The 69,641-nt window shown below is 39.1% G+C and overlaps 4 protein-coding genes across 5 annotated transcripts; 2 read left to right on the top strand and 2 right to left on the bottom strand.

Moving 5' to 3' along the window:
- Window positions 1-8,954: 8,954 nt before the first annotated feature.
- Window positions 8,955-16,165, top strand: LOC109243478 (translation initiation factor eIF-2B subunit delta-like). Of its 2 annotated transcripts, none has more exons than XM_019410422.1 (7): window positions 8,955-9,492; window positions 10,349-10,483; window positions 11,958-12,310; window positions 13,273-14,017; window positions 14,100-14,196; window positions 15,536-15,590; window positions 15,715-16,165. In XM_019410422.1, exons 1-7 carry the CDS (start codon window positions 9,093-9,095, stop codon window positions 15,775-15,777), a joined length of 1,848 nt encoding a protein of 615 aa, XP_019265967.1. In that variant the 5' UTR covers window positions 8,955-9,092; the 3' UTR covers window positions 15,778-16,165. The 2 variants fall into 2 exon arrangements, with proteins under 2 accessions (XP_019265967.1, XP_019265966.1); XM_019410421.1 differs by having other exon boundaries at window positions 8,955-9,507.
- Window positions 16,166-16,725: 560 nt separating this feature from the next.
- On the top strand, window positions 16,726-20,317 carry LOC109243479 (single-stranded DNA-binding protein, mitochondrial). The gene is made up of 4 exons (XM_019410423.1): window positions 16,726-17,141; window positions 18,346-18,572; window positions 19,165-19,265; window positions 20,044-20,317. The coding sequence occupies exons 1-4, from the start codon at window positions 16,869-16,871 to the stop codon at window positions 20,121-20,123; spliced, it is 681 nt and encodes a 226-aa protein (XP_019265968.1). The 5' UTR covers window positions 16,726-16,868; the 3' UTR covers window positions 20,124-20,317.
- Window positions 20,318-33,236: 12,919 nt separating this feature from the next.
- LOC109243477 (protein MIZU-KUSSEI 1-like) lies at window positions 33,237-34,813 on the bottom strand. Its single transcript, XM_019410419.1, has one exon. The coding sequence runs from the start codon at window positions 34,317-34,319 to the stop codon at window positions 33,453-33,455; it is 867 nt and encodes a 288-aa protein (XP_019265964.1). The 5' UTR covers window positions 34,320-34,813; the 3' UTR covers window positions 33,237-33,452.
- Window positions 34,814-36,098: 1,285 nt separating this feature from the next.
- On the bottom strand, window positions 36,099-40,277 carry LOC109243476 (protein Dr1 homolog). Its single transcript, XM_019410418.1, has 6 exons — window positions 39,840-40,277; window positions 39,663-39,724; window positions 38,204-38,293; window positions 37,512-37,606; window positions 36,874-36,942; window positions 36,099-36,543 (listed from the first exon to the last, which is right to left on the bottom strand). Exons 2-6 carry the CDS (start codon window positions 39,715-39,717, stop codon window positions 36,283-36,285), a joined length of 570 nt encoding a protein of 189 aa, XP_019265963.1. The 5' UTR covers window positions 39,718-39,724; window positions 39,840-40,277; the 3' UTR covers window positions 36,099-36,282.
- Window positions 40,278-69,641: the final 29,364 nt, after the last annotated feature.

Raw genomic sequence — 69,641 nt, 5'->3', positions numbered from 1 at the left:
TCGTCACGGGAGGGCGACCAGGCTTTACTCCCATCTACATTCAGCCCTCACCCGATCTAGGCAACCGGGAGTGATTAGACTGATATACTCCGATGCCGGATCGCCGCGGCCCGGGACCGATGATGGGTTTTCAACCTGGAAGTCGGCAGATACCGAGCAACCAGTCGGTGTGAAAGCTTTCAATGGGGGTTCTGGCGCAGGTTCATCAGATCTAGCGGGGCTCGCGGCCGAGCTTGGTCTAGAAGGAACACTTTGTGAAGTTTTCACCATTTCTTGAAGCTTTACGAAGAGATGAAAAGAAAATACAACCAACGCAAAATTTGAGAAAGATAAGAAATGTTGAACCTGGAAGGGTCGTTTATACTTTTCCCATGAGGCGGTGGCACGAATCGCGAAGTTACAGACACGAAGCGACAGATAATTAAGAGAAGCATTAAATGCCTGCAGCAGGCGTGGTCAGAGCACTCGATGGCTTTTTCACCTGGCGTATGGCCATACGTCACGGGCATCACGTCACCGATCATATCGTTTATTATCATTACTCTCTAATAAACGAGGGGACTATCTGTATTGGGTGATACCCTTTTTTGCTTGAGCCCGACCGGGTTGGGTCCGGTCCGGGGCAAGTCGGGGCCATCGAACCCGACCTGGATGCAAGGTAGAACGACGGCCACGTCTACAACCGAGATCGAGTCATTTCGAGACCGTTGCAGAGCTCGATATGAGTCACCACCGGATGGAGAAACACACAAGGTCGGAAGCCGGACTCGTAACGGATAACCAAGCGTCGCCGGATATCTCGCCCAAACGTGATTTTCTCAACCACTTCAGGCCATTAAGGCGTAATTACAGGGATCCACGATGTAATTAATTTACCTACCTTATTTTTTACCCTTAATCAGAATGTATAAAAGGGGAGAAGACCCCATAAAGAGGGAAGCGGAAACCATTACACTACAGTACCATCTCTCTAAATTCTTGTACGCTATCAAGCACAATTGTTCTAAGCAATATTATATTCTGCGATTATTTACTTTAACAGCAATTGTTGAGTCTTTATCTTTATTTTCCTCAACCTAAACCTTTTGTATCTTTTAGTTCACGGATCCTTAAAACCCCATATAAATTCAATTGTTATCCGGATTCTAGGGTAAACACAGATTTAAAACTTTGTACCCTTTAGTGTCGTGAGGATATCCCACAAAGACATGGGGAGTGGTCCTAGGTTCAAATCTGTCTCTATGGACTTTAGGTATAGTAGGAAAACACATGCATCCAAAGCTTCTCAAATGGGAATATGTTGGTACTTTATTATAGAGGATCTCAATTGGACATTTATTCTTTAGGTAAGTGGTGGGAAGTCTGTTTATAATGTGTGTTGCAGCCAATACACATTCACCCCAGTATTGTAAAGGCAGCTTGGACTGAAAAAGGAGTGCCCTGGCAGTTTCCAAGAGGTATTTATGTTTCCTCTCCACAACTCCATTTTGTTAAGGAGTATAGGGACATGTTTTTTGATGAACTATTCCCTTAGACTGAAAGAATGACAAGGCTTCCATGTTGACAAATTCTGAACCATTATCAGACCTAAGGTACTTGACAGTGGAATTGAAGTGGGTTTCAACTAAGGATATGAAATTTTTGATGACTTGCAAGACAGCTCTTGCTACTCAAGAGGTGAGTCCAAGTGGTCCTGCTATAATCATCCACTAAGGTGAGAAAATATTTATACTTATCATGAGTAGCAATGTGGTAGGGTCCCCAGAGGTCTGCATGAAGAAGTTCAAAAATGGAAGTAGTAGTGCTAGTCCTATGGGGAAAAGCAAGTCTTGGTTGTCTAGGCATAGGACAAATGGAGCAGAGGAAAGGTTGTTTAGTTGAGAACTGAACAGGGATAGAAGATATCCCCCTCATTTTGATAAAGGGCACATGGCTTAATCTGTAATGCCACAACAAATCATCTTGGCTCTTGTTAGACAAAAGAGAATTTGAAGAAATGCACTAAGTTTTATTACTGATGGAATTATTTACAAAAGACTGTGAATTGTAAATGGGAACATTTACAGATGATGTAGAATGCTGACAGTGCAAACTATTTACATCAGAAGAACTAGACAAAAGAGAACAGAAAACAGGTAAAGAGGCAGAACATGAATTCTTCAGACAGCTTGATCATAGAAGGTACAAGCCAACTTGGATCTTACCAATCTCCAGAGGCCTCTTCATTGAAGGGGCCTGCAGAAAACAAAGAAAATCAGAGAAGGCAATCAAACTTTTAAGTTGAGAAGCTAAAGAGTGAATTGAAATAAGATTGTACTTGAAGGATGGAACAAATAGGACTCGATGTAGAACAATGTTTGGTGCTAATGTGGTAGTTCCAATTTCTGTGACTTTAAATCTATAGCCGTTTGGCAGTGTGATTAACATAGGGTATACTAGGGTTTTAATATGAGTGAGAAAAGATTTATTGAAGGTCATATGATTAGAATCCCAAGAGTCTAGGATCCAAATGTCAGCCCTTGATTTAAAGCATTTACATGAAAGTAGGCCATAATCAACAGAAAGGACAGAAGCAGAGCAGGCAAAAGTACCTGCGAAGTTCACAGCTTCCACCAGTCACATTGTTGTCTGAACTATCTCCTCCACTGTTGGTCTGAAAGTGTTGAAGCAAAGTCACCAATTGCCCGTACTATTCCTTAGTGAGACTCACATTGGAATTGTTACCTAGAGTCTGTGTTTCTTCACCTTTCATAGAAAAAGAATCGAGTGGAGCACTGTGTACAGTAGCTGCAGTCCTTTTGCCCTTATTGTACTTGGGATTCTGATTGAAATCCTGCATATAGCCATGGAGTTTGAAGCACTTCTCTCTAGTATGGCCAGCACGTTTGCAGTAATCACAGAAGGGGCGAGGTCTAGTACTCGTGGAGGAATTGTTTGGAGAGTAGTTGGTTCTGAAATTGTTGTGTACAGGTGTTCTATTGTTGATGCTGTTGTGTGAAGTTACATTAGCATTTAAAGAAGCAGAGTCGAGCATGAGGTGATTATGTGGCTTCACTTCTCGCTATTTTTCTTCCGGAATTAACAAGGAGAAGGCCTGTGCCATGGAAGGCAGTGGATTCATCATGAGTATACTAACTCGCACTGTGGTATACACTTTGTTCAGACCCATGAGAAATTGAATGAGTCTTCTATCTTGTTCAGCCTTGTGCATATTCTCCTTAGCCCCACAAGTGCATTGACAACTATACTGTGACTTGGCATTTATCATGCTTAATTCTTCCCAAAGCTTCTTCATTTTTGTATAATATCCAGTAACATCAAGGGTTCCCTGAGCTAGATCATTGATTTCCTTTTGGATTTGATACAATTTGGTACCGTTAGTCTGTTCGTACCTATATTCCAACTCTCTCCAAAGTTCAAAAGCATTATTAGCATACTCAACACTGTACTATCAGCGATTTCCTTACACAGAGAAGTCAGGATCCGTGAGGTTATCATATCATCGCATCTTTCCCATTGACGAAATTGTGGAGAATCTAGGTCTGGTCGTTTGTACTCGCCAGTGATGAATCCTACTTTATTTTTGACTGAGAGGGCTCAAAGAATGCTTCTTCTCCAGGATCAGTATCCAATGCCATTGAACGGAGCCGTTACCAACATCGCACCAGGATTATCCGATGGATGCATGTAAAAAGGGCAGCTAGGGTTGACTCCGGGATCAGTACCGTCGACATGAGTTGAATTAGTCGATTCAGCTCCAGAATCATTGTTTGGATCAAGGATAGCCATGAGAAAACAGTATCAATTTGTCGAAAAGAAAAGGAACGAGAAGAAGAGAATGTCGGATCGAGAAAAAAATTAGGTCAAAAGATGGAGATTGTGACTGTGGTTCTAGAATCTAAGAAGAACTAAGAGAGATTGGAGAGAATGGCGAGTAGAATACCTCGCTCTGATACCATGTAAAGATGCAAAGCCATTAGAGAAGTAGAGCTCAAGCTTGAGCTACAATGGTGGAATCACAGAAGGTTCTCGAAGGAGAAATATATATATATATATATATATATATATATATATATATATATATATATATACACACACACACACACACACATCAATATATGGGGAGGAAGATGTCCCATGTTGACTGTCATCAACGTCTACCATTGTATCCTTATTACAAACGTTAATTTTTCTTTGAAAAACAGTTCCTGAGATGTCTGCCCACACTGCAACATTTGCAAACACTGGAGGAACTGCCAAAAGTTGGATCTTATCAAAAACTTCCTTCCTAGCTCATTCCTTTATGAGGAGGTCCGTCACTTGGTTCTGCTCCCTGTAGCTATGCCCTATGACTGGGTTCCTCAGTTGTTCCATTAGAAACCTGCATTTAGAAGTTATGGAATTGTGAGTTAAGTTACCATGCTTTAACATTTTCAGCACCACTTTAGAGTCGGTCTCAATCACAATGGGTGACAAGCCTTGATCTCTAGCTATTTTTAGCCTCGCCCATGGAGCTCTGTCGTAATACTATCAGTGATTGGGAGCCCCTTCATGAAGCCTAAAACCCAACCCCCTCGTTGTTTCCTGATTACTCCCCCCCCCCCCCAATACCCTATTTCCTTGTGGTAAGGCAAGACGCCCCATCGCGTTCAACTTATAGAAGCTTGTATCTGGTGGTTGCCACTTTAGGTATAAGGTTTCTATTGTTTTAACAGGCCTGGATGTGGTTGCTACATGGTTGTATTCCACAAACTTTGCAATTTTTTGATGCATATTAATGTGATTTCTTTTCTTATCAAAGATATTAGAGTTCCTAGTGAGCCAGATGGCCTAGAGACAAGAGGGTAGTAGTTGTTTCTATTTTATGCAAGCATTGTATTCCACATTTTAGAGTTTATTCCATGTGCCTTCCCAGTTTGGCATTGAAAAGGGATTGGCTCTAAGGTTAGGTTTAAGGTTGCGTTGGTTCAGCAATTGCTGTCAGAATCCTTTGACATTAGCACCAAAGGAAATGTGGTTTATGTCTTCTATGGTTGATCACAAAAGTAGCATTTAGGATTAATTCTCAGCCCAATGTGGTGTAAATAATTCTCTGTAGGCAGCCTGTTTTGTTGCATGAGCCATATGAAGAACTTAATCTTATTGGGGGTCTTTTGTTTCCAACTCTAGCTGAATTGGTCTTCATTAGAAGTGTCAGTGCATTAGTGCATCAAAGACGTAGTAGACTGATTTGGTGCTAAACATGCCATTGGGATTGAGGTTCCAGATTAGCTTATCCTCGGCCGAGGTGTAGTTGTGAATGAAAGTGTTTTGGATTATCATGTTGATGTCATAGAGAATCGGATAGGGAATGTTGTTGAAGTCCCAGACCCCATTCAGGGGCATATGCAGGAATTTTTGTGAGCGGTGTTGAAATTTATAGAAGAACTAGAATATAACTTTGATTATTATACTTTTAGGCAAGAAATAGCCTTAGTCTATTGGTTTTGTTGAGTCTTAAGTTAGAAAAGGTACTGAGTTCAATTCTACTTCATCATAATTTTTAACCACAAAGGCTCTCTCAAATATTTGCAAAAGAAAAATGTGCTAATTGAGGTTTGAACCTTAGATCTCTTAGAGCAAAATCAAGCACAAAACCAACACGGCCAAGACATAATTTATGTCAAGTAGTGTCATCTTTTCCTACTTATTCGTTACCGTATAGTATTAATAAATATATATTTAGTAAAATTTTCCGGTAAGGGTGCATCTGCCCCTGATCCCATTGGAGTACACTTCATTTATCCTTGTGGTCATCTCATTTTGGTACAATGGACCATTAAGGATTTTATCCATTGGCTGCATCTTTGGGAGACAAGTGTCAGTTAGAAATCTAACCCTATCCCCTTTGTGGATCACCCATCTAGTGCAATTGGTGCATATCTTTCATTCCTCCTGAACATTTTTTCAGGTCCTAGTCTTAGGATTAACCATGTTCACTCTTCCATTGCAGTGCTTTCCTATGATAACTCTAGCCCAGATGGATGAGGTATTATTGTAGAGTCTCCAACAAGACTGATGTGGCATGTTATGTTTTTTAGGTGGGCCTGCTAGAGGCCCAGTCCTCCCATGTTCTTAGGTTTGGTGACAGTGGCCCATTTAACTATGTGAAGCTTCCTTTTAGTCGGAGTTATACCTCAAATGAAATTCTTTTGAATTTTGTCAATTTGGTTGGTAATTTGGGAGGGTAATTGGATGTATTGCATTACATGGTTTGGAATGCTACTAAGGCAAGATTTTCTAGAGTTGTTCGACCAGCCATTTTGTTTTTCACCCTGCCATTCTACTGTTGAGGTTATCTATGATGAATTAGAAGTCACTATTTCTAGGCCTTCTATTGAAGATGGGGAAACCCAAGTATTTCCCCAAGTCTCTTGCAGTTTTGATGCCTAAATTGTCACTGCATGATGAGGCACACTTGTCTTGGCAGTTTGAAGAAACAATCACTTTAGATTTCTGGATGTATCGGACAATGCAATAAATTATTTTAATTTTTTCTTTTTGTTTGTCTTTTTCCCCGTTATAGACGTAGTATAGATAAAATTCTTAAATTTACATTAGACAGTATGGATGATAATTTTAATATTATTTAGAGAGAAAAAATTTCTCCTTTTGATTTTTTCCTTGTTGAAAAAGGAAATACCTTCGCAAGATATATCAAATTTTGTTAAGAATATTTTGCTTTGATAAACTTGATTGATTTTCTATTCTATGTTTCATTTTTATACACATGAAATTGTAGAGTTGAATTAGGATTTATATTGATTTGCTGCTTTGATTCATTACTAGAATATTAATAACTAACTGTTATAAATAATTATTTATTGGTGGATGTCCATAACTCATAAAAGAGTAATACCCACTACTCCTTTCCATTATCTTCATAACTCCCACTACTCCAATACTTATGGAGTTATGGTTGTAACTCCCATACCTCCATAACCTCCCCATGATCTTCCTCCATGATCTAAAATGTTTAATGTCATGTTTATGACATTCTTTTGCATACCTCTATGTAATACTATAAATAGAGGATGAAGTGATATTGTACACACTTGAAACATTTGAAAGAAATAGAATCTCTCCTCTCTTTCTCTCTATATCTCTTATCTATTTTCTTGTTTTATGTTATTACTTTGAGCTTAGTTTCTTAACACGTTATCAGTACGAATTGCTATATTCTTCTTATATTTTCTATAATAGATGAAAGCCTTCCATGGGAGCTACAACCTTGAATCAATTTGGTTGAGCCTGTGAAAATCTGGGCATTTCGTTGCCATATCAATGTTGNACCACATTGCACTTTCCGAAATACTATACACAAGATCAGAACCTCACATCTATACTCAGAATAAGCCCGAACCAGCTGTAATAACCCATAACTGCAACCTCAGGTGCAATCATATGATATACTACATAACCCAAACACTCGAAACGATAACTTCTATTCACAGCAGTTGCCCACAACACCCGAATACCGGTAGAAAGCCTCTTATCAACTAAGGTCTTATTCCAACACTTTCATATACTGCCAACGATAAATGAAACACGCAATAAACCGTAACCATTTCTCAGATCAACCATTCATGAAGCATAACGAAGCAGGAAATGGGGGAAACGGAGCGGTTCTCATGAGATGACGGGTCGGGTCGTCACAGCAGGCATTTTCTGAAGTTCGTTCTTCAAACAATCTATTTGTATCAACTAATAAAGCAAGTGACTCAACACACAACAGATGTGTGACTTTTTCTTGAAGAGAAGATTCCAATAATAGTGAAGGCGATGATATATGCTTATCTTAATTGAACGAAAGATAAATTGAAGGAGACAGAATAAATCCTATATTTCATCAAAGTTCTTTGCCAGACACAATCTTCAACAGAATGTGAAATAGATGTTCAAGAAATTCATTCAAGTGATAATTTGGCGGAATAATTCACCAAGGCACGGTCTCAAGATTAGAGAAGTTGTTATACAAGCTAGGAATTTTTCGTCTCCGAATAAAGTGATGTTTTCATCAGGGGGAGGAAAATACGCGTTGTACTCTTTTTCCCTTGGCTAAGGTTTTATCCCACTGGGTTTTCCTTGCAAGGTTTTTAATGAGGCAGCAAGTAATGCGTATTACAAGATATGTGTACTCTTTTTCCTTCACTAAGATTTTTTTTCCTACAAGGTTTTTTTCTTAGTAAGGTTTTAACGAGCCACATTATCCATGGACATCCGAGGGGAGTGTTATAAATAATTATTTATTGGTGGATGTCCATAACTCATAAAAGAGTAATACCGACTATTCTTCTCCATTATCTCCATATCCCACTACTCCAATACTTATGGAGTTATGGTTGTAACTCCCATACCTCCATAACCTCCCCATGATCTTCCTCCATGATCTAAAATGTTTAATGTCATGTTTATGACATTCTTTTGTATACCTCTATGTAATATTATAAATAGAGGATGAAGTGATATTGTACACACTTGAAACATTTGAAAGAAATAGAATCTCTCCTCTTTCTCTCTATATCTCTTATCTATTTTCTTGTTTTATGTTATTACTTTGACCTTAGTTTCTTAACACTAACAAGGTTTTTGGTTTCATATAGAGATTATTTGTTAGTTTCACTCAACACATATATTATTTTGATTAATCAACCAATTTTCTTTATTATAAAATTTCAAATACTTTTAAATATAAAAGGCATTTAAAACATTTCATGTACAAATGTACTATAGTAAAGTACATAATTTTTTTTTCCTCATTGATATAAATATATTCTCTTCCTTAATTCTCTCCTTTAACGAAGTAGTATTTCAAATATCATATTATCACATTGGAATATTATATTGGAACATTCTTTGACATGCCTTACAAACTTTATTTGAAGCCTTTCTTTTTTTTTTTTTTTAAAAAAAAGTCCAAACGCGAGAAACATATAAGTTTCTGGCAAGCGTTCCATTAGTAGTGTGGCAGTGATCAGTGTTTGAATTGCCTGCGAAAGAACATTTCAGAGGAAAAGTTCAGCTGCTCGTTCAAACCCTAACTCTTTGGTTCTATGGATCCTCGTCGTCCCTCTCGGGTTATAGATCCAAAAGTTCGTCGGGTGGGTTTTTTCGCACCTGACCCACACATTAACGACCCGGATAACCATCCCGGGCTTTCCTCATCTCCGTCCGGCAATTCAATGATCCCTCACGCCTTCGAGAGCGTCTCACAGGCTGTCCCTGTTCCTAATTCTACGTCTACGTCGCGGCCTCGGCGGTCTTCTTTTGACGAGAGTGAGCAATTGGTAGGAAGCTACAATCCTATGCAGTCGGTGCTTGGGACTTCGCCGGCGTCTAGTGGAATTGGCGTAGAGGGAGAGTTTTCCGAGGACTCAACGCATTGGATTCGTCAGACTGACGGCTTCGGTTTGACTTCAGCTGCCCGATTGACAGAGTCGAAAGACGATCAAGGTACCTCTAGCATTGGTAATTTAGCCCATTTAAACTGAGCATTATTGTTAATTTATGATTCCCTCAATTTTCGTATAGGTATTTGCAATGCTAGATAATGTGGAAAGTGTCTTTGTATTTGTGTAAAATGGCAGTACGAACCTTTGCTCTCTTTCTTTATTATTCACGACGGTGGCGTTCGAGCCAGCTTGCACACATTTTGATTATTCCACGAGGTACCTGCTATCTCCCCACAGCATACCTGCTACCTCCCACCAACGCGCTACCTCCCACCAGTACCGAGATACCTGCTACCTTCCACCAGCACAGGTACGTGCGACCTCCCACCAGCACAAGTAGCAGGTTACTCTGCCCACCAAGGCTGAGGCAGATGGAGACTTTTCCTCATTGCATTCTCTGCTCGATTTGGAGTACATGACAATTAGATTTAAACTTCTGAACCCAATCCTCAATATCAACTGAACACAAGATCCAGAGATTCTATGTAGTATACTCTTATGAGACCATATACTTTGCACATTCAGTATCATCTTGTAGCTTGTAATTCTAGCTTTATATATGAGGCCCTATATCGTAATGTTTGATGTTATAATTAGGACGACATGTGGAGCATTATTACTGATGTAGTTCAAAAGTTTTATCTGAGCTATCATTTCTGACTTTTCACATCTTAGGAGCATTAAGAATGCTGGTGATAAATAATGCTTTCCTGCTTGCATTATTTGCACTAAACCCCTTTATTCGTCAATTAACAACAATTAGGTGGGCTGAAAAGCGAGTTCTTCCTCCCAAGAACTTTGATCTTGCTAGAACCAGTGTTTCTCAGATGATGATAAAAAACATTTTTGTCTTGCAGAACGGATCAGTGCACAAGTTGCTGAAACTTCAAATGAGGTAGAAAGAAATGCAAAGCCACTGAAAGGGAAGACCACCAAAGCTGAAAGGCGTGCACTGCAGGAGGCTCAAAGAGCTGCAAAAGCTGCTGGAAAAGGTTTCAATCATCTTCCCTATTAAGTTAGGGAAGTAACTGCTATACGTTATCTTTGCATAGGGGAGTAGGGTGGAAACAAGGTTTTTAGAGTTTACTTTCTTTGTGATACAACTTCTGTTAACTAGTTTGTGTCTTTATTATTCAGACTTCATCTGGGGCTAACTTGTCTAGCGAAAGAATTTGTTATTATTCATTTTCTAGAATCATATGATTTGCTGCTTACATACTTGTACAACGTTGTGATTTCTATGAAACGCCTCTCTTCGTCAGCAATCCCCACCTTTTCCAGTTGCTTGTGCTTCTTTCTTGTTAATGGATGCCTCCGTTTATTGAATGTGCTGCTTTTGAAACATCAATCTTGTTGTTTGATTGTCATGTTTGATAGTAGAATTGATAGAAAAAAAGAAGAAGATAATGGAACTGATAGAGGATAGAGTATATACTTGTTTAGGTTCTTTTTTTCATTTGATAAGTTATACTTAGTAAGTTTTTATATGACTTGTGTTTGTGAGACTCCATATATCCTGATTTTCTTTCGGAGAAAAAGTTATGCCATCACCTGGCATCTATTTTTTTTTTGGATAGGTAGACCTGGCATCTCTTACAAGTGTTATTAGCTTTATTCTTAAAATAGCCATCTCTTTGTGATGTTGAGAATATCTAGTTGTGTGTCTCTGAGTAAAGATATGAAATGTACTAGCTGGCTAATACACTGCATATGTATTTGCATCCATAAAATTCTCAAGGACCTAGGTAGGTCAATGTCGAAGGCTTGCTTATTTTCATTTGTAACCACCAAATTGTGTCATAGAAAATTATTAGTCTTAATTGTTATCTTCACGTTCTCCTTCTTATTCATGTTTGTAGCATTTCTAGAACTTTTGCCCATTGGGAATTTGATAATTTCGGTGCTGTTCATTAGCCATCAGGAGTCCTTCAGCGTAATATTTTTTTACCCTTTTTGGCCATAAATACACTCTGTTGTGAGCTGTGAAGCTGCTTTAATTTTGCCAATATCAATCAGTTATGCATGAGCCTATAGTTTTTTTTTTCTTGAATAGCTTTGCAGTCGCTGCAACATCTACAGTTGTTGCCCCTAAAGATATGAATTGGTTCCTCCCATTTCACTTTTTATTTTTGCTTTCTTCTTGAAACATTGAGGATTGGAGTGAAACGGCATTAAATGGAGCAAAATGAATATTGAAGATTCATTAGTCGAACACTAGTCCATGACTAGCTCAGACTTGAAGGCATAGTAGTAATAGTTGTTCTTGCTTTCTTTTTTGAAACATGAAAGAAGGTTTATAGTTGTGACTTGTGACATTACTGTAAGAAGATTTCTGAATAGTGAGTACATGATGGTAATTGGAGCTACCAAAAGCTGTATGCTAATTAAAGTTAGGTCAGAAAATCTTTTTGCGGAGTCGTTAAATCATCTTTCTGTAAATTTATTTTATTTTTGGATCATATATAGGTGGAGAAACATCTGGGACAAAGTTACACGGACAGTCTGGTAAACCTTCTAAGAAGCCTTCACAAAAGAAAGATGGTGGCCCCGTGATATCATCTGTAGCTACTTCTGAGACAAAAGGAGGTGACCGACCACTAGAGAAAGATCGCAAGAAAGATGTACCTGCTCCAAGGATGCAATTTGATGATAAGAATCGTGTTGAAAAAGCTAAGAAACGTGCAGTAGTTAAAAAGACTGAAGCTAGAAATAGGGTAGAACTGTTTCGGCATTTACCTCAGTATGAACAAGGAACTCAGCTACCTGATCTTGAATCAAGGTTTTTCCACCTTGACACTATGCATCCTGCAGTTTACAAGGTAACTTCCCCATGCGTCATGTCCCATTTTTGTTTATTTCTGCTTTGAAATGGGAACATTTCACAGAAGTAGTTGTCTAAGATACTAAGCTTGTCATGGAGGACTTTATTCAGCAAGTAACAAGGAGAGATGCACATTATCATCTTGCTTCGTGATATTGCATCTGTTGTCAGATGCACTAAGACTGTATTATCACCGGACTGCTGAGATCCCTGCTGTTTTGACTTTCACTATGCCTCAGTCCCAACCTAATTTGAGTCAGTATATGAATCCTCTATATTTATTTCGCTTTGAACCAGTTTCATTCTGTTACTCAATAATTTAAGTTTCTCAAACTCTAGATATCCCCTACAGTTTCTATGGACATACATATCTCTAAACAAACTAAAAAGAACTTTAGCAAACATTGAATGATTGATTGAACCTAATGGAAGTGTACTAGTATGAGAAAACCTTAAATCTCATAAATTGGTATCACCTAGATGGAGTTTTTGCTTTCTTTCCTTTTGATCTTTTCACTAAGTTTGTGTGAATTTCGGGAAATTATAAGTCTTTTGAGATAACTTCATTCGGTTCGTCCCATTTTAAACCCTCCAATCACTGTTGTACCTCACCTGCCGACGGATACATTTGGAGATCTAAGTAGTACATGGCTAAACCATATCAGATGATCTTCTCTCATTTTATCTTCTATATTGTCTTACTTTAGGAAGCAGATGCTCTAACTACTCAGCTACAGGCTCTTCCCCTAATTTTATCCTCTATAATTTTCTTACTTTAGGTTAATTTTATTTGCTTTATGATATCATTATACCCAATTTTTTTTAGTTAAAAATTTGAATACAACTACCAGTTGTAGTTTGTGATTAAATGTGGACTTAAAGCATTGTTAATTCTAGTATGACACTAAATGGCTTAGAAATGTCACATGTCTTGATGATTGTTTGCGAATTTCTTACCAGGTAGGACTGCAGTATTTGGCTGGGGATGTTGTTGGGGGAAATGGTCGCTGTGTTGCAATGCTGCAAGCATTTCAACAAGCCATCAGAGATTACTCTACACCTTGTGAAAAAGCTCTAGGTAGAGATTTAACAGCAAGGATCAATGGCTATGTTTCATTTTTTAACGAGTGTAGACCCCTTTCTATTAGCATGGGAAATGCAATTCGCTTTCTAAAAGCTCGTATAGCCAAGTTATCTTTAACTCTTTCTGAGTCAGAAGCAAAGGCTGCTCTTTACTCAGATATTGAGCGGTTCATTAATGAGAAGATAGTACTAGCTGACAGAGTAATAACAAGACAGGCAGTTACGAAGGTCAGAGATGGTGACGTTCTTCTCACATTTGGTTCTTCCTCTGTTGTTGAAATGATTCTGCTACATGCTTACGAGCTTGGGAAGCGATTCCGTGTAATAGTGGTAGATTCTCGCCCTAGACTTGAAGGCAAGGCACTACTTCGGAGACTGGTGAAGAAGGGCTTGTGTTGTACATACACTCATATAAATGCTGTTTCTTACATTATGCATGAAGTCACTAGAGTGTTCATGGGTGCTGCATCTGTATTATCTAATGGGACTGTGTACTCTAGAATTGGGACTGCATGTGTTGCTATGGTTGCTCATGCATTCCGTGTTCCTCTACTGATTTGTTGTGAAGCATATAAGTTTCACGAGAGAGTGCAGCTTGATTCTGTTTGTTCCAATGAGCTAGGTATGTCCTATTCATAGATTATATTTCCTGCCATATATTGCAATATTATCTGTGTGGCTATAGTGTCTATTCTCAATTGCAGGTGAACCAGATGCTATTTCCAAAGTTCCTGGTAGACTGGATGTCAATTTTTCGGATAACTGGACAAGTAATGATAATATTCAGCTTCTGAATCTGATGTGAGTGGTTTTCTTCTTTTAATTTTCTCTCACAAATTAAGGATAAATTATAGTTTCCTTTGATTTTATAAAGCTCTATCTGTCCGTAATGTCCTAATTTTGTTAAATGGAGTCTTTAGCATTGGGATTTCTTCAAATTGACTTACATGATGTTTAGATTAAGTAAAACTACAATCTGAAAGGTGGAAAAATGTTTATGGCAAATCATAACCAGTTAAGGGCACACTTGAATCTCTTTCATGTGCTCAGCAGAAAATGTTTATGGAAAATGTTTTGGATAGGAAGGGGCGGAGGTCGAGCATTAGGGTTGTAGGTTAGGAGGGAGTCGATTTTTTTTTTTTTTTTTTTTTTTTTTTTTTTTTTTTTTTGTTGTTGTTGTTCCGGGAGCGGGGCTGGCCTGTTGATGTTTCGCTGTGGGTTGTTAGTGGGTTATGTAGTTTCCTCACTATTTCCTATGGTAGTATTGCTGTTTATTGTTATTGCTTTTACATCTATTTTTCTATTTCTTACGATGTTGTTAATATTTTTTTTATCTTCTATTGTTGTCACTGATCTATTGTCTATTGTTTATTTTTCTTCTTCTCGAGCCGAGGGTCTTTCGGAAACAGCCTCTCTACCCCTCCGGGGTAGGGTTAAGGTCTGCGTACACTCTACCCTCCCCAAACCCTACTTGTGGAATTTTACTGGGTTGTTGTTGTTGTTGTTGGAGTCTTTAGCATTGGGGAGTTTGTTATGGTTTATCTACTTTCTTCACCATGTCCATTAGATACATTACAAGGGCATTGGGGTAGGAACAAAAAACTTCACATATATCTAGGAAAAGAAAAGTTTCATGACATCAAGAAAAGGATGAACCTTAGTTTTATGATGAAATGTGGAGTAGAAGTGCATAAAAACTTAAAATCCTCCGAAGCTACCTATTATTTACAAGAACAAACTGAATTGCCCTTGAGCTCCCTAGGAAAAAGTCATTTTCCACTACGCTGCTCCTTTCAAAATCACTGCCTCAACTCCTTAATAAGCTGTGACTTGCTTAAAGTTTCCGGACTAAAATGGTTACTTGAGAAATCGAATGTTGTCAACTAGAAGTGAGTCAGAAAACAAAGATACGTTGTAGTGCAAAATTTTAGGCTAGAAATCATAAATGTGAGTCCTAAGACACTACTCAAAAAGAAAGTCCGACTCCTAAGATGCTCTTCTGGTAATAAGATGTTGAAAACGTATTGACAAGTATAGAAGAAGTAACTTTTTCTCAGAGAAGTTTTTAGTCAACCCTTAAAGGAAATTAGACAAATAAGATTTTCTCATTCATCTAATACCTAATCCATGATTTTAATAGGTATGATGTTACTCCTTCAGACTATGTCTCAATGATCATCACAGATTATGGCATGGTAAGTGGATTTCACAATTTTGCTTGCAACCTTAGTTCTTTACATTTCATTACTGCAGTTTGAAATCTTTAGGAGTTGTATCCTTTTAACCCTACTCATTTCATGGTCTTTTGGTGTTTTTCAGATACCAACTACAAGTGTGCCTGTGATTGTGCGAGAGTATGGGAGAGAACACCTCCTGATATGAATTTAGCAATTGGATGTGGCAACGGCTACCAACTTACTGACAAATTTTTGCTGTCATATAATACCTTATAGGAAATGAATGCATTCATTAAAATCATTAACCTTACAGAAAAATATGAATGCATGCATTAATTTTCTTTTTGTGTTGGAGTTTATAGAAATTTACACAGGTCTCAGTAAGATCTTTTATTTAAAATATTATTTCTCTGACAAAAATTACTAGGTCATAGGTGTCGGGTGGCCCTTTGTTGGACTGATGTTTGTATATTTTACAGTACAAAATTTCTCACGGAAGATTCCGCTAAGATTTTGAGATTCTTGTGCAACTGTTTGTGCAGTTAGCTTCACAAGCAGACTAATATGCATATGACTAATACTTTCTTAGCTTACTTAATCTCGAGACACTTGGTTATGAAAAAATATTTTTGTTATCGTTGGTAGATGGAAAAAGAAAAAAAGAAGAGCTGATAGCATCGATCCCTTGCGAGAAAATTTCAAAGGCTTGACTAAAATGTCACTATTTCTGTATTCTTTTTTAGTTTGTGTCACATAAATAATACTGTAATTTTTCTATTTTTCCATCTTTTATTTGAATGTAGAGGTAGAAGAAAATGAAAAGAAATGGTTAAAAATAGTTCATAAAGAAAACAACACATACAAATTTAAATTTAAATAAATTTTGATTGTAATTTTTTTATAAAATAATAGTAAGTATTAATGTGTGTATCAAAGAAAGATCTGTCTCAAATTAAAACGGAGTAAGTTATGTTAGACATATCATTACTTGAAAAGTAAACTTTTCTGGATCCTACTTGCTTTAAAAAAAAAAAAAAAAAAAAAACTGTAATAGTATAGTACTTGATATCAGTATTAGCTAATTAATACTATATCAAGTATAAAATAATACTTGAATTGAGATATTAGTTATACTAGTAGTGACCCTGAAAATAGAAAAAGCCAAATACCAAGTTATATACTGGAACTTATTTTTTCCTAAATAGTTTCCACCAAACGGCCCTCAAGGGTTTAAGCCAGCAGAACAAGGGTTTAACGACAGAGAAAATTCACATTTCTGCAGAAAAATTGATATCAATGGCGTCTTCACTGTCGAGAAAGCTTTTACGCACGATGCTGACGAACCCTAGATCCATTAAAGCTTCGCAACTATCTTCTTTTTGCACAAAAATCTCTTCAGCTACAGAGGATTTCTCCTCTCCGGATTCTGACCGCGTTGAGTTGGAGTCCGCATCGGACGCCGAACCCGAATCAACTGGATTTTCATCACCTTCAGCTTCTGATTTTAATCAAGAACGCAAATTCGTTGAACGTCCCCTAGAGAATGGTCTAGAAGTTGGCATTTACAAGGTGAATTTTGATAAATAGAATTGAAATTCATAGATTAAGGCATTGGTTTGCGCGTTATCAGTCATTTTGGACTCTTAACCTAACTGTTTATGTATATATTAATTTTCATGTCTTTGTATGATATAATGTGCAAATGTACCGGTAAGAAGGTTTGTGCATACACCTATTGGGGTTTATATGCACGTATATTGTTGAACATTCACTTTGTAGTTACACGGCAGATTGTGATAAATGGAGATAAATTTACACTCTTTATGCATCTGTTAGTTGCAATTAATTGATTAAGAGATTGCTTTGGATAGCATGTACCAAAACAGACAGGATCCTATCTGTACATGCATGAACTTGTGTGTCCCCATAGACAAGGAGGTATAGCTTAGTCAAAAGGACCCCCCCCCCCCCCCCAATCATGAGATTGTGGATTCGAGACACCAAGGGAAGTGGGAAAAGACTGTTGGACACTGGGGGAGGGGAGTTTGGGGGTGATATTTACCAATCTTTGTGGCTCTAAATGTCAATGTCGGTTAAGATGGATTGGTTATGTCCTGAGTGGACTTCCAGATGCATCGGTTTGTAGGTGCAAAACCATGGTGAGTGAATGTGTTAAAAGGGGACGATGCGGACGTAGAATCACATGGAAGGAAGTTGTCTTAGAAAACCTACAATCTCTTAGAAAATTTGGGATTGAGGCATATTTGTAGGCATTTAATAGATTAAAACATTATTTTGCATACTCTGCTTCATACAGACACGATCCTGACTGTTCAAATGTAGTTTATGTGTCTATGTATGTTATGATATGTAAATGCACCAATAGAGTTTATGCATACATATTATGGTGTTTATATGCTTGTAATATTTTGATGATTGAGTGGGGATTTGTCTGTTTGTTTTTTGCTTTGGGGTTATGATCGGAATTATTTAGTATTGGAATGAAACAGATCCGAGTAGAGCGAATGGATATAGATGATTCATCTAACTAACCCCTAACTGTAATTGGGATTAGGACATGGTTGATTGATTGAATTGTGTTTGAATTAGCCGTGTGAAGATTATGGTTCGCCAGTTTTGACAGAGAAATTGGTACAACTGCAGTACCTACTTCCTATCCCACCAAATGCAAAAAGATAAGAGGCAAAAATCATAGTCATATTAGCTTCCCGTGAATATAAGTCGGTTTATGTTTTTTGTTGAATCTGAACAGGCAATCTTGGTTGGTCAAGTTGGCCAGACACCAATACAAAAGAAGTTGAAGAGTGGGAGGACCGTTACTCTGCTATCCCTTGGAACAGGTGGGATTCGGAACAACAGGAGGCCATTTGATAATGAAGAGCCAAGAGAATATGCCAATAGGTGTGCAGTTCAGTGGCACAGGGTCTCAGTCTATCCTGAGAGGTTGGGGGAAATGGCCATGAAGAGTATTGTTCCAGGGTATGCTTCCATTTTTCTTTCATCTCCTTACTTTTAAAGTTAAATATGGATCATGCGATTGCATATATTCTTGTAATTTCCTGTGTTCTCTAAGGGTTTTCTGTTTTTTTTTTGGCTTAAAATTGAACCTGATAGGGGTTGTGTTAATCTAGAGCTCACTTCTAATTCCTTTTTGTTGTGAAGTCATTATAAGCGCCTGCTTCATGGTTAAGCCTTGAATGAGAGATCAACAGAAAAAACCAATTGACCTATTCACTGCTTTTCATTTTTTCCCTAAATCATAAGAGTCCCAAAAAAAATGTCATACGTGAAATTCTACATCCCTGACAACTGGGTCAGTGTCATAAAATTACACAATATTTAAAAAAAATATATATATAAAACAATTGCTAGATTTTCAGCTGATTTTGAGGACCAACTTCCTCCCAGGAAAAGAAATAGACTGAATTTTGCCATCTGGTGAAAGTTTGGTGTGCATCTTTGACTGAATGCTTACTTTCTGTTGAATCTGTAGTTTCATACTTCTGCTTCCAGCTCTTGTCAAATGATGTGCTAATCTTCTGATAGTAGTTTGATGCACTGCACATTGTAGTTCAATCTTGTATGTGGAGGGTAACCTTGAATCAAAAATCTTCACTGATCCTATCACTGGTCTTGTGCGGCGCATACGAGAGGTTGCTGTACGAAGAAATGGTAATTTCAGCCCTATGGATAGCTTTTATTTTGTTTTTTCAGTATGCAATCATTTTGCCATCAGAAATGAGTAAGATTTCTAATGGCTATATACATGTTTCACCTTGACTTGAAATTGTAGAATGTAGATTTTCTTTGGACATACTAGGTGGAATATACGTATATACTGGATTCTAGTGTTAGGTTACCGTGCTTGTGTGGCCCTCTCTGCAACTGCTTCTTTTGAAGGCTGGGTCAGTTGCTGCAGTAACATTTCAGAGTCTGTAAATTGCACTATTAGTTGATCCCTTTTCTCCATCATCTATCATAACCACCCTTTTAAGTTTGCATTTTGAAGATGTCCCATAGAACTCAAGTTTATGAGCTTCGGGTGAAAGTAACCTAGGGGCTACACTTGAATTACAAGCCAATTTCGAAGGGCTTTAAAGCAAACCATGGATGCATATTGTATCGGCTTCTGAAACAACCTAGAATTCATTAATATGTTAGTGAAAAGTAAGTTATGCCCCTTGACAAATAAGGATTTGTTTCTGAAATCTCATGGTACCGCTAATGGTGGCGCTATCTCTATTCCCAAAGCATGTTGTGCTATAATTTTTACTGGAGAAAAGGTTTTTTGTTCTAAAGCATGGGTGGTATGGTATTCTATCCTTGCCTATAGTGATCATGCGTAAAACCATATCAGCGAATAGGTCCAGGAAACATGCAAACTTCAATAGAACTTGTTTCATTTGCCACGAAGAACCTTTATGAACCCTAATTCCCTGGCTCTTTGCAGGTCGTCTGGTTTCCCTTGGGAATGGGAATGAAGCCCAGCAGCCATCACAAGCAGAAATCAAAGGGGTTGGTTATTACTGAGTGGGCTTGTAATGAAAGTAATTGAATCTTTATGTAGAAGAATTGTATTTGAGTTGTTTTTTGTTTCTTTTCTCCTCACATTAATCCTAAGAGAGGTTAATTTCAAACCAGCCATCTGATGCTCACTATGTAAACTGAATCAGTGATCTAATAGTTCTGCACCTATAAGTTGTGTTCTGATAATTTTTTTCATCTGTCTGCTGGCTAAGTTATTCATATTAGCTTTGGGCTATTACACAAGTAGACTATTTAGTAATTTTCTCCACAAGTAGGCCCTTACTACATTTCCCTTGTAGCTCATTGGTTTGGTGTAAACACCAGGTGTAGATATGTGTTTAACTTCTTAAATGTTCCAGAAAAATGGTCTTCATATAGACGTTTTCTCTTTATACCTATCTAATATTATATTTTAGAAGGCAGTAGGTGCAAGTATATCTATGTCTTCTACTGGAACTCAATATAATCGAAAAAAAGTAGCCCGGTGCACAGAGCATGCTACGTTCAAGTACGGTCTAGGGAAGAGCATCCTACATTTGTAGTATAATCATTATTACAAATGCACTGTCCTTTAACTACTAAATGAAGCGTCACTAGCAGACAGAAACAAATATAACAAATTTAAAATCTCTTTTGAGTCCCACTTAGTATAGGTGATGGTGGATTTGTTGCATTTTCTATATATACCTGCCAGCTGTTAGGACCTCCTCGGATTTTCTTTTGTATTTTCTTTGTCCTCTTTCTCTATGTTTTCAGTTTCGGCAGCCGCGGAATCAATGTATATAGGTGTAATCGGGGTGGGATCACAAACCTTTAATAAATTAATATACCAATTAGATATCAATATATTGCACATACTATCATCAACGAGCATGATAGAATAGTTGAAATCGCTCTATCTTTAATCAGATATCTCGAGATGCCATGAAAATAGAAAATCTATCGATAACGAGCGTTTTATCCCGCCTCACTTAATGGATCTACTTAAAGTGCATCTGAATTAGTCAAATCCGTGAATGTTAGATATCTAATGCCTGCAACAAGGAAGATGGCACACACTGCAAAAAAGGATTTTTCAGTAGTTTATGAAGTTATCCTTAATAAGCATTTATTAGTTAAGTACAGCAGCAACCAATGCCTGGTACAAAAAAAATAAAAAAAAATGAATATTTTAATAATGATAAGAACATGATCAAAGAAAGACTTTGATTATTGTGAATGTAATCTTAACCTGATCTCTTCATTTGAATGTTGTACTCGACATGTGCCCCTACCTTATCTTTTTGCACTTTATATAAAAAAAAAACAAAGAATAAAGAAATGAATAACAAAGCCAAGAAACTAGGGGACTAATGATGGCTAATAGTTAAAATACAAAAATAAAATTAAAAAAAACCCTCTAGACAGGAGGCGGAACTAGACTTCAACCTTATGGGTTCTGTAATAAAACTATAACTTTAACGGCTTAATGACTGGATTCTAAATTTAATATTTGTACATTTTTAATGAATTTTCTCTCACAAAATACATTACTAAGCAAAAGCTACTGGGTTCGATCAAACTCATAACTCCGCTTCTTCTTCTTCTTATTCTGTCTCCGCCCCTGTTCTGGATGATGGCCAAACTAGCCTATTTTTTCTCATAATTAAGTTGGAATTGTATCATGCATCACCAGCCCCTTTCTTATTTTTCCTTTTTGGCGTTTAACCTTCTCTAATAAGCTCTTTAACAAGCTCTTTAAAGCATTATCTTATTTCTCAAATTTTTTATTTATTTATTGTATTCTTTCAAGATCCTATTTCTGGAATTTAAATATTTACAATAATGAAAGAGTGAATATCTCGAAACCTTCTTAAACTATCATGTTCTTATCAATTATATACTTAAACTATCACGTGTTCCCAAAACCCTCCTTAACTATATACCCCTATATATTAAAAAACCCTCGTCGAATTTTTAGTGGTGCGAGTGGTACACCCTTCTATTTACTCAGCCAAATTTAAATACCAATTTAATTAAGAATTTTAACTAATAATAAAAATAATTAAATGGGTAAATGTTTGGGGGTTAAAATCAAAGAAAGAGAGTGGAGGGAAACACATGGTTATTTGTTTAAAAAAAAAAAAAAAAATCTTCCATCTCCTCCATAATGGCTACACCATGTCTCAATCATAAATTTCCCCATTAAACATTGGATTTTCCATTAACTTTCGTTTTCACTGGGAATTTTAGTTTAATACAAGGATTGGGATAATAAAAAATTAGGGTTTGGTAAAGATTATGGGCTTTTGGTGGACTAAATAGTGTTGAAAGAAGAAGACCTAAATGAAAAAAAAAAAATTTAGAAGAAATAAGAGAAAGATTTTTTTTCAAATGAAACCCATAAGAAGAAAGGAAGAAGAAAGATTTAAAAAAAAGGAGGAAGAAGGTAGAATAAAAAGAAAATAGAAAGAATAATTTTTTTTTAAAGAGGGTAATAGTAATTAACCATTAGATACAGTCAATTGGAGCCATTTTAGTATAATTTCATCTCACACGCGCCTTCTGGCGAGTTAACTTTACATATTTCATTAAAAAATTGACGAAGGATTTTTTAATATATAGGGAAAACAGTTAAAGGGGATTTTGGGATACCGGATAATTTAAATTTATAACTGACAAAAATATAATAGTTTAAGAGGGTTTTAGCGTATTCATTAATGAAAAGATAAAACTAAATTTTGCAGCACATCACCTGTGGCAAGAAAATTTGATTTTACTTTTGAGGATTTGTATGATTAAAAATAACGCAGTTCATTTTATTGGTATTCTCATGTTACTTCGATTTAATCCACACCAAAGATACGCACCATTATCAATGATTGAAACATTTATTCCCTTTGTATGAGATGCAGAAATTTCACATAATAGGAGTACTACATTAAGCAAGTTGCTAGGAAAAGAAACTAAAGCTTTAAACTTTGTTAAAAAGCAGTCAAGAAAAGAAGAAAAGCATCAAACATTAGCTGATTGGGAGTTTCAATGATGACCATGGTTCAATTTCCCACAAGAGGACAAACATAGGACCCCTATTACACATTTTCCACATAGACATAAAATCTAGAGTAAGATTTAGATGTTATTCTCACCTGTTCAGAAGCAACTGAAGTCATCAAATAATTTTTCTAACGACCATAGAAAGCAGACATGAGCAGTATGCTAAAGACTCCTTCCGTTTAAATTTACTTGTCCACTATATTAAAAATGAACCGAGAGTCTATCGGAAAAAATCACTCTACCTTGATAAGGTAGTGGTATGGTCTACGTACGCACTACCCTCCCCAGACCCCACTTATGAGATTACGTTGGGTTTTTTGTTGTTGTTGTTGTTGTTGTTGTTGTTGTTGTTGTTGTTATACTACACTAAAAATAGATGTCCACTTTTACTTATCAGTTTAAAAAAATCAATAGATAATTTATCATCTTATACTTATTTTACCCTTATCATTTTGGATTAATAATAGTTAAGTTAGTTTTCTAGTAATAATAATTATGGATGATATAGTAAAATTATTGTTTACTTCGAAAATATGAGTAACAATTAAATTTGATTTATGGTTTTAAAGATATGTAATTTAGTTCAATACTAATTAATAACCAAGAAAACTAGCGTGTAAATGAAAGAAACAAGTAGAATCAAACCAGCGTGCGAGACAGTCTCGACCTCGAGCTAAGGTGGCCTCGAGGTTGGTTAAGAACAATAAAGCAAGAACAATTAAGTAAAGAGATGATTCTGACGGAATATGAGCCAAAAAGTAAGAGAGTATATTCTTTGCCAAATGATTAATCATCATTTACAAATGATTGGGGTCCCCCTTTATGTAATAGGGGAACCCTAAATAAGGTACATTTCTATTTACAGTAAAGAATCTTACTAGGACAACCGTCTAATCGCCTAGTACGGATTCGTACAAATCTATTCCGGGATTTACGCCACGATCTTGGGGACGTGGCAGGAATCTTACTCATTCTGTTACAAATCCATAACGGCATTATCTCGAGGCTGGTCATGTTAGACTCAGATGTTCCTCGAACACTTAGTTCTTCGAGCCTCGTACTTCGTCCTCAGGCTCGAACTCGGTCCACAGTGAGTCTATTCCTCGACGCGAGCCTTCTGTTCCTCGATATGAACCTTCGAGCCCACAAAATCGGGGGCACCTGATTTCACCGTATACAGATAGTCCCCGCATTTCTTAGAGTAAAATGATAAGAAACGATTTGAACCTCGATTTTCCGGAGTCTCTGATGATGACGCCATTCCCGTGACGTAGGCGCTCGAAGTGACCGAAACGTCCCGTCGGTTCGCTTCCCCAAAACATTAAATGCTTGCCAGTAATGGTTGGCCACTAGTGCCACCGAACCGTCGCCGCTTATCTATAAATACGGGACTCCCTTTTTGAATTAAGAACTTTACTTCTTCATTGCATTCTCTCTGATCCCTTCTTCTCTTCATCTCTTTCTCTCACCACATGCTTCCGCCGCCCTTTAAGTGCCGGAAAACGCCAAGCTCCGCCACCTTCCGCATCTTTTAACTTAAAATAATGGAAAAAACCTCAAAAATAGTTCCTCGAAAAGAGAAGGCTTCTTCTTCCTCTTCCCGGCCGGCCAAACTTGTGGCGCCGGCCCTTCACGAGATCATTCCCGGCCCCTGTGTGATAAAGAAAGATTTCAACGTTGAAAATCCCCCCAATATCCCAGGCCGATGCGAACACGTATCTCAATACATTAGTTCGATATTGAAGAAGCATCTCAAGGCCATGAAGAAGGACTGTGGCTAGGGAGACGAGGTCATGGTACAGATCCCCAACCCCGAGGAGGGCATCACCACTCGCGTGGAGGGATTCTTAAGTGTTTACATTTACCCCTTCACACTGGGTCCCCTTGATCAGTAGTGATTGACTTTTGAAAAAGGTACGAGGTTACTCTCGGACAGATCCATCCCTCCTTTTGGCGCATCATGATTATGGAGCGCTATTTCTCCAGCAAGGCCGAGGGATTAGAGTTTACCCTCAACCATCTCATTCGGCTGTATCGGCCTCAGCTGTTTCGAGGTCTGATCAAGCTTCAACATCGATAAAAAAAAGCTTTCTTTGCTAGTAACGACGAGGATAAAGACCGAGGCTGGATGAGCCGGTTCGTCAGAGTGAGGACCTCGGACGTCATCCCTAGGGAAAAAATGCCATTCCCGGAGAAATGGAACTTCAAACGTAAGTGAAGTCCTTTTCTAAATACCCTCTCATATTCCGCTTCCGAGTTTCGTAATGCCTTTACCTTTTTTGTAGTTGTTGCTTGGATGCCCCATGCGATCCCCGACCTTGAGCACTGGGTCCAAAAATTAGCTTCAACCTCCTCGTATGATGAGCGCAAATGGCGTGACTTGTCGAGGGGCAAATGGGAGGCCAAGCACCACGGTTAGTTCTTCTCCCAGGTTTTCTGATGCTTTCCTTTTACTGGAGATGTTTTCCACACTTACGCTTATCTACGCGGGTATTGGAGTTGTCTCTGAAATGAGACCAGCCCCGCCCGGGGAAGAGACCGAGTCCTCGATTCCAAAATCGGGGAAAGACAACAAGAGAAAAAGGGCTTCGTAGCCCGAAGACTCCCAGGATGAGAGGGCCCCTATTCGAAAGCCAGGGAGGAAACTCATTCATGTGGACGTAGATTTGCTCCTCCAATTTCTGGACGATAAAGAAAATGAGGTCGAAGAATCAGCGCTGGTGCCCCGAACTAAGAAACCGGTCGAGGCTGCCAAGCCCTTCGAACTAGAGACCTTGCCTCGTGGTGAGGGAACTCCAAAGAAAGACTCGGGCAAAGCCCTCGAGTCCCCTAAGGTCGAGATCATTCCCCCACCTTCAACAAGTACACCGGATGGTACAAGTGCCGAGAACCCCGAAGCTAATCAGAGCGCCCCGAGTGAGGAGCTCGGGGCCGTGACAATAGGTCACTCCCCTTCTCTATCATCTTACTCTGAGGAGGCGATAAAGGACGCTCGAGCTCTGCGAACGCCCGACCGGAGAAAGGTCCTCGAAGAAGATCCTTTTCAGGATTGTTTCACTGGGGTCGATGATGCCGACGACCTTAATGACACGCATCCACCCTCTTCGAAGAGGCTCATCGTCTCTTCTCTGGGGTAAACACTAACTTTTATTTGTTGTAATTTTTTCTTCTCCCCTTCTCTTGACTGATATCTCTTTGTTTTTGTGTAGGCCATCATCAAGTTCAGGGCTGAACTGAGCCAATGTGAGGCCGAGCTCAAGAAGTCTTCGGCTGACCGGGAAAAATGGAGTAATGATTTGGCCAAGTGCCAATCCCGGAGAGAGACCCTCGAAGAAATCCATGCCCGAGGGTTCGACCTCACTGAAGAGATAGCCAAGCAAAGGCGCTGGAAACCGATGCCAGGTTTCTCGTCTCTTCCGATGATGAAGATGTTGTTAGTGGTTCTGAGACTGGGGGAGATGAAGATGGAGTCCCCGAGGAGGAGGTTCCCGAAGATGCGGCTATTAAAGATGTGGCTCCCGAGGGTGCAGCTCCCGAGGATACGGCTCCCAAGGATGTGGTTCCCGAGGGTACAACTCCCAAAGTAGATTAGGTTCTTTTTGTTCTTGTTTTTTTGTATAAGGCCCTTTATGGGCATTGTAAATACCCTTTATAAATATAAAGAGTTCCCTTTGCTTCATCTTCGACTTATATTGAATTCTGCTTCGCCTTCATTTGTGAAAATTTTTGATGTTATAACTCTAATGATCAAGGGGGCACTAGCTCGGATTCAAAATATAATAAACCCTTAGGTTTCTTAGTAATCAATGGGCGATCTTTGAACTTATAATAGAACCTCTTAAGGTTTTTGTTAATCATCGAGTTGTGCTCAAGTCGATTTGATGCGAGCTCGGGATGATGGGATTCTTGAGTCCGAGTTGAGTGAGAGTAAGGTCTCAAACTCTGCATGCTTCGGCCCTTAGGCTCTTTTATATTGGCCCTTAGGCTCTTTAAGTTGGGCCAATTCGGCCTCTGAGATGGCTACAATTTTTCCCTCTTTTCGGCTAAAAGACTTAGTGAAAATTTCTTTATGCCTTAGCATGTGTTTTGTGTCCGATTTGGTAGCACACAGTTGTTGCCTCGTTAAAAACCTCGCAGGTAAAACGCATTTGGGACAAATCCGATCTAAGGGAAAAAAATTGCAATGCGTGCTTTAAAACCTAAGGTCTTCGTGTAAAAAGGTGCCCTCGATGTCTTCGATCGAACACCTGCAATGGGTTAGCTTTAAATTCGAATGGACAAAAAGAGAAACTCATACCTTAGCAGTAGTATCGTTTGAGTAGTGATGCATTCCAATTGTTCGGCAGTTGTTCGCCTCCCATCGTGCCAAGTTTGTAAGATCCTTTACTGACAATTCCGATAACTCGGTACGGTCCTTCCCAGTTCGGACCCAGTTTCCCTTCATTCGGGTCTCGAGTATTGAGGGTGACCTTCCGTAGAACTAAGTCCCCGATTCCGAAGTGTCGAAGGTTAGTCTTTCTATTATAATATCTCTCTATTCTTTGTTTCTGCGCCGCCATCCGAACAAATGCAGCTTCTCGTTTTTCATCTAATAGCTCGAGGATAGTATTCATAGCCTCGTGATTTGACTCCTCCGATGCATGTCGAAACCTGGCGCTGGGTTCTCTGACCTCGACTGGGTTTAAGGCCTCGGAGCCATATACTAAAGATAACGGAGTAACCCCCGTGCTGGACTTCGATGTCGTTAGATATGCCCATAGGACCTCGGGTAGAACTTCTCTCCATTTTCCTTTTGCATCGTCCAACCTTTTCTTTAGGTTTTGAATGATAGTTTTTTTTTGTTGACTCAGCTTGTCCGTTCCCGGTTGGGTGGTACGGTGTTGATAATATCCTTTTTGTTTTGTGTGCTTCGAGGAACTCCATTACCTTGTTGCCGACGAATTGCTTTCCATTGTTACATACGATCTCAGCGGGTATCCCGAATCGACATATGATGTGGTCCCAGATGAAGTCAATAACTTCTTTTTCTCTGACCTTCTCGAAGACCTGTGCTTCCACCCATTTAGAAAAGTAGTCAATCATAAACAGTATGAATTTAGCTTTACCTGGGGCCGTTGGCAGAGGGCCGACTATGTCCATTCCCCATTTCATGAAAGGCCACGGGGATAAGACTGAGTGTAGTTTCTCTCCGGTCTGGTGAATCATTCGAGCGAACCTTTGACATTTATCACACTTTTTAACAAACTCCTTAGTGTCTTTTTCCATGCTATCCCAGTAATACCCTGCTCTAATAATTTTGCGAATCAAAGACTCGGCGCCAGAGTGATTTCCACAAGTGCCTTCGTGTATTTCTCGTAGAACATAATCGGTATCCCCCGGCCCTAAACATATCGGCAATGGTCCATCGAAAGACCTCATGTACAATGTTCCATCTTCATCCAATGTGAACCTAGCAACCTTGGTTCGTAGAGCCCTTGACTCTTTATGATCCGATGGGAGCTTTCCATTTTTCAAATAATCGATATACTTATTCCTCTAATACCAAGTCAAACTCGTAGAATTTATCTCGGCATGACCTTCTTCGACTACTGACCTCGATAATTGGATGATAGGCCCCAGAACAATATCATCTTCTACTGATGACCCCAAGTTGGCAAGTGCATCGGCCTCGTTGTTCTCTCGGGGCACATGATCTAGGGTCCATTCCTTGAAGCGATGCAGGGTTACCTGTATTTTATCCAAGTATCTTTGCATCCTATCCTCTCGAATTTCAAAACTTTTGTTTACTTGGTTCACTACCTACAGAGAATCGCACTTGGCTTTAATGACTTCTGCCCCCAAGCTTTTAGCTAGCTCCTGAAATCATGGCCTCATACTCGGCCTCGTTATTACTCAACATAGAAGTTTTGATAGATTGTCTAATAATACTACTTGTTGGTGGCTTCAAAATAATGCCAAGCCCGGACCCTTTCACATTCGAGGCTCCGTCCGTGAAAAGGGTCCATACCCCCGATGATGTACCCGATTTTAGCAGAAGTTCTTTCTCCACTTCGAGTACGAGGGTCGGCGTAAAATCGGCTACGAAGTCATCTAAGATTTGAGACTTGATGGTCGTTCGGGGTTGATATTCGATATCGTACCCGCCAAGTTCGACGGCCCATTTGGCCAGCCGGCCCAATAGTTCGGCTTATGCAAAACATTTCGAAGGGGATAAATGGTCAACACGCATATGGGATGACACTGAAAATATGGCTTTAACTTTCTAGATGCGCTTATTAATTCAAGTGCCAATTTTTATAAGTGTGGATATCTAGTTTCAGCATCCCTAGAGTTCGACTTGCATAATAAACAGGGAATTGCGTACCTTGCTCTTCTCGAACCAGTACCCCACTTACCGCTATCTCGGACACTGCCAAATACAAGTAAAGCTTTTCGTCTACCTTCGGAGTGTGAAGAAGAGGTGGGCTCGATAAATATTGCTTTAAATCTTCCAATGCTTGCTGGCATTCCGGGTCCATGCGAAATCCTTTTTCTTTTTGAGCAAGGAAAAGAATCTATGGCTTCGATCCGATGAACTTGAAATAAATCGACCCATTAACCTTTGTACGGCTTTCACCTTGGATGGTCCCGACCACGTTCACTGGTAGGATTATCTCCCCCTTTGTTGGTTTGCTTGCCATGTTGAAGACATTTAGGACTCGGGATGCTGGTACAATTTGGTCCTGAAGGCTGAGCTGCTCTACGACCCTCAATCTGATTATGTTTGCTGAGCTACCTGGATCCACTAAAACACGTTTAACTTGAATTTTATTTAACAAAATGGAAATTACCAGGGCGTCATTGTGCGGCTGAGATATGCCTTCCGCTTCCTCGTCATTGAATGATAGGACGCCTTCGGGCACATAGCTCCGAGTCCATTTTTCTCTGGTGATCGACACCTTGGTGCGTTTGAATATAGGCTCTTGTGGAACATCGACACCGCCAACGATCATATGAATTACGTGTTGCGGTTCTTCCTGCTCATTTTTTTTTGTTTGCATCTCTTTCCCTGAAGTGGTTCTTAGCTCGATCACTGAGAAATTCTCGAAGATGGCCCTCGTTAAACAACCGAGCTACCTCCTCCCTCAGCTGCCTGCAGTCTTCGGTTCTATGGCCATGTGTGCCATGATACTTACACATCATGTTAGGATTCCTTTGAGAAGGATCGGTTTGTATAGGCTTGGGCCACCTGGTGTCTTTGATTCTTCCAATAGCCGACACGATCCCCGATGGATCTACGCTGAAATTATACTCCTACAATCGAGGTGCTTCCATAGGGTTTGTATGTTTATCAAAACCATTCTTACTCATGAGTCCCCGAGAGTTTTGACCTCGATCATTTCTCCGATCGTTCCGAGGAGCATTACGCCCCGAACCGTTGTTTCCGAGGAGCATTACGCCCCGAACCGTTGTTTCTCCGATCGACATATGGCTGATACCGTTCCTTGTCTGACCTTGATTCCCTGTCCGTATCCCTCAAGGGCTTAGCTGCCAATCTATTAGGATGAATTGAACCCGAGGGGGCTCCCAACTGGTCGTCCTCGACCCTGATCTTTGATTGGTAACGATTATGTACGTCTGACCACGTCACAGCTGGGTACTCGATCAGATTCTGCTTTAATTGTCATGCTGCAATCGAACTCCGCTCGTTCAAACCCTGCATAAAAGCATGTACTGCCCAGTCATCCGAGACCGGTGGTAATTCCATTCGCTCCATTTGAAACCGGGACATAAACTCCTTTAACATCTCGTCGTTCCTCTGTCTTATCTTAAAAATGTCTGATTTCCTTGTGGCCACCTTTATGGCCTCGGCATGCGCTTTCACGAAGGCGTCTGCTAACATAGAAAACGAATCGATAGAGTTCGGGGGCAAGTTGTGGTACCAAATCATGGCTCCTTTCGACAAGGTTTCCCCAAATTTTTTCAACAATACTGATTCGATCTCATCATCATCGAAGTTGTTTCCTTTAACCCCGCAAGTGTATGAGGTAATATGTTCATTAGGGTCGCTTGTCCCGTTGTAGGTATATCGGGCATGCGAAACTTTTTAGGAATGGGCTTCGGAGCCGCACTCTGAGGGAATAGCTTTTGTATGAACTTTTTGGCATCCAAACCTTTCAAGACCGGGGGTGCCCCCGGTATTTGATCAACACGGGAGTTATAAGTCTCAGATTTCTTGTCATTATCTTCAATCTTCTTCTCCCCGGACTCGATTCTCTTGGTTGAGTTCCTCGAGCATCCTCATAATCATGGGGTCAGTCCCCGAGCCATTACCGTTTGATCTTTCCGGTATCGGCTTAGTACGTCGAGTGTTTTCTGGTTCGACTACACTTGGAGTTTTGTGTTGACTCTAAAGCTGAGCGATAGCGACCTGTTGAGCTTGTAGCATTTCGAATATTACTTGGAGGCTGACTCCCCCGTCTCCTATACCCTGTGTTCCTTGGCCACCAGATCGGGCTTCCCTGCGTACACTTCCTCCGGGGTCTGCGCCTAAATCTGCATCCAAAGCAATGTGCGAACTAACATCGAATGGTTCCCCATTTGGCGCTTCCCCAGGTTTAATCGGTGGCACACTGACCCCTATATTGTTGTTTTCTCCATGAAATCCGAGACCCTCATCGCCGTGTACGGGTGCGTTTTGCGAGTTTGACATGTTTTATCTTGAAAACAAAAACTCTTGTCAAGAACAAGTGTGAAAATAACGTGTGTTATCAGAATCAGTACTGAAATAATCACTATTATCTTTATCCCCACGGTAGGCGCCAAACTGTTTACCTCGAAAATACGAGTAACAATTAAATAAGATTTATGGTTTTAAAGCAATACTAATTAATAACCAAGAAAACTAGTGTGTAAATGAAAGAAACAAGTAGAACAAACCAGCGTGCGAGACAGTCTCGACCTCGAGCTAAGGTAGCCTCGAGGTTGGTTAAGAACAATAAAGCAAGAACAATTAAGTAAAGAGATGATTCTGACGGAATATGAGCCAAAAAGTAAGAGAGTATATTCTTTGCCAAATGATTGGTCATCGTTTACAAATGATTGGGGTCCCCTTTATATAATAGGGGAACCCTAAATAAGGTACATTTCTATTTACAGTAAAGAATCTTATTGGGACAGCCGTCTAACCGCCTAGTACGGATTCGTACAAATCTATTCCGGGAATTTACGCCACGATCTTGGGAACGTGGCAGGAATCTTACTCCACTCTGTTACAAATCCATAACGGCATTATCTCGAGGCTGGTCATATTAGGCTCCGATGTTCCTCGAACACTTAGTTCTTCGAGCCTCGTACTCCGTCCTCGGGCTCGAACTTGGTCCATGGTGAGTCTATTCCTCGACGCGAGCCTTCTGTTCCTCGATATGAACCTTCGAGCCCACAAAATCGGGGGCACCTGATTTCACCGTATACAATTATCATGTTATTTATTATTTCTTAAGGGGTGTGTCAAATCAATAGTAGACAAGTAAACTTGGACGGGAGGAAGTACTCAGTATCAATAATGTTGACAAGATTCAAGAATTTCAACTTCACCCCTACCAGACAGCAATCTGAGAAATGAAAGTAGTAGGATAATGTCAACTGTTGATGAGCAACAAGTTAATGAAACCAAAGGATATGGCATCAAACAGAGGATTAGAGAACAAAAACAATGAACAGATGACACTTCTAAAGCATTCATACAAGCTGATAAGTGAGGGAAGGAGGGTTATTTATCATGTAGCAAACCAATCAATTGAGGATGCAACTTATTTACGCTGATAGTGTAAGTGTAAAGAATATTTATGCAATTAGCATATTTTAACTTGTTTATGTAACTTGCCTCATTATTATATTTTAACTTGTTTGTATAACTTGCCTCATTTTCCATGTTACTAGTCTCACTTTTTATGGACGATTATTAGCTTATCACTTAACTGACCTAGCACAATTATTTTTTACATTGTCATTTGTGAATGTATAAAAACTAAATTCTTCAATTGAAATGGGAAGTATACTTTGGTAATAGCAATAATACAATGTTCCATACCATCCAAAAGAGAAAAAAATACAGTATACCATTAACCATATACCATTCTCTAACCAGATTTTCTTCAAAACAAGATGAAAAAACAAAAAGGAAAAATACTAAAAACATTGGACATGGCTAGACCTCCATGTCTTTGGAAGTTAGATCAAGAAAGGATTATATTTCAGTTTAACTTTCCTAAAGAAAAGAGAAAGCAAAACTAATTGGGAACTTCCTCTGACTGCTTAGACTCTGAGCAAGTAGAAACTAAGTTCAGGAGCTCCATTTCTATCAGGATTCATCATATAAAATGCCTCTGAATCTCTAGAGCCAACAACTCTCTCAAACTTAGCCCTCATATACATAATATCACCAAAATCAGCACCCCCATCTTCATTCCCTGGCAAAACACCAGCACCTGTTGAAATTGGCTCCACAGCTTTAAGTATCTGCAATTCTTTCGGCCCACATTCCCGTCTTGTTGCATAACCACACTTCTTTCCGTTACAGTAAGTTTTCCATTTAGGCTCATCTATCAGTCTTGCCACCTTTTTTTCTTCTTCCTTGTCACATTCCAATGCTATTCTAACTAAGCCTGATGCCATTTCTTGGACTAGTACACTTATAGGAGTGGCAAGCTCAATCAAGAAAGCTGGTTTTGAATTGGGATCTTTCTGAAATGCAAAATGTACGTGTCCGCGCCTGTGGCCGAAAAGGGTGCCTATAACTCTTGTTCCAAGACCTTGTTGGATGTGTATCCTGTTTCTGCCAATTGCTATTAGGACAGACTTTAGCCTGGCCACTGTTACAGTTTGCAGCTTCCTTCTTGTTGTTGTAACAGATGCTGATGAAGCTGCTGTAGCTGATTCTTGATTTAACTTCTTGTCATCTGCCTTGTTGCCATGGATACTGTTTAAAGATGAAGACTTGGAGTTGGTCCTTGAGACTTCAGGGGCCTTCAAAGGAGATACCTTTACTGCTTTTGAAGTTATGTTTTTGTTTGAAGAGGGAATTAGGGATGGATATTCTTCTACTTCTGCTTCTTCATTGCTGATTTTGGTTGTCCAGTGAAACTGCCTCTTGGAGGACAGGTCTTGAAAACTCTTAGCCATGTTTGTCTTCGTCTAACAGCAACAACAACAACAACACTAACAACAACAAAACCAGTGAAATCCCACAAGTGGGGTATGGGGAGGATAGTGTGTACGCAGACCTTACCCTTACCCGGAAGAGTAGAGAGGTTGTTCCCGATAGACACTCGGCTCAAGAAGATGAAAATAGACAATAGATCAGTAACAATGACAGTAGCCAGACAGATAATACCAGCATCGTTAGGACCAGGAAATAGATGGTATTGTCTTCATTACTTCATCTAAGAAAGGGAGGGAAAAAAAGACTAGGAACCTGTTAAGTGTTTTTGTGTAGGAGAATAGGAGCTGATGGGTGTAGAGATTCTGTTATGTTCTTTTGAAGGGATTTCTACTTTCTTTCCTTAATGTTTTGCTTCTACTACTTTGTAGATATAGGAATCTGACAAAGGGAAAGCATAGTTACCCCACCAACTTTAATAGAAATTAGGAATGAAATGCAGGGCCTATAAGGTGGGTGGGGGGAGAAATGCAACAGAGAAAGAGAAAAATTGTACATAAAGAAAGGAATCTCAGGGAGACACAGGATATGTTATTTCACTTTCTTTTGGGGTATGGTGCAAAAGGAGTAACTTGACTAGCTCTTTATTGACTTGAACAGTTTATTTTTTCTCTTCAGAGAATGATCTAAATTTTATGCATTGACAATGTAAAGATTATTTTGATATCAATGTAGTTTAAACTGTAAGGGGTCGTTTCGGACGATGGATAAACAAAAATAACCCTGGGATAAAATTTTAGTACTGCCTTATTTCTTGTTTGGTTACTCCTGGGATAAGTAATGCCTGGACTAAATAGTATCGAAATAACATGCATGCCAGAGGGTGGAATAGTATCCCAAGATACGTTATCACATGATAAAGCAGTAAAATTGACAATCCCAAGATTAATACAATTTACCAAACAACGAATAAGAAATAATACCGGGATAAATAATTCTAGCATAACTAATCTTAGTATAACTAATTCCAACATAACTAATCTCAACATAACTTGCCTTCAATGGAAACGACCCCTAATAGTAGGTTACTTACCATTTTTACTACTTTAGGATTTAGTGTTGTCTTAAGAGATATATAAGTATTTACCTCGTAATTGACATGACCATCACTGTATAGGAACTTAAATGGCTTTTTGAAAAAATGAGCAAGTGGTCACCGAAATCACAGAGGAAGAGAACCAAGGATCAGTCACTGTTTACAGTAGAAATCCTCCCAACGCAATGTTCTGCCTCATGTTTGCTGCTTGTGATAAACCTGAATCCAAACCCAAAGGACAGCCAGTGATGATGTTGGATTCAGCTCGAGCAAGCACTCAGATTCTATCTTCAACCCCGACAAAAGACATGAAACATAATGCTACTAATCAAGAACCTGCAACACTGATATAAAGCTGAAGTTGGCTTTTAGGATTCACTGTTTCCTTATCCTCTTTCACTGAGGTGTAAAATTCATTGCTCAACAACAGCAAACTGATTTTGGGGCTAAATCAAACAGATTGGGAGGTGTATTCTCTTTTCTCAATACTGAATGGGATCACTAATTCAACAATGACCAATTAAATAATGATCACATTCACCATTTTTTCCCACAAGTTGACAATTTAGTTTTATTTGGGTGGAATTGGAAATGCACACCCCAAAGAAATTGACCACATTTTGCTCCTTGGGGCAGTGACTAAGTTGAAGGGCCTTTATAGTGACAGAGAGCAGACTCTCGCCATAGCGACTAACACTGAAAGCACTTGAAGAATGTAGATCATTCTGCTCATTAATTACACACAATATATGAAGACAAGTACAAATTGAAGGAGAGTTCACATAACTAGCACACGGGACAGGAGCTTTTTGTACATAAAGATAATAGAAACCACTTATAGAAATTAGTCAAAGGTGCTTGCCTACAGAACAAACAAAGAAGTCCTAAAATTAACTAGTCAAGTCTTGGTCCGCTTCTGAATCAGGCTGTTTCGAGGGAACTGTAACACCGCCGTTCATCCCTGCATGTGCCTCAGCATACATTCTTTGTTGCTCAGCTAGTGCTTCTTCTAAATCAGGCTGTTTTGCGGGAACAGTAGCACTGCCATTCATCCTTGCACGTGCCTCAGCAAACATCCTCTGTTGCTCAGCTAGTGCTTCTTCTTCAGTCATTGCAGCGCCATTGCTGCACCTCCCTGATCTAACCGTGTCCTGTGGTTGAAGATACAGCAGAAGGCAATGCATTTATCAGACTCTTTGCTTTTTTTTTTTTTTTTTTGAAAAGCTACTTTACTTGGGTAAACCACATGCATGGGTTCATGGAGCGAGGGTGAGGATGAGACTGAATTTTTTTTAGGGGGGGGGGGGGGGGGGGGGGTGCTAAGATGACAGTTCCATGAAAATGAAAAGAGACAGTGGCTCAATAGATGGATAAGTCTAGCTTCTTTTTTTTGTCCATAGGTAAATCTAGCTATACAACAGGAAGTCATTGAAGCATAACAGGTCAAACTAATGCAAGAAGATATAGAAATGAGCAGTTACCATGGTCTCTAGCCTGTGTTGTTCGTATGCAGCATAAACTTCTTCAATATATTCCCCAAAGCCAAGAACCTGAGAAATCGTTAATTAATATAAGTTGTTAATGCGTATGTCAACTGCAAATAATTATCAGCATGTTATGATTAGCAAATCGGGTCATTAATTATCACTCTCATTGTAAAGATGCCTTTTCATATGCTTATGATTAAGAGGTAACCTATAAAGATACAAATTGATCAAACACTCTTGTTTGGTCACAAAAATAACTGTAAGAATACTGAACAACATAAAACTGGTTCAGTTGATCTTCATAATGAGTTGTTTAGTCCTTTTTGGATAAGGTGGTGAATATTTGTTCCTTGAGACCTATATAAAATAAAAAAAGATTTCACCATAAATGTGGATCAGTCTAAATCATGAAAGAACATTTGCATCAGATCATATATCTGGCCCAATATAACCTCAGACGAAAACTTGAAGGCGGAGAACAAAATTTACAGTTGGTGTCCTTCCCGGTCTACTATCACCTCAAAGTTAAACTAAGTTTCAAATGGCAAAGTGATATGCTGCAGAAAATTGCAAAACAAAATCAACATAAAGAAGAAGAACATAAAAGATGAACTGCAAGATAAGGCTAGTACCTCCAAAGCCTTGAGTACATGTTCTGGTGCAATTGTTCGTCTCTCTTCTCTATTACAAACTTCATTTGATTCAGATGAGATAAGATTAATGAACTCTGCAGAAGATCAGAGAGTACCAAAAATTAATGCAAATTAAAAAAGAGAACCCCAGTACAATGATGCTTCATATACTAATTGAATCAATTATTTTGTTATCTAATCGTGGTATGTGAATAGATAACACTCAATTATCTGTTTTTCTTTTCTTTTGACTGTTAGATAACATTCAACTATCTATAGAGGGACAAACAGGAAGGAGAAGGGACCTCAATCCTGTTCAAGTAGTAGAGACATGTTATCACAAATTCTCTTATAATAAGCTTCAAATGTGTTAATTTATCAGCTTATTTTAATATATTAACCTACATAATGTCTTAAACATGTTTTATGCACATTAGTCACTACCATGCACTTGTACCATACTCTTCTTAGTTCTTACTACAACTCACCATACATTATTTGACTCGACAGCTTTTAGACTCACTTTCCCTTTAGATCCATAATCCTACACTGGAAATATTAATTCTAGTCATGTTACATATTCCCTTAAATTTATACAGAAAATCAGCTGCTATTATACGCAAACACCACTAACAATAGCAATGACATATCACCAAACTTCAAAACTGAACCCGGAAACTAAATCAACTCACCAACACAACATTCAATCAAAAGATCCTGAGTATCCCGAGCAACACGGACATCTGGGGGCAACATCTCCTTAATAATTTTTGTCATAGTTGCTGAAAAGAAATAACAGCAGTATCAGATAGCCAAACAATATATCAATTATAGAAGTAAAGCAACAACCAAACACATTGAGACCTCCTTAAATAACGAACTTCTGCCAAAAACTAAATGAGCTTCAGAGTATAAGGCGAACGCAGAGGCAACAATAATTCCTATAATACCATTGTTTTCAATTGAGATCATCAATCTCATCATTAGCATACTGTACCACAAAGAGAGAGAGAGAGAGAAAGAGAGAGAGAGGGGGGGGGAGAGAGAATATGTGACGGAACTTCAGTAATTTTTCACATCATATAATAAGAAAACCTAGAGAAATTGAAACATACAAGAACCAATAAGTTATCAAACTGATCATATACTTTAGAAAGTGTTCGCTGCTCAACCCAATTTCTCAACTCCATATTCAACTACGACACGGAAACCCAAACCACTGGAGACACTTTATCCAATGTTTAGCAACCATTCATCTGAGAAGATTTTCTCCAACAACCTTTGGGAAAACAAGGCAAACCCTCTATTCCAGCTACAACACTCGTCCACATATGGAGAAGGACTGATCACCCAGTTTTCTAATATCTCAATAGTGCTAATATTATCCTAAGGGAAATATAGAAAATTCCAGCTATTATACAATTCTTCTCACCTAATACTTCTAACTTTTAGTCAAAAGGGAACTCAATAAATTTCGTACAAACAAATCTGAGGCAAAGCAGTGACATCAACATGCATGTGCTGTTCCAAATTTATAGCATTTACTTGCCACCGTAGGTCACAGAGAGGCCTATACATGACAACTACTTCAGTCATTGCAAGTCAATGCGTGCTCCATAAAGTGTATTAAATGCATCTCTTAGATTTCAGAAGAAAACCTCCCCTCCCTGAATCATAAAAGTCGCAAAGGCAAGCAACTAAATTGGCATAACCTAATACCTTCCAAAAAAGGACTTAATCATCAACCCTTGCGCGATTACATCATATTCATCCACTCAAAATCTCTTCAATTACAAACTATGCCAAATTGCAAACTAGTCTGTGCACAATTCGGAGCCGTTGCATTCCAATACTCAACAATTGTCCTTTCTTCAAGTTAGGTATACAAAAGTGAAAAAGAAACTTTGCACCCAAGGGTGCGGCCTAGTGGTCAATGAAGTCGGTGGAAAACCAGGAGGTCTCAGGTTCAAATTATAGCGATAATAAAAAAACACTAGGTGATTTCTTTCCACTTGTCCAAGCTTTGGTAGACACAGTTACGCAATACCAGTGATGGTGGGAAGTGGTAGGTATATTTAGTAGCTTAATCGAGGCGCAAACATGCAAAAACAAAATAGAACATGGAATATAGGGAGAAGGGAAGAAAATAACCTTTGGGAAGCGAAGCATCCTCCTTATTTTTACCAACGATGTCCATAGGTTCCATATTAACCCTAAAAAAACCAAACACAAAATCTGAAATACAATATACATAATACAAATAGGAAAAAAATTGTTTATACGAATCAAAAAGGAAAGATCTAGAGCTATCGAGTGAACTAATCTCACCTTACGAATTAGAAAATCGCGAGTGGCAGATCGGATAGAGGACGACGATTTTACAGAGAATACAGCAGCAGCTCCGCCGATTGGAAGATAATCGGAGGGAGATCGAAGGAGGTGATCGGAATCGGAAACGGTGGTTCATGATGCTGGATATAGATAAGGGAAAAAGGAGAGAGGAGTTTCGCAGATGACTAGGGCAATTTTTTTCTGAATTCAATGGCAGATAGTCTGAAGCACGAATGAGGGAGGTGTGCTTCAGAATGACATGGGTCCCACAAGGTAAGAGTGATGATTGGGACGTGGTTTGCACGTAAGATTTCGGTGCGTGAGATAGTCGGCGATGATAAATATGATTCATTTGCTTATATAGTTTTCTTCTGGAGAAAGTGGAGAAAAGGTGTGGCAAAGAGATTTGCGAACTCGTGAAATCTTTCCAATTGAGGCCTAACACATATGCCCCAATATGGTATTGTATTCTGTAGAATATCCATTTGATAATAAAGCTCTTTCTATATCTAACTTCTTTTAATTAAGCCGTCATTATTAGGAATTTTTTAAATTTTATGATTTAAATTCGAGATTTTTAATTAAGGGTACAGGAATCTCGTCAATTCTACCGCAACCCCAATGCTATACCTAATTTATTACTACTTTAAATGAGGGGTCGTTTGACATGGTGTAAGCTGTGATTAGTTATATTGAGATTTTTTTTTTATTGATTTGTTTGATTTGATGTATTAAATCTGTTATGTCTTTATATATGTTTATCCATGTATTAAAAAATATGATATTGCTAATGTCATGGTTTGCTATATATAATTGAATATGGTGTATAACTATTACAAGTATTAGTTACACATAGGTTGAAAAACACTAACAAATAATTGATCAATAATACCAAAACTAATACATATATTATTTTTCCTAATACATCCTACCGATCTACCCCTAAAATTATGAAATTCAGTTTTAAGTAATATTGTGTCTCTTTCAATAAAAAATATGTTGTGTCATTACTGTCTAGTTAGACATTTTTAATATCCTATTAAACATAAGAAGAAGAAAAATTAATTTATTTGCCTGTCCATGTTCTCATAATTGATGTAACCATAGTATAGTGATAATATTGATGTATAAAGTGTATTCTAAAGTTGTCAATCCTCCAAATGTAAAAGTGATTGTACACATTTTATCGTTAGTATTGAAATATGGGTACCAAATTGGAACTTGCTTCTACAGGGTTTAGAGAGTTTTCACTTTAAATGTAGAAGTGATTAGCCATCTCGTTGACTACAAGAGTAATTTGATGGTTTTTGTCATCTATCCTTCATTTTGTCAATAGATATAATAATTATTGTAAATATTATTAGGAGAGCTCTTCAAGTTATTCCTGGATTGATGTAATACACTAACAGGAACCTCCTGAAACAAAATCAAACTTCTACCATATGCTTTTTATACTAGTAAATTTAAGTGATAATTAAATGCCATACCACTTAAACGAAGTTTAACTTTCTTTGTATTATTTTAACTGCGTCTCGTTAAAATTGGCTTAACTGAATGGAGCTTTCCTCCAGTAATTAACTCGTGTGATATCCATCAAATTTAGGAGCATTTCTAGTAATTATTATTTTGAATAAGTCTCCTACTGTTTTGGAGCATTTTTAGTAGATATGCTCCTAAATAATATGAGACATTCAAAATAATAACAAGAATTTAAAAACTAAGGAATCATACAAAAGATAAGGAATCATACTTTTCGGTGCACACTCCACACTAGGTAACCTGATCACTATGTAATAGCTCGCAAATCACGCAAGAGATGTAAACCGCACTAGGCAAGCCCGGTGCGACGAGTTCTGACTGAGGAGGCTGTTGATGAGAGGAATCAATCATAGGTCTCCCGTGTGGGAAACCACTCACCCAACCAACTCAGCCAACGCCTACAGCGTTGCACGTGCAACTTAATACATCCAAGTACCAAGAAAAGCATCCTGGGGCCTGATATGCTACCATCACATTGTCTCCATATCAAGTAAAGTACTTGTAGCTTTAGTACTCTTTAGTACTCATTGTCCATTTACCTGAGCAACTTCATTTGTAATTGTATTAGTGGTGAAAAAGCGTACACGTGGAATATTGGAATGCTGCCATGGCATGGCACGTGGAACAATGATATGGCGACAAGTGGTGTTCTTAATTGATAGAGAAGAGAAGGCACGGGAAGAAATACCCACGAGACGGTACGGAAAAGATAACCGGGCCTAACAGTTGGCAAAGAGTAAATGAGGACAGAATAAATAAAGAATAAAAAGAAGGAAAGGTACATGAACCGGAAGTAAATAAGGAAGGGGAATCGGAACAGATATGAGGCATTTATAGCAATAAATACGCCAGTTATATATATCCGAGATAATGGACAATCAATATCATTAATGTCCATAATCAACCCAAATTATGTGGAAAAAACAGTTACTATTGTATATTCCTATATAAGGACACATAATTCTATATGTAGAGACGGATCTGAGACAATATTGAAATATACTCTTTACTTTTCTGCTTTATCGAAATTCTCTACCTTGACTTTGCAATTTATCTATCAATTATTTCCTTAGTTATTCTTATATTTTCCTTTGATATCATTGTGAAAGTGAAGTAAAACTTGGTTATCAGTAACCCATTTTCTTCTAAAATTAGATTTTGATAAAAGACTTATTTTTGGTTAAACAAATTGGTTCCGTTGCCGGGAATTTGATTATATTTTCACTTTCCAAATTCACTTTTCTGACAAACAATCATGTCAACTGCCAACGACAACAACCAACTGAACCAACAGGAGGGAGGAACTCCACCAATCCTTTTGCCACAACAATCTCCTCGACAGTCCCGAGAGGGAATACCTCAAAGATCAACATCACATACGAATGATCAATAAGGGGACGAGCAGTCTGCCGAATAAGACGCATTAAAATAATTAATCGCAGAACACGTCAATAGCGCCCTTCAAGCTTTTGTTAGTGGATTTCCAACTGCGCTACCAACTCCTCCTCCAAACAATATCGCGACTATAGAAAATCCACGCTCGGGGCTTGCTAATTCAGGAAGCGGAGGAACTCCCAGTGTATCTCGTGATGGAAGGTCAGGTACACCAAATAATTTTGATTTTACCAAGTTTGGTACTAACTTTGCAGAAACAACTGAAAGAGCAGAATGATCACATAGAACAAATACCTCTTGTACCACCCGTGATTAAAGGAGTGGATATTGATAAATATTCACAACAGCCCTGGAAGTCAAGTGCAGTACCTTTGTCGATTCCTAAGAAGTTTAAAATGCCTGATATTCCAAAATATGATGGAACAACCGACCCACGAGATCACGTAACCATGTTTACAACTGGCGTGAAAGGCAACGATTTAACTAAGCAAGAAATTGAATCTGTGTTGGTCAAAAAAATTGGCGAAACACTCACGAAAGGAGCGCTAACATGGTATTCTCTCTTACCTGAAAACTCTATTGATTCTTTTGCTAAGCTTGCAGATTCATTTATAAAAATACATTTGGGAGCTCAAAAGGCTGAGAAGAGGATGGAAGACATCTTTAAAATAAAACAAGGGGATACTGAGCTGCTCAGGGTATTTGTGGATAGATTTCAACATGAAAGGATGATGCTACCGCGAGTACCTGATAATTGTGCAGCCATGGCGTTTCCAAGTAACTTAAATGAAAAAAACTCAGAAGCCACGAGGAGACTTAAGGAAAGCTTACGAGAATTCCCTTCTACAACATGGAATGATGTGTACAATAGGTACAACACAAAGCTGCGGATAGAAGAAGACACGATCACTCGGGCAAGGGGTGATAAACGAACAAGTTCGAAACGACCAGAATCTGAAAAAAGGTCCGGTAAAAACAGGTGCGAACCTTACATGGGATGGGATTCACAGTCTAAACAAGAAAATGTACGGTATGATTCTAGATCAAGGCATAGAGATGCAGGTTCATCATCCAAGTTCGGAAAAGGGCGAGATGCGCGAGACAGTAATGCTAATACGAATGCAAGGATTGGTGATTACAGTTTCAATATTAGCACTTCCGAGTTGGTAGCTGTTCTAAGGAGTATGGGAGAAAAGGTGCGGTGGCCTAAAGAAATGAGATCAAACCCTAGCAGAAGAAATCCAGATTTCTGGTGCGAGTTTCATAATGACCATGGCCATAAAACAGCAGATTGTAGATTATTACAAGGTGAAGTAGAGTATTTTCTAAAACAAGGTTATTTAACTGACTAGTTCAGTGAGAAAAGTAAGCAATCTTATATGAAGAATAGACAAGAGCCTCCAAAATCTCCGTCACCAAAAAGAACGGTTAACGTGATAAGCAAGGGAGAAGAAATCAACGGTGTGACATATACAGCTACAAAAAAGACATCAAAAGTCATAGTTACCCATGGGAAGCAAATTCGCCAAGTTTTGGAGGAAGACAATATAACGTTTGATGATGCGGATGCAGATGGCTTGATAATCCCTCGCAATGATGCGCTGGTAATATCTTTACTTGTACATGATACTAATGTTAAACGAGTTTTGATTGATCCAGGTAGCTCCATAAATATTATTCTTTCTAAGAGTGGTAAATGAGATGCAAGCTGATGACAAAATGGTGTCGAAAGCACGTACCTTATCTGGATTCGATAATTCAAGCGTCGGCACAGGCAGGAGATCATATCCAGCATTTGTCGGACACTTTTAGATTCTCCGCAATTCAATATGAAGTTAAATCCAGAAAAATGTGCCTTTGGCGTGCACATATCAAAACCATTGAGGAGATACCAGACATACTCACGAGCAAAAAAGAGGTGCAGAGGTTGACGGCAGGATAGCAGCTTTTGGAAAATTTATTTCCAAATCCTCGGAGAAAAGTTTTAAGTTCTTTTTAGTATTGAAAAAGGAAAACCAATTTGAGTGGACTGACGAATGTCAACAAGCTCTTAAAAATCTAAAAGCATATTTTTCAAATCCACCCTTACTGGCTAAACCAAAAGGATGGAGAAAGGCTACTCATCTATCTCGCCGTGTCAGAAATAGCGGTAAGTGCAGTACTAGTACGAGAAGATAAAGGTAAACAATATCCAATTTATTATGTCTTTGTTGGATGCTGAAACTTGATATTCTCACTTAGAAAAACTTGCTTTATCATTAATTATAGAATCTAGAAAGTTGAGGCCTTATTTTCAATGCCATCCTATCTCTGTAGTAACTGCCTATCCCCTAAGAAATATATTGCATAAGCAAGAGCTGTCAGGTAGGTTAGCTAAATGGGCTATTGAACTTAGTGAATACGATATTGTGTATCAATCTAGAACTGCGATAAAATCTCAAGTTTTAGCAGATTTTGTGGCAGATTTTAGCGCAGGAATAGTTCCCGAAGCAGAAAAGGAACTACAGGTATTCACCAGATCTTACCCGGGTACTTGGACCCTATTTTCTGACGGCTCCTCAAATGTTAAAGGAGCGGGTTTAGGTATTGTTCTAATACCGCCTTCGAAAGAAATAATAAGGCAAGCAATAAAATGCTATCCCATTACTAACAATGAAGCAGAGTACGAGGCTATAATTGTATGTCTGGAACTGGCACGAGAACTTGGGATAGAGCAGATTATAATCAAAAGTGATTCGCAGCTGGTAGTTAACCAGATGCAGGGGACTTACATAGCAAGAGAGGTACGAATGCAGCAGTATTTGGAAAAGGCACGAGAATTCATCAAACAGTTCCAATCATAGAAAATCGTGTAAATACCTAGGAGGAAAATGCGGAAGCAGATGCACTAGCTAATCTCGCATCTATTGCAGAAGTAACGAATGCAGAAAATGCTACCGTAATACATTTGTTTCATTCGGCACTCGACCAATATAAAAATGAGGTAAACTTCAATAATTTAACTTGGAATTGGAGAAACTAATTTGTTAACTTTCTGCAGTACGGAATTCTACCTGAAGATAAGAAAAAGGCTCGGTCACTTCGACGAAAAGTTGCCCGTTATTGTTTGGTTCGTGGAAACTTGTATCAAAAGATGTTCGGAGGACCTTTAGCAAGATATCTCGGACCTTCTCAAACAGAATATGTGATGAGAGAAGTACATGAGGGACATTGTGGAAATCACGCAGGAGGAAGATCCTTGGTAAAAATATTAATAAGAGCGGGATATTATTGGCCAAAAATGGAAGAAGATGCGGAAAGTTTTGTGGCCAAGTGTGACAAATGACAACGATATGGAAATAATATGCATTGCCCAACGGAGCTATTACATCCGGCTATTTCACCATGGCCTTTTATGAAGTGGGGGATGGATATCATGGGACCACTGCCACAAGCTAAAGGAAAGGTATGGTTTTTTATTAGTATTAACAGATTACTTTTCCAAATAGGTAGAAGCAAGAGCTTTCAAACAGGTGCAGGAGAAAAAAGTCATGGACTTTATTTGGCGAAACATTATATGCCGGTTTGGAGTTCCAAAAGAGATCGTATGTGATAATGGTCCGCAATTCATAGGCACAAAAATCACAGAATTTTTTCAGAGTTGGCAGATTAAAGAATAACTTTCACACCTTACCACCATGTGGCCAATGGACAAGCCGAATCAACAAACAAAGTTATTATTTTAGAGGAGTCAAAAAGCAAGTGGCATGAAGTGTTACCAAGAGACTTATGGGCTTATCGAACTACAGCAAAGACAGGTACAGGAGAGACTCCATTTTCACTTGTTTATGGTGTTGAAGCCTTAATTCCAGTTAAAGTAACCAAGTACGAGATATACACAAGCAACTGAGGAATCAAACGAGGAAGAGATGCAGATGAATTTAGATTTGCTCGAAGAAAGGAGAGAAGCGGCTCTAATAGGAATGGCGGCTCAGAAACAAATTATTGAGCTATACTACAACCGGAAAGCTCATCTTAGATACTTCAATATTGGGGACTTCGTCCTCAAATAGGTTTTTCAATCAACGAAAGCAGCGAATGTAGGGAAATTGAGTCCAAATTGGGAAGGACCCTATGAAATTTGAAGCATCGCTGGAAAGGGAGCATATGAGTTGGAAACCATGGAAGGCAAAGTACTACCATCAAATTGGAACGCTGTTCATTTAAAGAAGTATTACTTCTAGGCAAAAGAAGTACCCATGGCCAGGTATCACTCAAATATGATTTTATTTTATTCTTTTTAATTATACTAACCATTTTAGATGATAGGCAAAAAGCTAGCCCGTACTAAATGATGATATTAGACCCGAAAGACACGAGGAATACTGAATTATTCCCGGTCTAGGTTACAACCTTTCTGATAGAGAAAAAGAGTTAAGCAGTCATCATCTAAATGTATACTTCCGAGTCCCGTGTGTATTTTCTTTTTCAGGGAATGGACCAAAAGGAAGAAACAATCCAGTGCTCGAGATTTCAATGTTCAAAGCTCTAACACTGGTGGGACTATATATATATGAAAAGGCAAAGAAGACAAAAGTTAGAATTCAAGCCTGAATCAAAAACCTTTGAAGTAACCTTGAGAATGTGTAAAACTCGCAAAAAGGACACAAGATGGATACAAGATATACTCCAAGTTCTTATGAGTTTTTAGGTTAAGGTCAATAATTAGACACGGGACAGTAGACCTAGAATTTTGAAACCTGTTACAAATAAAGCAGTTATAAAAGAGTTGTAAATATTGTACAAAAAGTTATATTGCATCATGTAGAATGATGTACAAAATTTGAAAGTTCAAAGCATAAAACTTCCTCAAATTATTTCTTTTTCTACTTCTTTCATATATTTACACCAATATGAATAAGAGACGTCATCTTGTCACGACCCAAAACTAAACCCGGTCGTGGTGGCACCTATCATGGAACTAGGCAAGTCGACACACTCCCAAACAATTTGATATTTCGTTAAAAGATAGATAAAAGCCTTTTTCATACTGAAATTTCATAACAAAAAAGTTCAACTCGAAAAACAAATGCAGAAATAAAAAGCCCGAAATCGGGGTGTCACTAGTATGAGCAACTACTACAACTGTTCTAAAATATAGCAAGACTAACATAGTCTGAGAATACCAAAATAGACTAAAGGGAAGATAAAGAAGGAAAAAAGCAGGACTGCGATCTCCAGGCAGCTACCTCGATATCTCCGATGATCCGCTACTGAGTAAATCAACAACTGCTACCGTGGCTAGAGATACCTGGTGTTGGCCCAAGAACAGGTGAAGTTTTGAAGAATGACAAATGAACTCAGTCATGGACCAGGTCCATCTTGTGAAGCACAGTCATGATCAACCTATACATGTGAGATGCACGTGAAGGAGATAAGTCCTACTGATAAAGCAGCAATATCTCCTGATCTGATCGAAAAGGTTGCATATTAGATAAGGAGAGAAAGTCTCCTTATATGAAGAGAACACAATCCAAGATAAAGATAGTATTAGAGTTTGATATCATCATGAACTCTTCTGCGATAGAAGAGCAGCAATTGAGTCCCAATCAAACTCTGATTACTAACCTATTAAATAACAGTGATTGTTCTCTTTTACAGGTATTGCACAAACGCAGAAGTTAAACTAAATTGAGAGCAAAAGAGCAAGGCGATTTTGCAAGCAATTTATGTGAGATTTGAGTGTGCACTCCTGAAGCTACTTGAACGAGATAGAAGAATCAGTTCCATTGTGTCTTTCTTTTATTCTAGTTCAATTGTAGTAGGTGGGTTAAAATTGTACCTTTCAGCTTTCATAGAAGCAATTGTATTAGGTACTTAGAGTGTTCATGTTATAGCTAACTTGAAGTTGTCGCAACAGTTGAGGCTGTGTGCTACAACGGGATTAGAGTTAATCCTTAGGTTTACAAAGAGTTTTGTAAATGTTGTTTTGGCTCAGTGATTTTAGTGGAAGTTTGGGAAAATCCTACTGAGTAGTAGGTCGTGGTTTTTTCACCTTTTGAGCCAGGTGTTTTCCACGTAAAAATCTCTGTGTTCTTTACTTTCAGTATTTATTATTCCGCAAACAGTAGTAGTTGGAACACCTAGAAGAACCAGGTTCTTCTATAGAGTAGTTAAGCAAAAATTGGGTACCACACAAATCAACCCCCCCTCTTGTGTGGCATTAACGTTTAAACCATCACCTGGATCTGCACACAAGGTGCAGGGGGTAACGTGAGTACACCAACTCAGTAAGTAACAAGTCCAAACTATGGACTGATAGGTAGTGATGAACTTAACCTCAACAGGTAATAGAAACAAACTGTGCAGGAAAAGTAGGCATGCTATTAGTTCAAGTATACAACTCAAGCAGTAAAATAAATATATATCTGAACAATGTGAGGTATAAAGCCCAGCTAACTCTACATGCCAATGCAAAGAATGTATGAAATGCACCATGTGTTCCACTCTCAAGTGCTCAACCACTCGGTACTGCATATGACCATCCAGCCCAGGGAAATCCATCCCGGAACATATACAACGCTAACTACAAGTCAACCAGTACCGAGGAAGAAGGGTAATCCAACCCTGAGGAGAAATCCATCTCCAGGTATATATATACATACTCAACCACTCGGTACCGCATATGGCCATCCGTCCCAGGGAAATCCATCGCTGACTATAAGTACTCGGTACCGAGGAAAAGGGTAATCCAACCCAGTGGAGAAATCCATGTCCAGATATCAATACTTCGGACAAATCCATGTCCAAGGAAATCCATCCCTCAATAATATCATCTGTGCTCACTGGGGGTGTGTTACAGACTCCGGAGGGGCTCCTACAGCCCATGCGCTATCATAATCATCAACATAACCGTCGCGGGATGTAGCCCGATTCCATAACTATCACTCATAATCAGGCTCTCGGCCTCACTCAGTCATCACTCTCCAGTCTCACACACGGGCTCACAATGCCATGAAAATAGCCCCGAACAATGATATGATGTGCCAAATAATAACAACTGAGACTGAGACATGATATGATATGCATGAATAAGACTAAGTACAGAATATCAATGAAACTAATGAGATGACAGCAAGAAACGACCACTCGAGTCCCAACAGTATTGGCGTAAAGCCCTAACATGATATCTAGCATGTTTTACAGCTCATTTACTTAATCACATGATAGAAACACGGATATCAGCAAAAAAAGAGTCACTAAATGGTGCCATGGAATGAACCAGGCCACAATTCTCATGGTGCATGCCCGCACGCCTGTCACTTGGCATGTGCGCTACCTCAATGCTAATCAGATAACACATAGTTCGGGGTTTTGAACCCTCAAACCAAGTATGGAAGCGTTACTTACCTCAAACCAAGCCAAAATCCTACTCCGCGACGCCCTTGCCTCTCGAGTCGACCTCCAAACGTCCTGAATCTAGCCAAAAGCAATACAATGCAATCGATAAAGGCCAAAGAACCAATTCCACACAAAAATTTACTTAATTGAACACAAATCCCGAAATTCACCCAAGCCCGCCCCCAGGGCCCACATCTCAGAATCCGACAAAAATCACAAAACTAGAAAGCCATTCACTCACGAGTCCATACATACGAAATTCATCAAAATCTGACTCCATTTGACCTCTCAAATCCTCAAACCAAACTCTCGAAAATCGCAAGCCCTAACCCCTCTTTCTCACCCCTAATCTTCACAAATTACATGATTAGACAACGGGAAAGCATCACATATACGAGTATTAGGGCTCAAGCAACTTACCTCACTGATAATCCCTTGAATCCCTCCTCAAATCGCTCCCAAAAGCTTCAAAACCAACTAAAAATGGTGAAGAATGGACAAAAATTCACGAAGTCCACAATTTATACTTTCTGCCCAGAGATATCGTATCTGCAGTCCAAATGTCGCTTCTGCAATGCGGCACTTGCGGAAAATCCATCGTAGGTGTGGTTCCCAGTTATTCTTCAGAATCTGCTTCTGCAATCACAATATCGCACCTGCGGTCTCGCGGATGCTTCCAAATCTTGTACTTGCGCTTCCGGCCAACCTCAGCCTTGGCCGCATCTGCGGCTCCTTCTCCGCTTCTGCGGGCTCGCACCTGAGGTTCCCACTCCGCAGGTGTGGTTATGATAGCTGAGTTCAACTTCAGCAATTCCACAAATTCCAAACTTGTTCCGTCAATCACCCGAAACCAACCCGAGGCCCTCGGGACCTCCACCAAACATACCAACAAGTCATATATCAACATACGAAATTAGTCGAACCTTCGGAACACTTAAAACAACATCAAAACACCAAATTACCCTCGAATTCAAGCCTAAGAACTTCTAAACTTCCAAATTCCGCAAACGTCGCCGAAACCTATCAAATCACCTCCGAATGACTTGAAAATTTGCACACACATCATAAATGACACCACGAACCTACTCCATATTCCAGAATTCCATTACGACCCCGATATCAAACTTTCCACAGCCGACCAAAATCGCCATATTTCCAACTTTCGCCAATTCAAGCCTAATTCTATCACGGACCTCCAAATCACATCCCGGACGTGCTCCTAATTCCAAAATCACCTAACGGAGCTGACGGAACCGTCAGAATTCACATCCGAGATTGTTTATACATAAGTCAACATCCGGTCAAATTTCCAAACTTATGCCTTCACAAAAGAGACTAAGTGTCTCAATTCCTCTCCGAATCCACTCTAGACCCGAACCAACTGATCCAACATATCATAATATAGCTGAAGGACACAAGAAGAAGCAAAAATGGGGAAACAGGGCTATTACTCTCTAAACGACCGGCCGAGTCGTTACATCCTCCCTCTCTTAAACAAACGTTCATCCTCGAAAGGGTCTAGAAACATACCTAAAGCCTCAAATAGGTGTGGATATCTGCTCCGCATCTCCCGCTCGGTCTCCCAAGTAGCCTCCTCCACGGGCTGACCTCTCCACTGCACTGTCACTGAAGCTATATCCTTTGATCTCAACTTTCGGACCTGCCGCTCTAAAATAGCCACTGGCTCCACTTCATAAGTCAAATCACCATCTAACTGAACCGTGCTAAAATACAAGACATGAGACGGATCGCCGATATACTTACAGAGCATAGAAACATGAAATACTAGATGCACACCCGACAAGCTAGGTGGCAAAGCAAGCTCATAAGCCACCTCCTCAATCCTCTGAAGCACGTCAAAAGGCCCAATGAACCGAGGGCTCAGCATGCCCTTCTTCCCAAATCTCATAACACCCTTCATGGGTGAAACCTTCAGTAGGACATTCTCCCAAACCATATAAGACACATCACGAACCTTTCTGTCAGTATAACTCTTTTTCCATGACTGCGCTGTACGAAGCCGCTCCTGAATCGCTTTCACCTTGTCCAATGCATTCTGAACCAAGTCTGTACCCAAAAGCCTAGCCTCGCCCGGCTCAAACCAACCTACTGGAGATCTACACCGTCACCCATATAAAGCCTCATACGGAGCCATCTGAATACTCGACCGATAACTGTTGTTGTAAGCAAACTCTATGAGTGGTAGAAACTGGTCCTACGAACCCCCGAAATCAATGACACAAGCGTGCAATATGTCCTCCAATATCTAAATAGTTCGCTCGGACTGTCCTTCTGTCTGAGGGTGAAAAGCTGTGCTCAACTCAACCTGAGTACCCAACTCTCGTTGCACGACCTTCCAAAACTACGGTGTAAACTGAGTACCTCTATCTGAAATGATGGAAACTGGGATACCATGTAGGCGAACAATCTCTCGGATATAAATCTCAGCCAACCACTCTGAAGAATAGGTAGTACACACAGGAATGAAGTGCGCGGACTTGGTCAGCCGATCCACAGTCACCCAAATAGCATCGAACTTCCTCAAAGTACGTGGGAGTCCAACTACGAAATCCATGGTGATCCGCTCCCACTTCCACTTTGGAATCTCTATTTGCTGAAGCAAGCCACCCGGTCTCTGATGCTCATATTTCACCTGCTGACAATTGAGGCACCGAGCTACAAACCCAACTATATCTTTCTTCATCCTCCTCCACCAATAGTGTTGTCCCAAATCCTGGTACATCTTCGCGACACCCGAATGAATAGAATACCGCGAGCTATGGGCCTCCTCAAGAATCAACTCCCGAAGCCATCTACATTGGGCGCACATATCCGGCCCTGCATCCTCAATACCCCATCATCACCAATAGTCACGTCTCTAGCACCATCATGCAGAACCTTGTCCTTGAGGAAAAGCAAATGAGGATCATCATAGTGGCTCTCTCTGATACGATCAAACAAGGAAGACCGAGAAACCACACAAGCTAGGACCCGACTGGGCTCCGAAATATCCAACCTCACAAACCGATTGGCCAAGGCTTGAACATCAACTGCAAGAGGTCTCTCACCAACATGAAGGAATGCAAGACTACCCATACTCACTGCCTTCCTACTCAAGGCATCGGCCACCACATTGGCCTTTCCCGGATGGTACAAAATAGTAATATCATAGTCCATTAGCAGTTCCAACCATCTCCGCTGCCTCAAATTAAGATCCTTCCGTTTGAAAAAGTGCTGGGGGCTATGATGATTAGTAAACACCTCACAAGACACACCATAGAGATAATGCTTTCCAAATCTTCAACGCGTGAACAATGGCAACCAACTCCAAATCATGAACAGGGTAGTTCTTCTCATGGGGCTTCAACTGACGAGAAGCATAAGCAATCACTCTACCCTCCTACATCAACACACACCCAATGCCGACCCTAGGAGCATCACAATATACTGTATAAGAACCTGAAGCTGATGGAAGAACTAACATTGGAGCTGTGGTCAAGGCGGTATTGAGCTTCTGAAAGCTCGCCTCACACTCATCCGACCACCTGAAAGGAGCACCCTTTTGGGTCAATTTGGTCAAGGGTGATGCAGTAGATGAAAATCCCTAAACGAACCGACGGTAATAACCTACCAAACCAAGAAAGCTATGAATCTCTATGGTTGAGGATGGTCTGGGCCAACTCTGGACCGCCTCTATCTTTTTCGGATCAACCTGAATACCCTTACTGGACACCACGTGCCCCAAGAACGCCACTGAATTGAGCCAAAATTCACACTTGGAGAACTTTGCATAAAGTTTCTCTTCCCTCAACCGTTGCAATACAACTCTCAAATGCTCTGCGTGCTCCTCCTTGCTACGAGAGTACACCGGGATATCATCAATGAATACAATAACAAATGAGTCGAGATAAGGCCAAAACACGCTGTTCATCAAATGCAAGAACTCTGCTGGGGCATTGGTCAGCCCAAAAGACATCACAAGGAACTCATAATGACCATATCGGGTCCTAAAAGCTGTCTTAAGAATGTTCGAGTCCCTAATCTTCAACTAGTGATACCCTGACCCGAGATCAATCTTGGAGAACACCCTCGCTCCCTGAAGCTGATCAAATAAATCATCAATACGAGGCAAAGGATAATTGTTCTTGATTGTGACTTTGTTCAACTGCCTGTAATCAATGCACATCCTCATAGTGCCATCCTTCTTCTTCACAAATAAAACGGGCGCACCCCAAGGTGACACACTAGGCCGAATAAACCCTTTATCAAGGAGTTCTTGAAGCTGCTCTCTCAATTTCTTTAACTCCATCGGTGCCATACGATACGGTGGAATAGAAATGAGCTGAGTGCCCGGCACCAAATCAATACTAAAGTCAATATCCCTATCCGGCGACATGCCCGACAGGTCTGCAGGAAACACATCCCGAAAATCTCTCACCACCGAAACCGAATCAATAGTAGGAGTCTCTGCACTGACATCCCTCACAAAGGCCAAATAAGAAAGACAACCCTTCCCAACCATCCGCTGGGCTTCAAGTATGAAATCACTCTACTGGGAACATAATCCGATGAACCTCGCCACTCAATCCGTGGCACCCCCAGCATAGACAACGTCACCATCTTAGTGTGACAATCCAGAATAGCATGGCACGGAGACAACTAATCCATGCCCAATATCACATCCAAATCAACCATACTAAGCAGCAAAAAGTGTACTCGGGTTTCCAAACCCCAAATAGTCACCACACAAGACCGATATACGCGGTCCACAACAATAATATCGCCCATAGGGGTAGATACATGAACAGACGAAACAAGAGACTCGCGGGGCGTATCCAAATAACGAGCAAAATATGACAACACATATGAAAAAGTGGAACCAGGATCAAATAGTACAAAGGCATCCCTGTGGCAAACTGAGACAATACCTGTGATTATAACATCTGAAGCAATAGCATCCGGTCTGGCAGGGAGTGCATAGAAACGGGCCTGACGGCCACCCAATCGAGCTCCTTCTCTAGGGTGACCCCTAGCTGACTAACCTCCACCATGAGCCAGCTGGGCGCGTGGGGAATTAACTGCAAAATCGAAGGCTGACTCCTCTGCTGGGATGAATGTCCCGTAAGACGGGGACATAATCTCTTGATATGACCCAAATCTCCACTCTCAAAGCAAACTTTACCGGTCACTGGCAATGGGGACTGAAGGGAGCGCCGAGCACTGGGATACCCACTAGAAGAACCAGGCATAGATAAGCCCTAAGCTGATGGTGCATGAGACGAACTCTGTGCTGGAAGGGCACTGAGGGATGAGTGGACCTGATGAGAACTGTGAGGACCATAGCCAGATGATCCACCACGGTGACCTGGACGAGCTGACTGAGCATGTCTGAATGGACGGCCTCTGCTGTGCTGGAACTGACTTCCAGAAGGAACACCACCAAAACTACTAGATCCTTGAGGCCTCTTAGCCTCCCTCTCAACTCGCTCCTGGCGAACTGACTCTATCTCCCGAGCAATGTCAACCACCTCCTCAAAAGAAGCACCAGACACTCTCTCTTTGGTCATAAGAATTCGTAGCTGATATGCGAGGCCATCCACGAACCTCATGATCCTCTCCCTGTCTGTAGGAACCAACCAAACAACATGACGGGCTAACTCAGAAAACCTTATCTCGTACTGCGTCACGGTCATATCATCTTGACGCAACTGCTCAAACTGTTTACGCAGCTCCTCTCTGCGGGACTGCGGCACATACTTCTCCAGAAAGAGAACGGAGAACTGCTGCCAGGTAAGGGGTGTTGCACCAACAGGCCTATGCCTCTCACAAGCCTCCCACCAAGTAAAGGCAGCTCCTGAGAACTGAAAGGTAGTTAACGAGACCCCACTGGTCTCCAAAATACCCATTGTATGGAGAATCCTCTGACACTTGTCCAAGAAACCCTAGGCATCCTCGCCCTCTGCACCACTAAAAGTCGGAGGCTGAAGTCTACCAAATCTCTCCAATCTACGTTGCGCGTCATCAGGCATGACTGGAACCACATAATCCTGAGCAGGTGCAATCGGCTGGGCTGGTGGTGCCCCCATGTCTGAAGTCCCTGAACAACCTGCTCGGGTGTACGGGTGGCGGGAGTCTGAGTGCCTCCCCCGGCCTGGGAAGTAGCTGGTATAGTCGAAACAGCAACCGCCTGAGCAAGATTGGTGCACACGGTCAAAAGCTGAGCTAAGGTCTCCTGAAGACCTGGGATAACAATAGGGACAACCGGTGCCTGAGCTGGTCCAACTGGTGCATCCACAACTGGGACCTGATCATGAACTGGGGCGGCTGGTGGATCTATAGGTGTTGCCCTAGCTGATGTGCGGGCTACACTACTGCCCCTATCACGGCCTCGACCGCGACCTCAGCCTCTCGCGGCCCCAACTGGTGGTACTGGTGACCGTCCCTCCAGACCGGTAGCACGTGTCCTCACCAACTGTGAGAGAATAGAATAACAGAAATTTAGTTACCAGAATCAACAGATTCGCACGACAAGAATTCAAGAATGTGAAGTTTTCCTAAAGGTTCTGCAGCCTCTTGAAAATAAGTACAGAAGTCTCCGTACCGATCCGCAAGACTTTACTAAACCTGCTCATGACTCGTGAGACCTACGTAACCTAGGCTCTGATACCAACTTGTCATGACCCAAAACTAAACCTGGTCGTGATGGCGCCTATCATGGAACTAGGCAAGCCGACACACTCCCAAACAATTTAAGATTTCGTTAAAAGATAGATAAAAGCCTTTTTCATACTAAAATTTCAATAAAAAAAAGTTCAACTCGAAAACAAAATGCGGAAATAAAAAGCCCGACATCGGGATGCACTAAGTCATGAGAAACTACTACAACTGTTCTAAAAGATAGCAAGACTAACATAGTCTGAGAATACCAAAATAGACTAAAGGGAAGATAAAGAGGAGAAAAGCAGGACTGCGATCGCCAGGCAGCTACCTCGATATCTCCGATGATCCACTACTGAGTAAAACAACAACCGCTATTGTGGCCAGAAATACCTGGATCTGCACAAAAGGTGCAGGGGGTAACGTGAGTACACCAACTCAGTAAGTAACAAGTCCAAACTATGGACTGATAGGTAGTGATGAACTTAACCTCAACAGCTAATAGAAATAAACTATGCAGGAAAAGTAGGCATGCTATGAGTTCAAGTATACAGCTCAAGTAGTAAAATAAATACATATCTGAACAATGTGAGGTATAAAGCCCAGCTAACTCTACATGCCAATGCACAGAATGTATGAAATGCACCATGTGTTCCCACTCTCAAGTGCTCAACCACTCGATACTGCATATGGCCATCCGGCCCAGGGAAATCCATCCCGCAACATATACAACGTTGACTGCAAGTCAACCAGTACCGAGGAAGAAGGGTAATCCAACCCTGAGGAGAAATCCATCTCCAGGTATATATAAACATACTCAACCACTCGGTACCGCATATGGCCATCCGGCCCAGGGAAATCCATCCCGGAACATACTCATCGCTGACTATAAGTCACTCGGTACCGAGGAAAAGGGTAATCTAACCCAGTGGAGAAATCCATCTCTAGATATCAATTCTTCGGACAAATCCATATCCAGGGAAATCCATCCCTCAATAATATCATCTACGCTCACTGGGGTATGTTATAGACTCTGGAGAGGCTCCTACATCCCATGCGCTATCATAATCATCAACATAACCGCTGCGGCGTGCAGCCCGATCCCATAACTATCACTCATAATCAGGCTCTCGACCTCACTCAGTCATTATTCTCCAGTCTCACACACGGGCTCACAATGTCATGAAACTAGCCCGGAACAATGATATGATGTGCCAAATAATAACAATTGAGACAGAGACATAATATGATATGCATGAATAAGACTGAGTATAGAATATCAATGAAACTAATGAGATGACAGCAAGAAACGACCACTCGGGTCCTAACAGTATCGGCGTAAATCCCTAACACGACATCTAGCATGTTTTACAGCTCATTTACTTAATCACATGATAGAAACACAGATATCAGCAAGAAAGAGTCACTAAACGGTGCCATGGAATGAACCGGGCCACAATTCTCACGGTGCACGGCCGTCACTTGGCATGTGTGTCACCTCAATGCTAATCACATAATACATAGTTTGGGGTTTCGAACCTTCAGAACCAAGTTTGGAAGCGTTAATTATCTCAAACCAAGCCAAAATCCTACTCCGCGACGCCCTTGCCTCTTGAATCGGCCTCCAAACGTCCCGAATCTAGCCAAAAGCAATACAATGCAATCAATAAAGACCAAGGAACCAATTCCACACGAAAAATTACTTAATTGAACATAAATCCCGAAATTCACCCAAATCCGGCCTTGGGCCCACGTCTTGAAATCCGATATAAATAACAAAACTAGAAATTCCATTCACTCACGAGTCTATACATACAAAATTCATCAAAATCCGACTCCATTTGACCCCTCAAATCCTCAAATCAAACTCTCCAACATCCCAAGCCCTAACCTCTCTTTTTCACCCCTAATCTTCACAAATTACATGATTAAACAACGGGAAATCATCACATATTCGAGTATTAGGGCTCAAGCAACTTACCTCACTGATAATCCCTTGAATCCCTCCTCAAAATCGCTCCCAAAAGCTTCAAAACCGACTAAAAAAGGTGAAGAATGAACCAAAATTCGCGAAGTCCACAATTTATACTTTCTGCCCAGAGATACCGCATCTGCGGTCGAAATGTCGCTTCTACAACGCCGCACCTGCGAAAAATCCATCGCAGGTGTGGTTCCCACTTATTCCTTAGAATCCGCTTCTGCGGTCACAATATCGCACCTGCGGTCTCGCAGGTGCGTTCCAAATCTCCCACCTGCACTTCCAGCCAACCTCAGCCTTGGCCGTATCTGCGGCTCCTTCTCCGCTTCTGCGGGCTTGCACGTGCGGTTCCCACTCTGCAGGTGCGGTTATGATAGCTGAGTTCAACTTCAGCAATTCCTCAAATTCCAAACTTGTTCCGTCAATCACCTGAAATCAACCCGAGGCCCTCGGGAACTCTACCAAACATACCAAAAAGTCATATATCAACATACGAACTTAGTCGAACCTTCGGAACACTCAAAACAACATCAAAACACCAAATTATCCTCGGAATCAAGCCTAAGAACTTCTAAACTTCCAAATTTCGCAAACGACGCCAAAACCTATCAAATCACCTCCGAATGACCTGAAATTTTTCACACACGTCAAAAATAACACCACGAACCTACTCCAACTTTCAGAATTCCATTCCAACCCTGATATCAAACTTTCCACTGGCAACCAAAATTGCCAAATTTTCAACTTTCGTCAATTCAAGCCTAATTCTACCACGGACCTCCAAATCATATTTCGGACGCACTCCTAAGTCCAAAATCACCTTACAGAAAACCATCAGAATTCACATCCGAGATCGTTTACACATATGTCAACATCCGGTCAAATTTCCAAACTTAAGCCTTCACAAAAAAGACTAAGTGCCTCAATTCCTCTCTGAATCCACTCCAGACCCGAACCTACTGACCCAACATATCACAATATAGCTGAAGGACAGAAGGAGAAGTAGAAATGGGGAAACGAAGCTATAACTCTCGAAACGACCAGCCGGGTCATTACACATCTTCATTAGTATCGCTTATAAAAGGGCTTTCTTCTATAAAAATTTCATGTCTATCAAAATCACGGACTGTTAAAGCATTTTCTAATGAAAGATTGAATGTTAAGAGTGGAACAAAAACTCAAAATAGGCGGAAAAGAAAGCCGAGATTTATATATTAAACTTCGTAAAAACAAAGTATTTGTATTCATCAAACCCCAGAACAAGATAGGGGTAAACCTACAACCATTCAAAAAAAAACTTCCCACCAAAAAGTTCTAAACAAAACAATCAAGTAACGGAAAACATTAGGAGGCATCATCCAGTGAAACATCAGCAACGGGAGCATCATTGACGAAAGTAGAGGGGTCAGCTTAAGAAGAAGAGGCTTGAATATTAGCTTCACCAGGAGCAAGTCCATCATCTTCGGGAACTTCACATTCAGGTGAAGGAAAGCTTTGACTCTGTTGAGTTTTTTCAATTGCCTCTTTAGCTTTAGCAATCTCAGCGTGAAGGTCAAAACCCTCCTGGCTAGCTTCCATTAGAGTCTTGAGGCGAGTATTCAAAAAAGCGCTGCTCACGTCAAGTGACAGCTTATCCTCGAGAGCTTCATAGTCTTTCTCCCACTGATCAATTTCGGTTATCAACTCTTCCTTCTCTGTTTTGGAAGCATCAAAAGCTGCCTTCAAAGGGGCAAGGGAACTTTCCAAGAATTTAAACTTATCAGTAGAGGCACAAAGATCTTCTTGAGTTGGAGTAAGTGTTTGAACCAACTCTCTTGCATAAGTCTCTTTCTGGTTAAGGAGTTCCCTCAAACTCATTATCTCTTCGGTTGCCTTCGAAAGTTGCTCAGCAAATGAGGACCCAAGGATATCCTTATCCTTACCAACTTGAGTTGAAGAAGCATTTTCAATCGCTAACTCAACAATGATCATTTGCATTTGTTGCTCTAAGGCATCCTTCTCCTCTGTCAACATTTCCTTCTCCGGTTGAAGATCTTCAAATTGCTCTTTCCAATTGTCAGACTCAGTGCGGTAATCAATAATTTATTGGTCAGCATGGATGATCCTTTTCATTAGTTCAGTATTATCAAATTGATCCATAAAAAGAGGGGGTTATGGATAAAACAAAAAGAAAAGAAAGAAGGAGTAAAGTCAAACTCGAACCTTCAGAGATGAATGAACAATATCGTTCATCCAAGTCAACGAACTATCAGTCTCCAACTTTGCCTTATCCATAGGACCGAGAAAAGGCTTCAACCATACATCGGATTGACCCGACTTCTTTAATAAGTTCCCACCTTCAGGAACCTCGACAACGATTTTCTTCATCGCCTTCTTGCTACCAGAGGGATCAGCTTCTATGTGAGAAGTAGTAGCAGCTGAAATGGCAGATAAGGTGAAAGCAGTCACGGAGGGAGCATCAGCAGCAACTTCAGGTAAGGGAACTCGAGGATGAACGGGGACTGACATTGGAAAAGAGGTAAGGGGAAACTCCTCATAAACGGGTTCAAAGGCTTTATCACTTCCTAAGCCATGAGTAAATAATTGTTCAGCAGAAGCAGGGGGGATCATTCACTTCTTCATCGGAGATCACTAATGGGGCACTCTATGGCTCGTCCAAAAGTCTAGAGGGAACTGAGCTTGATGGAGGGGTAGCTTCATCATCAGAAATAACGCGTCTCCTGACTCAGGGTGTACGAACTAAAGAACCCTCCTCTGGTTCTTCTTCACCCTCAGAGCCACGGGCTCCGTCAACTTTTCTTTTTGAAGAAGAGCTCAAAATTCTCTCTTGAGCAAGAGTCACGGTAAGTCTTGTGGATGAAACAGAAGCAAGACTGACACCACGAATAGGGAATCCTAACAAAGGAAAAAGGTATGGTAAGAAACTCTTAAATTAGCAAAAGAGAGAAAGAAAAAGACTAAGCGGGAAAAAGTACCTTGTGTCTTCACTTTCCAGTCGAATCTCTGTGAGAGATATTTCCAAGATCTTTTCTCCATAGGGGCAACAGATAGTAACTTCTCTACCCAAGTGCGAAAGTTAAGAATCTCCTCAAAAACTTCCATGGTTGCTGAAAAAGTAGGCACGAGAATACATGAGTAACTTTTTTGAGAAAGGAAAAAAACAAGGTAGAAATACTTACGTGCAAAATTCTATTTTTCTGAAAAAGGCATATTTTCTTCACCCACCAGAGCACTAGTGGGAGCAGAAACGAAGCGGGCATACTAGCCACGGTCTCTGTCATCTTCAGGGCTAACAAATACTCTCTTACTTTTGGCCACAAGGGAAAAAACTCCTTCACGAAATAATTTAGGGGAGTAAAGATAAAGCAGATGGCGGAAAGTAAAAGGCATAGAAACCAAGTTTGACAAATAACGGAGGCATGCAAAAGCTCTCCAAACAATAGGACCAATGTGTCATAAGCACACATTGAAGTAACGGCAAAATTCAATGATCACTAGATCAATAGGAGGTTTAAAGCCTAGGGTAAAGGGATATGTGTATACGAAAGAATAACCAGTCTAATATGAAGTTATTCTCTGGTTGGCACTAGGAACTAAAATTGGGAAGTCGGGTTTCCAATAACACTCTCTTCGAACGAGAGCGAGAAGACCAGTAGTAATCAAAGTTGGGTAACGGTCAACATGATCAAGGGAAGCCATGGAAGAAACTTGACTCTTCATAGATTCACGATTAGTTACAAAGGAAAACTCTTGAGGAAAAATTTCATCGACAATGGGTTCACGTAAAGCTTCAGTTGAATCTTTATCTCTAGAAGAAGATCTTGGGGTTATAGGAGCCCTAGGTCTAGAAGAAGACGGATTGACAGCACTACTTTGAGAGGGGGAACCACAGTTAGAAATAAAACCAAGGCTACGTAGCCTACCACCCCTTCTACTTCTAGTAGGGGCATTAGAAGCAATAAATTCGTCGACAATTACAACTTTGCGAGGATCAGGAGAAGACATGATTATCTGAAGAAGAATAAGGAAAAAATACAGAAAAGTGTAAGACAAGAAGACGAAGGAGGAAAGGCTTCAGGAAATAAAAAAGGGGTGTGGTATTTATAAGAAGGCACGACTATTAAGGTCATTATGAAGCGCCATAATGGAACTGTCACTTCGTGACTGATGCGGCTGCAGAAAGCCCTAAAAAGCGCTGAGGAACTTAAGAAACAATTAGCAAAATCCACGTGGCATGATTATTAAATGGAAGTGACATGCGTCGTATCGGTCCAGAAGGAGGTATGTTTGCATTTGAAAAAACGGCGGCAGGAAATTCCCGCCATAAAAACTTTTCACTTCCCCGAATATTCAGTAAAGTGGGGGGACTATCTGTATTAGTGGTGGAAAAGCGTTACACGTGGAATATTGGAACGCTGACATGGCATGGCACGTGAAACAATGATATGGCAACAAGTGGTTTTCTTAATTGATAGAGAAGAGACGGCACGGGAAGAAATACCCACGAGACACTACGAAAAAGTGAACCGGGCCTAACAGTTGGCAAAGAATAAATGAGGACAGAATGAATAAAGAATAAAAAGAAGGAAAGGTATATGAACCGGAAGTAAATAAGGACGGGGAATCGGAACAGATATGAGGCATTTATAGCAATAAATACGTCAGTTATAGGTATCCGAGATAATGGGCAATCAATATCATTAATGCCCATAATCAACCCAAATTATGTGGGAAAAGCTGTTACTATTGTATATTTCTATATAAGGACACATAATTCTATTTGTAAAGACGGATCTGAGACAATATTGAAATATACTCTTTACTTTTCTGTTTTCTCGAAATTCTCTACCTTGACTTTGCAATTTGTCTATCAATTATTTCCTTAGTTATTCTTATTATTTTCCTTTGATATCGTTGTGAAAGTAAAGTAAAACTTGGTTATCAGTAACCCATTTTCTTCTAAAATTAGATTTTGATCAAAAGACTTATTTTTGGTTAAACAGTAATACCATTTCCAGGTGACCTGACTGCTGCTCAAACATTGAACCTAATGTCTACCAAGATTTATATCTTGATTGATATCACATCAGAGAAGGAAAATGGTAAAGCTGGAATCCCTTGTCTTTCATCTAGTGCTACAAACAAGATGATTTCTTGCTCAACAAAATGTTGGATGTTTATCTTTAATTTGACTACCTAATTGCATATGTATTCTTGAAATATTTCAGTTTGAAGGGTTTACCTAGTAAGGTGAGGAAAATTGTGAGAACTCTAACAAAGCGAAGTAGTGGCTCTGAGGATACTTTTACTAAATCTTCTTGTATAAAGAAACGTTGGCGGCCAGACCCGGTAACTTTTGTTCAGATCCTGAATTTGTCTTGTAAGATCCATGATATATGAATAAATTATTAAGTTAGAATCCAGTAACTTAAGAGAACTAGAATTCTGAAGCCATAAGTTTCAATTTCTAGCTCCGCCTTTAATGATGGTAACAAACTATATTGTCATGACAAAAAAACAAAAAACAAAAAAAGAAGCTAACTATGTATGTGAGAAAATATGGACACGTGTTAATGAGAAATTTATCTACCGTTTTTTGCAATAGAAGATGTCTACACAGAGGTACCTGGAAATTGTCCAAATTAAACATTAAAGTACTGTAGTTTTCTATGAAAATTTAAGGGGAAACAAGTGTCTATGTATTGGTCTAATGGTGTTGGTAATGAACTAGGATAATCTGCCTTCTCTTGTTGGAAGGCTTGTACTATCTATTTGCATGTCATAAATCGTAAAAATAGTTCTAGTTAGCCAGTTTTCGGACTGGTAATTTATAAATAGTCAGTGTTTGCAAAATTATTGAAAAAATAATCACTATTTTGCTGCAATACGGAAAGTTCCAACATAATATACTGGAGATTGGTGCACCTGTGTATGAACTTCCAGCATATTATTCTGGAACTCCAACACGCGGAAAGTTCCAGCATAATATTCTAGAGATTGGAGCACCTGTGTATGAACTTCCAACATATTATGTTGGACCGGTATATTATACTAGAACTCCACTATATTATGTTGGAAGTCCAGTATATTATACTGGAACTCTAGTATAATATACAGTAGTTCCAGTATAATATACTTAAACTCCAGTATAATTCCAGTATATTATATTGGAATATTTTCAGGATTTTGAACAGTGTTTTCATTCAGATTTATCTTTACATGAAAAGTGCCTAAATTTCGATTACTTTTGAAATTGTAGGCTATTTTTCAATGACCACTTGTAAATCTGGCTATTTTTGAATTTCTCTATGGTTGAGTAGAGGCGATGGTCTACGCTTGAAAACAATTAAATATGAGCAATTTCTGCAAAATACCCATTCAACTTAAAATAATTACCCTTCTCTATCCATTTGAAAACTATTTACGATATATACCTATCCAGTTAAAACTAAATACCTAACCTAGCTTAGTTTGATTTGGTTTGGTTCGGCTTGGCTTGGTTCGGCTTGGCTTGACTGTTCGGCTTGGTTCGATTTGGTTTAGCTTGGCTTGGCTTCATTTGGCTAGGTTAAAAAAAATGGGTAGGGAGAAAACTTTATGGGCAGAGGTGGTTAAATAGTTTGTGGTGAATAGATATTTGCAAAAGATCCCCATTAAATATACCACTCAAATTGAAGGTCTAATTGTCAATTGGGAGAAGCGTCATGGGAAGTTTATCAGAACCGTGAGCTATTCTATCTTGAAAAAATTACAGGCTAATTTATATATTATTAAAAGGAGAGGACAAAGCCCTTTCCTTAAGCCAAGTGACAGCTTAAAGAAAAGCCACATAGCATAATTAATTACTAATTAGTTATTTAGTTAATAATTAGTTGTTTATTATTTTTGAATTTAAATATCTATAATAAACAAAATAATAAAAAAATAAAAAAACTACCATCTCTCTCTCTCTCTCTCTCTCTCTCTATATATATATATATATATATATATATATATATATATATTAATTGGTTACTTTATTTGAATTAATAAATATCTATAATTAGCTATAATAAAAAATAAAAATATAAATCTATATATTTCTATTATATAGAAGAGAGAAGAGGAGGTTGACCAAGGGCATAATGGTCATTTTAGATATATTAGTGCATTGTTTGTTTGTACATTAGGCTCAAAAGTTTGGTTGTGGGTTCTTTAGAAAAACCAAAACTAATGTGCCCATAAGCTATTAAATTCTTTAGGTGGACCCCACTTTCCATTCAACCTTCACTATCTTCATTAAATACATTACTTGATTGTTATTATTATTTTTTCAATAAGTACTTTTAACTAGAAAAATTATTTTTTTGATAATTTTATAATTCAAATGTTCACCTGATTAAAAATACTAAGGTCACATACATTTATATATGACAATTCTATTATCTCCTTAAGAAATATTATTTTATTTATTAACTATTTCAAGTAAAGAAGATTTCATTAAAAAAGAATTAGTGATAATGTATGTAGATTTACATTCAAATTTTATTATATCATTGTCAATTGATATCATTTTATACGAAGTTCTCATTAAATTGCAATTTCAATTGGAATACTTCATAAAATTTGTTCAAATTTGTTATAGAATATAAAAAAAAATTCAAATTGTATAATAAGTATCCCCTCTCTAAAATATGAGTTGAAAATATCTGAAGTAAAAATTAAGACAATTAATTTGTGAAATTTTTTTCTTTTAAAAATCGCTATATATTAGGAAGTATGAGAAGTATCATCATACAAGATTATACTTCTCCCTCTATGATCGAAGTTAGTTGATTACTGATAATAGGTGAATTTGACTATAATCACGCACCAAATAATCACCTTCTTGTGAACTTTTAATGTGGAAAAATGACAACAAAAATGCTCTTATTAGTGCTTTTCATGATTTGCAGGTGATATAGGTGTAAGGAAGGCTAAAGAGCGGTTTTGGAGTCAACTATTGATGAAAAAAGGCCAATTGGTTGAATTTCCCAAGTATCCATTTCAAAACAGGCCAAAATTTCCGGGTACAAGTTACCGCCGTTCTCCGCGACCGCGGTGAAACCGCGGTGGAAGGCAGTTTCTGAAAGTTGAAGATTCCGCGAGGGCGTTTGGCCGCGGTTCTACCGCGACCGCGGCAGAACCGCGGTGGGCACAGTAAACTTCAGGGACTTAAGTGTAAAACACGGGATTTTTAGACCTAAACCCTATTTAAAACACAAAACTTCGCCCAAGAGAGGCATGTATTGATTTTTTAGGTTTCTTAGCAAGGAAAACAATTGTGAGCAAGTACTCTAAACATCTTTCTTCCTTTCTTTTGATTTTTATGATGAATTCAAGCGTAGTTATTCTCCCATATCTATGAGTAGCTAAATTCCTTGTCTAAGGCTGTGATGGAACCTATTGGGTGATGAACTTCTTGTTTATGTGAATACAAATTGCTAGTTTAATCTTTATTTGTTCAACTTCGTGTTCGTTGTAGTTAATTGACAGGATCCTCAATTAGCTGTACCTATTTAGTGTGCATAACTTGGAAAAGAGTGCATATTTAGGGTATTGTTGAACAACACCACTCCTAGATTATTAGAGGAATCTATAATTGCGGGTTTAAAGGCGGGATTAGGAATAACGAAGTCTTGGGTGCAATCTAAAGTGAATTGTGATTAAATAAAGCAAGTTAGTGTATCTCGGGAGAGTGCAATAGTAGATTACGGTGATTACTCGGAAGAGATTTGCGGTAAGATTAGCATTCAAGATTGATAGAGATGAGTGGGTAAATTTGTATGAGCATAAACAGGAGGGATTCCATCAATAGGGGAAATCATTGCCTTAGCTTTGTCCTCATAATTGTTTACAACCTTATTAAATTAGTTACAGCCATTTAGTTACTTGCAAGCTAGTTGTTAAAGAACACTTAACTGAGAATTTGAATGTTTGAGAAGCTGGTGCTAAATACTTGGTGGGTTTGAAGATAGCGGTTGAGTAGGTTACTCTCTGTGGATTCCGGACCCCGGGCGTAATACTCGGGTTATATTTGCAACGTCCGCAGAGTTCTTTTCTAGAAGGCATAGTTGGGCGTGATCAATTACATACTCTATTCAATAAGAATTCAACATTATATAAATTTTAAAATACATAAATATACAATTAATTATTTTTAAAATAGTCTCAACAAATACTACTATTGCGATGAAAATTGCATTATACCCTAAATAATATCTCAATCATATCAAATGAAACTAGAAAAAATTACAATAATTTTACGGTCAATTTGATTAGTATTTAGAGTGATCGAGATATTAGTTTATTTATAATATTATATCATTCAACTAGAACAAAATACAAATTTTCTTGTTAAAATTCTTAATAATTAAAAATCACGATTATTATTTCAAAGAACCAAAAAATACCTTTTCATCACCTATTTGGGAATAATATTAATATTTTTTGTTATTTAAATTTTGATTAGTACAAGAAGAAAAAAATAATACATTAACACACTGAAAATACTAAAAGAATAAAACTATATATCATTCAATTTAAAAAATGAGAAAAATACATGACGACTTATTTTTCAACTGACTTTTTAATTACTATTTAATAAAAAATAATTTAAGGCTTAGTGATGCAAAAAATTTTTTTTTAAAAAAGGCCCTATGTAGAAATAATTTAAATTCTACTTGAATTATTATCTAATCACTGTATAATAAAGCATTAAACTCGACAAGTGTTTCAAAGTGATTGGTGTAGTAACACGATTTCATAAAAATTAAAATGCACATAATGCAAAAGATAAATAACAATACATGTAATCGTGGTTCTATACGTCATTAAACAAAAGATTATTCTCTTTCTTCTTTCCCTAAAGGCGTAGTAAGTGTGTAATTAACAATAGACCAAGAAACATTAAAAGGATAAAAACAAGAAGAAGAAAACAAAGGCAACAATTGGGCCCGTGCATCGCACGGTACATCATCTAGTTAGTAAAAGAAGAGGACAAAGCCCTCCCCTTAAGTCAAGTGGCAGCCTAAAAAAAACCACATGGCATAATTAGTAAATAATACTAAATATTGGATGATATAACAAAAAAAATACATAACAAAAAAGTTATTCGCTGCCTGTATAAGTCCCTTTAGTTTAATAGAGATTTTATTCATTAAAATTTAGATAATATTATTGAGAACAACATAATAAAATTTAAAATAAAAAAATATTTCAACAATAACAAATCATATATCTTCTCTTATATTACAAAAAGAAAGCGAGCAGACAAAAATAGTAAACAAAGTAATATACTAATAAAAATTTCTATTAACAATGTAATAATACTAAACATTGGATAATATAATAAAGAAAAATATAGAACAAAAAAGTTATTCACTGACTATATAAGTACCTTTGATTTAATATAGATTTTATTATTGGGTATATCGTGATGACAAATAAGATGACAATTGAAATTTATTAAAGCAATACGATCTAATAGGATCAAACAAGCCCGAATTTAATTTAACTAGTTACTCTCTTAAATTGAAGGCTTATCCCCCAAACAAAAATAAAATAAAAAATCTGATAATAATAATAACATGAAAATAAAATAACTTAAAGAAAAATGGAAGGTCGGAATTGGTGTCTACATTCAGATCATTCAAGAATTCAAATTCGTTAAATTACTCAAATATCAAACGAGAAACTAAACTTTCAACTACTATTAAATTATATTATTTGTTATAAATAGAATTCTATTTATGGTGAATGTCCATATTTAGAGAGATTCTAGGGTTTATTACTTGGTGGCTAAGTCAACCTCTCCCTATAAATAGAGGGTT

Source organism: Nicotiana attenuata, unplaced genomic scaffold, assembly GCF_001879085.1.
Source record: "Nicotiana attenuata strain UT unplaced genomic scaffold, NIATTr2, whole genome shotgun sequence".
NCBI lineage: Eukaryota > Viridiplantae > Streptophyta > Magnoliopsida > Solanales > Solanaceae > Nicotiana > Nicotiana attenuata.
Note: the sequence above shows the minus strand (reverse complement) of the source record. Positions and strands in the feature narration are given on the sequence as shown.

Bases quoted from the DNA above. Each gene is read 5' to 3' on its own strand.
- LOC109243478 (XM_019410421.1), top strand. From the start codon at position 9,093: ATGGATCCTCGTCGTCCCTCTCGGGTTATAGATCCAAAAGTTCGTCGG. The intron at 10,484-11,957 runs GTTTCAATCATC...GATCATATATAG, and splicing joins TGCAAAAGCTGCTGGAAAAG to GTGGAGAAACATCTGGGACA. The intron at 12,311-13,272 runs GTAACTTCCCCA...ATTTCTTACCAG, and splicing joins TGCATCCTGCAGTTTACAAG to GTAGGACTGCAGTATTTGGC.
- LOC109243479 (XM_019410423.1), top strand. From the start codon at position 16,869: ATGGCGTCTTCACTGTCGAGAAAGCTTTTACGCACGATGCTGACGAAC. The intron at 17,142-18,345 runs GTGAATTTTGAT...GAATCTGAACAG, and splicing joins TAGAAGTTGGCATTTACAAG to GCAATCTTGGTTGGTCAAGT. The intron at 18,573-19,164 runs GTATGCTTCCAT...TGCACATTGTAG, and splicing joins ATGAAGAGTATTGTTCCAGG to TTCAATCTTGTATGTGGAGG.
- LOC109243477 (XM_019410419.1), bottom strand. From the start codon at position 34,319: ATGGCTAAGAGTTTTCAAGACCTGTCCTCCAAGAGGCAGTTTCACTGG.
- LOC109243476 (XM_019410418.1), bottom strand. From the start codon at position 39,717: ATGGAACCTATGGACATCGTTGGTAAAAATAAGGAGGATGCTTCGCTT. The intron at 38,294-39,662 runs GTTATTTTCTTC...ATTTCTTTTCAG, and splicing joins GGATGCTTCGCTTCCCAAAG to CAACTATGACAAAAATTATT. The intron at 36,943-37,511 runs GTACTAGCCTTA...ACGATTTCTCAG, and splicing joins ATGTACTCAAGGCTTTGGAG to GTTCTTGGCTTTGGGGAATA.